The sequence below is a fragment of the Lagenorhynchus albirostris genome, chromosome 15 (assembly GCF_949774975.1).
Source record: "Lagenorhynchus albirostris chromosome 15, mLagAlb1.1, whole genome shotgun sequence".
In the NCBI taxonomy this organism is placed as follows: Eukaryota; Metazoa; Chordata; class Mammalia; order Artiodactyla; family Delphinidae; genus Lagenorhynchus; species Lagenorhynchus albirostris.
The window spans coordinates 87,249,541-87,319,295 of NC_083109.1; the positions used below are offsets into that span (position 1 = coordinate 87,249,541).

Consider the following 69,755-nt stretch of genomic DNA (forward strand, 5'->3'; position numbering starts at 1 on the left):
TGCTATAATATATGATCTTTAGCTTATAAGTTTATGCCTTATATTAAATTATCTTCATATAAGATTTGCAAGAAAAATGGCTTTTCAGCTTACTTGGGAATTTGGGTGACTTAATTTGGCGAAGGTGATTCTAAAGAAAGAAATTACAGACTGAAAAGTAAAGTGTGAGAGGAAAGCGCAGGGTCTTTGAGGAGGCGAAGCAGATGCGCCGCGAGCGCCGGCCGCCCTCTTGGTCTGCAGGTCAGAGGCGCCTGAAGACAGGGTTTTCATCCAAAACGAGGATGCGGTCGAGGCAGCGCTAGAGGAGGGGGTAGGGACCCCCGGGCAGGAGCAGGTGCGGACCCCAGGCCCAGGGGACACTGTGTCTCCCCGAGGATCTCGGGGGCTCCGTCCCGAGGTCTCGTCCGTGCCTCACCGGCTGGGTCAGCCCCCCAGCAGACCCCAGCACTGGGAACCGAGTTGCCTCTGCCCCTCTGCTGGAGCCCCTGTGGCTCCGCCCGGCTTGCAGCCTGGCTCAGGTGCCCCCTGCCCGGCCAGCTTGCTGTGCTGGGGCCGAGGGCGGTGAGGAGAGTCAAGGCCACCAGCCACCACGTGCAGCAGACCCCCGCGACAGGGCTGTGGAGGGGTTCCAGGCTTCACCTTGGTAAAGGGCACCACGCTGAGAGGTGGCAGGGAGGGAACCAGAGGCGACGGTGGCGCTCCGAGGGCTCCCTGCATCCTCAGCTGCTACTCCAGCAACTACTGACGGGAGGTCCCACCTGCGTCGACCTGCAGCGCGTCCCGTGAGCCATGTGGAAGGAGGGCGCCGGTGGACGCGGGACCCAGTCCCACGGCTCAGCCGCCGCCCCACCCCGCGTGTCCCCCGCGGGCGTGAGAGGACGTGACAGCAAAGGCAGCACAGTCAGAGCAGCTCGTCAGAGGAGTTGCTGTGGAGCCCACCCAGACGCCCATCTGTCCGTAGGAGCAGGCGAGTGACCCGTGATCCTGTACAGAGCAGGATGAGACAGAGCTCAAAGGCACAGCATCGGGGGAAGCGGCCAGGCTCTGAGCTTCCTAGACGCCCTGACAAGTCCGTGGCGTGGAGTCCAGAGCGGGCGGCGGGTCCTCCATCAGCCAGCTTTGCAGAAGCAGTCTGCGTGTAAACCGTGTCACCTGTCCATCAACAGATGAGCGGACAGACTCGGTCCAGCCACACAGTGGACATCACTGAGCCTCTGAAAGGAACGAAGCACTGACACACACTGCTGTGTGGGTGAACCTGGAAAACGTGATGCTCAGCGAGAGAAGCCAGACGCGGAAGGACACAGTGTGTGATTCCATTTCTGTGAGACGTCCAGAGCAGGCAAATCCCCGGAGACAGAACGTGGGTGACTGGTTGCCAGGGGCTGCAGGGAGGGGGCCATGGGGAGCGACTGCTCATGGGGCGGGGGTGGAATCTCCCTTTGGGGTGATGGAAATGTTTTGGAACTACTGGGTAAAAGTGGTGGGTGCACACCATTATGAGTGTGCTAAACGCCACCGAATCGGTCCCCTTAAAATGGTGAATTTTGTTATGTGAATTTCACCCCACTTTAAAAACAGCTTTATAAAGGCCTTTACTACGTTCAGCCACTCCCTCGTTCACTCCATCCTCGTGGGTTTTCACGTGCTGGGCCGGCAGGAGCGGACACCACGGGCGTGCGCCAGGGGTTCGTGATCAGCGCACTGGTTCTTAACCTGTGGAGATTTTAAAAATACAGTCGCAACCCCAGAGCTTCTGATTTTACAGGCCTAAATGGGGCCCTGGCAGCTACATTTTTTTTTTTGCGGTACGCGGGCCTCTCACTGTTGTGGCCTCTCCCGTTGCGGAGCACAGGCTCCGGATGCGCAGGCTCAGCAGCCATGGCTCACGGGCCCAGCCGCTCCGCGGCATGTGGGATCTTCCCAGACCGGGGCACGAACCCGCGTCCGCTGCATCGGCAGGGGGACTCTCAGCCACTGCGCCACCAGGGAAGCACTGGCAGCTACATTTTTGAACCATTCTGATGATTGATTCTGATGACTAGCCTGGTCTCTAAGTGGCAGAGACAACCTCTGACCAAGCCACAGAAGGCCCAGCTCTGGGCTTTGAAATATCCTCAGTAGCAGCTGGCCGGCCACACTCTGGAGGGCAGGCCAAATCCTGGCACTTGGCCCAGGAGTGGCAGAGCCTGGCTTCTCAGCCGCCTGGGGTCTGGTCCTGTTCGAATCGGTGTCATGCTTGTCTCTGACCACGTGGTGGCAGGAGTGAGATGGGTTTGACTTCCAGGGGTTCCCCAATGTCTCTGGGAGCAAGTCAAATGGAAAAGCACCCCTAGTAAAAGAAAACTAGGATGAGCGTCTTCGGAGAATAAGGAGTTTAGCCCTTAAGATTTATTGAGAGAGTTGGCCATCAGCGGCAGGCCAGTGTCTGTTTCTGAAACAGAGATGTGGTTCTGCACTGGACGCCTTGGACTTTGGTGCTTTGAGTCTGGGAAGATTACCCAAGGAGGTGAAATTCAAGCCACGTTGGATGAAAGATGGTGTGCAGAACCAAATGGCAACGTGAGAAAGAAAGCACTGGTACGGGCTATGTGAAAGAACTTTGAAAATATTGTGCTTAACATAAAAGAAGCCAGAAGACTGTATGATTGTGCTGTGTGATTCCATTTATACGTATCTGTAGAGATAGGAAGTAGATTTGTGGTTGCCTACGGCTGGAGGACTTGGGGGGATGTGGGAGTGACTGCTCATGGGCAGGGGGTTTCTTTTTGACATAATACAGATGTTCTGGAATTAACGGTGATGCTTGTAGCATCTTGTGAAGATACTAAAGCTCATTGAATGGTACACTTCAAATGAGTGGATTGCATGGTATGTGACATACCTCAGCAGAACTATTTTTTAACTTTTAGTTTTATTTGTTTTTTGTTGAAGTACAGTTGATTTACAATGTTGTGTTAGGTTCAGGCATACAGCAAAGTAATTCTGTTATATCAATACATACATATGTATATATTTTTATTTTTCAGATTCTTTCCTTTATAGGTTATTACAAGATATTGTATATAGTTCCCTATGCTATACAGTAGGTCCTTGTTTATCTGTTTTATATATAGCAGTGTGTGTCTGTCAATCCCAAACTCCTAATTTATCCCTCCCCCTTTCCTGTCTGGTAACCATAAATTTGTTTTCTGTGTCTGAGGGTCTATTTCTGTTTTCGAAAATGAGTTCACTTGTATCATTTTTTTTCTTTTTAGATTCCACAAATGAGTGATATATGATATATGTCTTTCTCTGTCTGACTTACTTCACTTAGTATGAATGCTAATGCAAAAGGCATTATTTCATTCTTTTTAATGGCCGAGTAGTATTCTGTTGTGTATATATACTACATCTTTATCCATTCATCTGTCGATGGACATTTAAGTTGCTTCCATGTCTTGGCTATTGTGAATAGTGCTGCTGTGAACATTGGGGTGCATTTGTCTTTTCGAATTATGGTCTTCTCTGGGAACAGGGCTATTTTAAACAAATATTTGAACATTTCTACATACCAGGGTGTTCAAGGGGCTGGGGATACAGCCATGAACCAAACAAATGATAATCCTTGTCCCACATTCTGGTGGAAAACACATCGAGTCTACAAGGTAAATAGGTAAAGAGATGGTGTGTTAAAGGGTAAGAATTCCTGGAGATGGACATAGGGATACAGGGAATACTGTGAGGGGGTGAGTCTAGGTACGTAGGGCAAGGAAGGTCAGCCTCACTGAGAAGACAGACTTTTTTATTGTGGTAAAATACATGTAACATAAAATTTACCGTCTTAACCATTTTTAAAAATAAATTTATTTATTATTTATTTATTTTTGGCTGCATTGGGTCTTCGTTGCTGTGCGTGGGCTTTCTCTAGTTGCAGCAAGCGGGGGCTACTCTTCGTTGCGGTGCGCAGGTTTCTCATTGTGGTGGCTTCTCTTTTTGCAGACCACGGGCTCTAGGCGCGCGAGCTTCTGTAGTTGTGGCACGTGGGCTCAGTAGTTGTGGCACATGAGCTCAGTAGTTGTGGCTCACGGGCTGTAGAGCGCAGGCTCAGTAGTTGTGGCGCACGGGCTTAGTTCCTCCGCAGCATGTGGGATCTTCCCGGACCAGGGCTCGAACCCATGTCCCCTGCATTGGCAGGTGGATTCTTAACCACTTCGCCACCAGGGAAGTCCCATAACCATTTTTAAGTGTACAGTTCTGTGGTATTATATATTTATACATTCATAATGTCGTGCAGCCATCACCACCATCCACCTCCAGAACTCTTTCCATCTTGCAAAACTAAAACTCTGTCCCTGTTAAGTGTTAACCTTCCCCTCCCCCTCCCCCAGCACCTGGCAACCATGCTACTTTCTGTCTCTCTGTTCCAACTTCTCTAAGTACTTGTAAGTACTCATATAAGTGGAGTCATGCCATATTTGTCTTTTGTGACTGGCTTATTTCACTTAGTGAAATGCCCTCAAGATTCATCCATGCTGTAGCACGTGTCAGAATTCCCTTCCTTTTTAAAGGCTGAATAATATTCCATTGTATGGATGGACCATGTTTTACTTATCCATTCATCCGTTGATAGATACTTGTGTTGCTTCCACCTTTTAGCAATTGTGAATAACGCTGCTATGAACATGGGTGTACAAGTGTACCTTTGAGACCCTGCTTTCAATTCTTTTGAGTATATAGCCAGGGGTGGAATTTCTGGATTATATGGTAATTCTATTTTTAATTTTTTGAGGAACCCCCATATTGTTTTCCACAGTGGTTGCATTATGTTACATTCCCACGAACAGTGCACAAGGGTTCAGGTTTCTCCATGTCCTTGCCAACATCTGTGATTTTCTTTTTCTTTTTAAAATTTTATTTGTTTATTTATTGGCCATGCCTCGAGGCTTGCAGAATTTTTGTTCCCTAACCAGGGATCAAACCCGGGCCCTGGCAGAGAAAGCTCCGAGTCTAAACCGCCCCGCCCCCCGCCTCCAAGGAATTCGCATTCTTTTTCTTTTTTTTAACAATAGCCGTTCTAATAGGTGTGAGGTGGCATCTCATTGTAGCTTTGATTTGCATTTCCCTAATGATTAGTGATGTTGAGCATCCTTTCATCTTTTCGTGTGCTTATGGCCATTCATATATTTTCTTTGGAGAAATATCTATTCATGTTTTTTGCCCATTTTAAAATCAGGTTGTTTGTTTTTTTCTTGTTGAGTTTTAGATCTCTATATATTCCAGATATTAATCCCTTATCAGATATATGGCTTGGAAATTTTTCTCCCGTTCTCTGAGTTGCCTTATTACTTTGTTGATAGTGTATTTTTTTTTGATAGTGTATTTTGATGCACAAAATTTTAGTTTTCCTGAAGTCCAATTTGCCTATTTTTTCTTTTTTTTGTTTGTGCCTTTGGTAGCATATCCATAGATTGATTGCCAAATCCAATGTTGGGAAGCCTTTGTCCTCTGTTCTTCTAACAGTTTTATAGTTTTAGGTCTTACATTCAAATCTTTGATCCATTTTGAATTAATGTTTGTGTATGGCATTATATGAGTCCAACTTCACTCTTTTGTACGTGGATATCCAGTGTTCCCAGCACCATTTCTTGAAAAAACTGTCCTTTCCCCGTTGAATGGTCTTTACATCCTTGTCACAAATCATTTGACCATATGTGTGAGAACTTATTTATGGGCTCTCTATTCTATTTCATTTCATTGTTCTATATGTCCCTTTATGCCAGTATACACTATTTTGATCAACGTAGCTTTGTAGTAAGTTTTGAAATCAGGAAGTATGAGTCCTCCAGCTTTGTTCTTTTTCAAGATTGTTTTGGCTCTTTGGGGCCTGTTGAGATACCATATGAATTTTAAGTTGAATTTTTCTGTTTTTACAAAAAAAAAAAAACAGCTTCATTGGGATCTTGAAAAGGATTGTGTTGAATCTGCAGATTACCTTAAATCATATTGACACTTTAATTTTAAGTCTTCCAATCCGTGAACATAGGATGTGTTTCCATTTATTTACATCTTCTTTCATTTCCTTCAGCAATATTTTGTAATTTTCATTGTACAGCCCTTTCAACTTTTTTTCTTTTTTTAAATTAATTTTTATTAGATTATAGTTGATTTACACTGTTATGTTAGTTTCTGCTGCACAGCAAAGTGAGTCAGTTACACAAATACATGTATCCACTCTTTTTTAGGTTCTATTCCCACATAGGTCATTACAGAGTATTGAGTAGAGTTCCCTATGCTATACAGTAGGCTCTTATTAGTTATCTATTCTATATATTATAGTGTGTGTATGTCAATCCCAATCTCCCAATGTGTCCCTCCTCCCCGCCCTTTCCCCCTTGGTAACCATAATTTTGTTTTCTCCATCTGTGACTCTATTTCTATGTTGTAATTAAGTTTATTTGTACTTTTAGATTCCAAGTCTTGCATCTTTTGATTAAATTCATTCATAAGTGTTTTATTCTTTTTGATGCTATTGTAAATGGAATTGTTTTTGTAATTTCCTTTTCAGACAAAGGTGTATAAGTAGGCGTATTGTGATTTTATTTGTTGACTTTGTATCCTACTATTTTGCTGAATTCATTTTTTTTGTGGAGTCCTAGTTGACAGTGTTTTATTTCTTTTAGTACTTTGAATATATTGGCCCACTGTCTTCTGACCTCCAAAGTTTCTGATGAGAAACCTGCTTATAATCTTATTGAGGATCCCTTGTATGGAACACGTCACTTCTCTCTTGCTGCTTTCAAGACTCTTTGTCTTTTGAAAGTTTGATTGTAATGTGTCTCAATGTGGGTTTCTTGGAGTTCATTGAGCTTCTTGTTTATTTATATTCATGTCTTTCATCAAATTTGTGAAGTTTTCAGCATTATTTCTTCAAATATTCTCTCTGCCACACTCTCTCTCTCTCTCTTTTCCCCCGGGGACTCCTGTAATGCATATGTTGGTCTGTTTGCTGGTATCCCACACGTCCCTTAGGCTCCATTTGCTTTTCTTCAATCTTTTTACTTCCTGTCCCTCAGACTCAATAATTCCATTGTCCTATCTTCTAGTTAGCAGATTCTTCTGCCTGCTCAAACCTGCCTTTGAATCCCTCTAGTGAATTTTTTATTTCAGTTACCATGATTTTCAGGTCCAGAATTTCTTTTTTGTTTTGTTTGGTTTGGGTTTGGGTTTTGGTTTTTTAGGTTTACTATTTCTTTATTGATGTTTTCATTTTGTTTATACATTATTTTCTCAACTCTCTCAACATCTTCCTTTAGTTCTTTGAGCATCTTTAAGACAGTTGTTTTAAAGTCTTTGTCTAACAGGTCTTTTATCAGGTCTTTTTTAGGAACAGTTTCCATTGATATTTTTCTCTTTGATTGGGCCATACTTTCTTGTTTCTTTGTATACTTTGTGTTTTTTTTTGTTGTTGAAAACTGGTTATTTGAGTCTAGTAATGTGGTAACTCTGTAAATTAGGTTCTTTCCCCTCCCCAGGGTTTGCTGCATTTTGATGTTGTTGTAGCCTGTCTCTGTGCCAAGGATCACCCTGGGAATATAAACCGAATGTCTTCACAGGTCTTTTCTGAGGCTGTGCCTTTCCCTGGGCATGCACAGTAATGTTCTAATTTCCCCTGTATGTGCAGTTGCTTCTGCGTGTCCTCGTCTTCAATGTCTGGCTCCCAAAAGGAGAAAAAATGAAGGAGAGGAGGAAACGTGCCCTCACATTAAATCCCCCGGAAGTCCCTTCAGCTAGAAGGGGAGGGGCTTGCAACAGTTGGGAGGGGGAGGTGCAACAAGAGTGACTGCCCTCCTCTTTCTACATCTGTGATCAGAAGCAGCAGTTAGCAATCCGAGGACAGATCCTCGACATTTGGTGGATAGCCACCCTGGCTCCCATGAGCTGCATGCAGGCTTCTCCAGAAACGCATGCACAGGTGTCTGCCACTGGACTGGTGGTGGGGAGTGTGTAGCTGCTGCCATGTTAGGAGCTGAACTTGACCCAAATGAACTGCAATTCACTGTCTATGCCTTCTCCTGGAAGTTGCAAGCCTTAAGTAGACTCCAGAGTTCCAAAATAGTTCCGTCAGACAGATTCTGCCAGTGCCGTTGTTGTCTAGGTGGGGAGACAGATCCCTGGTGCTTCCTACTCTGCAATCTTCCCAGAATCCTGCAAGAAGAGAGCTTTTTGAGAGAAGATTTGAAGGATGTGAAGGAGTGAGTCATGTGGGCACTTGGGAAAAAAATGTCTTCCAGGTAGAGAAAACAACAAATGCAAAGGCTTAAGGTGGGAATTCCAGGTTCAGCTGCATGGTTCACTTTGTAAATGGTATTGCACTTTTTTTTAAATTTTTTTTTTAACGTCTTTATTGGAGTATAATTGCTTTACAATGGTGTGTTAGTTTCTGCTGTATAACAAAGTGACCAGCTGTACATATACATACATCCCCATATCTCCTCCCTCTGGTGTCTCCTTCCCACCCTCCCTATCCCACCCCTCTAGGTGGTCACAAAGCACCTAGCTGAACTCCCTGTGCTCTGCGGCTGCTTCCCACTAGCTATCTATTTTACATTTGGTAGTGTATATATGTCCATGCCTCTCTCCCACTTCGTCCAGCTTACCCTTCCCCTCCCCGTGTCCTCAAGTCCATTCTCTACATCTGCATCTTTATTTCTGTCCTGCCCCTAGGTTCTTCAGAACAATTTTTTTTTTTAGATTCCATATCTATGTGTTAACATACAGTATTTGTTTTTCTTTTTCTGACTTACTTCACTCTGTATGACAGACAGTATTGCACTCTTAACTTCAAACTCTGCTATATAGGAAAGGAATGAACTTTTGTATATATTAATCGTACATCCTTCAACCTTGTTATAATTGCTTATTAGTTCCACGAAGGGTTTTTTTTTGTCATTTTGGGGGGATTCCTGTAATCATCTGCAAACAAAGACAGTTTTATTTCTTCCTTCCCAAACTGTATACCTTATATTTCCTTTTCCTGTCTTATTGCATTAGCTAGGACTTCTAGTATGATGCTGAATGGGAGTTGTGAGGGGGGGCGTTCTGTTCTTTCTTCTGACCATGGTTCACCTGGGTTATATTCATTTATTCTGGGGCTCTTCACTCCTGACAGATAGGCCACCTGACCATGCTCACCTGGAAATCTGGATCTGCTCCTGGGCCCCATATGCCCCTAACAGAACCACAGAGGACTGGATTTGTAGGTCAGAGGACCTCCCACCACACCTGTCTTATTGGCAACCCTGCCCGGATGTCCTGACTTAGGGACTCCTGAGCACGTGCTGGGTCTCTGACCTCCTGAAAACCCAGATCCTTAGTGGCTGTCCCCATTTGCCCCTAGGGCCACATTCCCACCTCCTTCCACCTCACCCCTGACTGATGGGAATCTTCATGTGCTCCTGGATGAAGGTTCCCATTGCCCATCAGTGCCTCTGTCTGCCCAGGGGATATTCACCAGCTGTCTCTTCAGAGGACCTCGTCCACAGGGAAAGTCTTCACCAGGGACTCTGCGAAGCTGGTTACCTTCATGGAAAGAAGCCCTTGCCTTTTCCAGTTAAAAGGAAGGGGAAAGCGACTCGTTTTAGCAGCACGTAGGAGTCATTCCTCACTGCTTACTTAGGACTCCTGTTTAGAGAGGTATTGGTGACACAAGAATAATCCGTCCACTCATGCACATATTAATCCACAAGCACGGCCCTGCTCTGTGTTAGGCTCCACGCACGGCAAGGGGGATAATGGACAAATCATTCTTGCTTTGCCACCAATGTAGCAGGAGTGAGCGTCTGCATGAAGATGCAGTGCTTTGGAAATGCAGTATTTCTTTTTACATCTTTTCCCACTTCTTACCTTCAGAATAAATCTTTAAGTAGAACATTATCAAATTCTTCACAGAGGCAGGCTGCACAAAGCATCCTCATTGTCTGTCATAAATATAATATCTTTTAAAATCTCCAGCGCAACTTACGGGCGTGTTTCCTCTCATAAATCTAGGCTGCCTGTCTCAGATCAAATTCCACTTTGCAAACAGTTTTCAGCTAAATCCTCCCACATAATTTGTAATAGTTTCTTTACGAAGGACACGAGGCTAACTGTGATCCTTTACTGACTTACGTAGCTTTTACCATTTTCCTGTTTTTAGAATCCTTATCCCTTTCAAGTGGAATTTTAAAAATATCAGTTTAAGCCACCCACTAATTTCTAATCCTTGCCTGTATTCATATTGACAGATGAGCAGTTCATCTCCTGGCCTTTGTCCTTACTTGATTAAGCAATTCTAATCTTTTCCTGACAATTTGATTATTGACAATATGACCAGGTCTGACTGAGCACCGGGCAAGAAGGTATTCTTGCAGACGGAGGTCCTGAGACCAGCTTAGCTATAGAAAGCCCTTCAGGTAACTCCTCTATATTTTTTCCTCCCCTTTCCATTCTCTCCTTGGACAAGAAATCACAATTCCTATCCTAAGTGCTGGGTTAGTATTTCAAAATGCAGATTAGTTTTCCATTCTCCATTGTTAGGACCCTTCATGATGCAGAGATGGGCATCCAGATTTTGTTATTGTCTTAAAAGCTCTAACAGCAGGTGGTCTGGGCAAACCACAGAAGCTCAGCCTCACCTGTGAACGGAGAGGGATTCTCTGGTGAGCGACGTTTCTGCCGAGGTGGTGGTGGATGCTGTGTGGCACGGTCCAGAGCCCTCAAGGTGGAGGATCGTTGCTCAGCTGCGTCGCTCTCCAAGGGAACTGCCCTGGGCTAAGCAGAACCTCCTCACCCATGCCTCCTCCTTCCGGAAGCCCACGTTGAATGACCAGTTGCTGCAGAGGTGCGGTGGCCCAGCCCCTTTGCCTCACTTGGGACTCCTCTGAGGGGCATCCCAGCTCCAGAACTTCTCGTGTGCTCACTGCTGCACCCAAATTGTGCTTGGACTTCGCCCTCTGCCCTCCCCCACTTCCCTCATGTCCTTTTATAGGTGCTGTTCATGAGTGCATCCATCCCTCAATCAGCCCCTACACACCACTCTCCACTTCGGAATCTGTGTCCAGGGAACCGCAGTTGGCACCAGAGTGATCCCGGAAAGTCGACTCTAAAATGGGCCTTTTGAGGCTTCCCTGGTGGCGCAGTGGTTGAGAGTCCGCCTGCCGAGGCAGGGGACGCGAGTTCGTGCCCCGGTCCGGGAGGATCCCACGTGCCGCGGAGTGGCTGGGCCCGTGAGCCATGGGCGCTGAGCCTGCGCGTTCAGAGCCTGTGCTCCGCAACGGGAGAGGCCACAACAGTGAGAGGCCCGCGTACTGCAAAAAAAATAAAAATAAAATAAAATGGGCCTTTTGAACCAGATCACCTGCCAGCTGGTGATGAGGACCCCTCACTGGAGGTCGTGGGTTGAACTCTGATCATCCCTGGCTTGTGCAGGGAAGCAGTTGTTAAAGTTCTTAATGCTGTCTGACTTCAAGGCTCACTATAAAGCTACGGTAATCATGACAGCGTGGTATTAGCAAAAGATTAGACAAATAGGCCAGTGGAACAGCATAGAGAGCCCAGAATAGACTCACACAAATACAGTCAGCTGACCTCTGACACAGGAACGAGGGCAATTTAATGGTGGAAGAAGAGTTTTTTCCACAAACAGTGCTGGAACCATTGGACATCCACAAACCAAAAGAAAAACATCTAGACATAGACTTTACACCTTTCACAAAAATGAACAAGCAAAATGGATCACAACTTAAAACCACATAACTGTAAAATGCAAAACTATAAACTTCTAGAATATAACATAGGAGAAAATCTAGGTGACCTTGGGTTTGGCAATGAAGTTTTATTTACTTTTATTTTTTTAATTTAACTATAGCTGATTTACAATATTGTGTCAGTTTCAGGTGTACAGCTTAAGATTCTTTTCCATTATGGTTTATTACAAGATACTGAGTGTGGTTACCTGTGCTCTACAGTAGGTCCTTGTTGGTAATCTATTTTATATGTAGTGGTGTGTATCTGCTAATCCCAAACTCCTAATTGATCCCTCCCCCTACCTTCCCCCTTTGGTAGCCATAAGTTTGTTTCCTATATCTGGGAGTCTGTTTCTTTTTACAGATAAGTTCATTTGTTTTTTTTGTTTGTTTGTTTAGATTCCACATGTAAGTGATATCACATGGTATTTGTCTTTCTCTGTCTGACTTACTTCACTTAATATGACAATCTCTAGGTCCATCCATGTTGCTGCAAATGGCATTATTTCATTCTTTTTTATGACTGAGTAGCAGTCCATTGTATATATGTACCACATCTTCCTTATCCATTCATCTGTCCATGGACATTTAGGTTGCTTCCATGTCTTGGCTATAGTGAATAGTGCTGCTGTGAATATACGGGTGCATGTATCTTTTCGTATTATGGTTTTCTCTGGGTATATGCCCAATAGTGGGATTGCTGGGTCGTATGGTAGTTCTATTTTTAGTTTCTTAAGGAACCTCCATACTGTTCTCCACAGTGGCTGCACCAATTCACATTTCCACCAACAGTGTAGGATTCCCTTTTCTCCACACCCTCTCCAGCATTTGTTGTTTATAGATTTTTTGATGATGGCCATTCTGACCAGTGTGAGGTGATAGCTCATTATAGTTTTGATTTGCATTTCTCTAATAATTAGCGATATTGAGCATCTTTTCATGTGCCTATTGGCCATGTGTATGTCTTCTTTGGAGAAATGTCTATTTAGGTCCTCTGCCCATTTTTTGATTGGGTTGTATTTTTTGTTTGTTTGTTTTGCAGTACACGGGCCTCTCACTGTTGTGGCCTCTCCCGTTGCGGAGCACAGGCTCCGGACGCGCAGGCTCAGCGGCCATGGCTCACGGGCCCAGCCGCTCTGCGGCTTGTGGGATCTTCCCGGACCGGGGCGCGAACCCGCGTCCCCTGCATTGACAGGCGGACTCTCAACCACTGCGCCACCAGGGAAGCCCCGATTGGGTTGTATTTTTATATTGAGTTGTATGAGCTGCCTGTATATTTTTTCAGTCACATCATTTGCAAATATTTTCTCCCAGTCCATAGTCTGTCTTTTCATTTTGTTTATGGATTCCTTTGTGGAAAAGCTTATAGGTTTGATTAGGTCCCATTTGTTTATTTTTGCTTTTATTTCTTTTGCCTTGGGAGACTGATCTGAGAAAATATTACTCTGATTTATGTCCAAGAATGTTTTGCCTGTGTTCTCTTTTACGAGCTTTTTGGTGTCATGTCTTATATTTAGGTCTTTAAGCCATTTTGAGTTTATTCTTGTGTATGGTGTGAGCTAATTCATTGATTTGCATGCGACTGTCCAACTTTCCCAGCACCACTTGCTAAAGAGACTGTCTTTTCCCCATTGTATATCCTTGCCCCCTTTGTCGAAGATTAAATGCCTGTAGGTGTGTGGTTTTATTTCTGGGCTCTCTATTCGGTTCCGTTGATCTATGTATCTGTTTTTGTTGGCGATGACATTTAAATACAACACCAAAAACCTGATCTATGAAAGGAAATATTGATAAGTTGGACTTTATTAAAATTAAAACTGTCTGCTCTGTGAATAACATACTAAAGGAATGAAAAGACAAGCCACCGTCTGGGAGAAAATATTTAGAAAGCAAGTGTCTGATAAAGGACTTGCATCCAGATAGACACGGACTCTTAAAGTGCAACAGGAAGACAACCAACCCAACTGAAAACCGGGTGGAAGATCCGAACAGACACCTCGGCAAGAAGATACACAGATGGCAAGGAAGCACGTGACGAGATGCTCTGCGTCGTACGTCGTTAGGGAAATGCAAGTTAAAACAACAGTGAGACACCACTAGACACCCATTAGAATGGCTAAAATCCAAAACTCGGGCAACACCAAATGCTGTTGAGGAGAGGGAGCGACAGGAACTCCAGTCATTGCTGGTGGAAGACAGAGTGGTGGCTTCTTACAAAGCTGAACGTACTCCTACCGCACGATCCAGTAGTCACGTTCCTCAGCGCCCACCCAACCGAACTGGAAACGCGTGTCCGCGCAAACACCTGCACGTGAATGTTTACAGCAGCTTCAGTCATAATTGCGAAACCTGGAAGCAACCCAGATGTCCCTCAGCAGGAGACGGATGAACAAACTGTGGTCCATCCAGACAATGGAGTATTATTCAGCGCTAAAAAGAAATGAGCTGTCAGTGCCTGAAAAGACATCACGTGAAAGAAGCCAGTCTGCAAAGGCTGCAGACTGCGTGATTCCAACTCTGTGACCTTGTGGAGAAGGCAGAGCTCTGGAGACAGTGAAAAGATCAGGGGTTTGAGGGGCAAGGATGCGCAGGTGGGCACAGGGCTTTTTAGGGCAGTGAACCTGTTCTGAATGATCATGTGATTGTGGATACAGGACATTATCCATTGGTCAAAACCCGTAGAACCGGAAAACACAGAGAGAGAGCTTAAACATAAACTATGGACGTTAGTTAATAATAGTGTATCAATACTGATTCACCAATTGTTGCAAATCTACCTCACTAAGGCCAGATGGTGATAATCAGGGGGTTGTGCGGGAGGAGGGGAGGGTATGGGAGATCTCTAATCAGGGGATTGTGCGGGAGGAGGGGAGGGTATGGGAGAGCTCTGCTCAAGTTTTCTGGGACCTGAACTGTGTTAGAAAATGAAATCTAGGGACTTCCCTGGTGGTCCAGCAGTTAAAACTCTGCACTCCTAATGCAGGGGGCCCAGGCTCGATCCCTGGTCAGGGAACTAGATCCCACATGCTACAACTAAAGATCCTGCATGCGGCAACTAAGACCCGGTACAGCCAAATAAATAAATAAATTTTTTTAAAAAAAGAGAAGAAAACAGGTCTTCCCCGGTGGCGCAGTGGTTAAGAATCTGCCTGCCAATGCAGGGACACGGGTTCGAGCCCTGATGCGGAAAGATCCCACATGCCGCGAAGCAACTAGGCCCATGCGCCACAACTACTGAGCCACAGCTACTGAGCCTGCGCTCTAGAGCCCGTGAGCCACAACTACTGAGCCACAGCTACTGAAGCCTGCACGCCTAGAGCCCGTGCTCCATAACAAGAGAAGCCACCGCAATGAGAAGCCCACGCACTGCAACAAAGAGTAGCCCCCGCTCATCACAACTAGAGAAAGCCCGCGCGCAGCAACGAAGACCCAACACAGCCAAAACTAAAATAAATAATAAAAATTTTTTAAAAAGAAGAAAATGAAATCTATTAATTAAAAAAGCAACTTTTAACAGTGGTAAAGTGGGGAGGGACACAGGTAGAAGGGATTACAGCAGCTGGTGCGATGTCTCGGGCATCTGGGAGGCATGGGGGAGGGGTCAGTGCATGGGGGAGGGGTCAGTGCATGGGGGAGGGGACCGGGCTCTGGTGGCTGCTGCTGGGTATTCCCGGTGGGGGAAGATAAGGAAGGGCTTAGGCTGGCTAATCACCAACTTAGGTGACGTGTGAACCCCCCGGGCTTCCCCGGCAGCCCAGAGAGACCCCACACCTTGCAGGAAGAACTGAGTCAGGCCCAGGACTTAATGATAAGGACGGCAGAGCTCCAGAGAAGTCTGCCTTCTCACCCCAGCTGGTCTCCTCTGCCAAAGTCAGGACCACGACTGGAAGGAGTGAGGCCCTGAGACTTGGGATGGGAACAGCTAGGGTGGGCACCAAAATCTTCCAACCCCAGGCCCCTCTGAACGCTCTGGGCTTGCATGTGTGGTCCATTCCCCCCTGCTGAAGGCTAGCAGTCCTCACCTTCCCTCCTGGCCACCAAGCTGAGAAGCAAATCACTGTATGACCCAGCCAGGGAAGTGCTGGGCCTGGCAAAGAAGAAAGAACTCATGTCCCGAAGGAGCCATAAGACCCAGCCAAGAGCTGCCATCAGGATGTGCTGGATCAAGGGGCAGAATATCAGCTGGGGCAAGGGAAGGTTTATCAACGTGGAAACGCCTGCCAGCTCGCAGGATTCAACAGCTGGGGCGACAGTGCTGATTTGCTCCTAGGATGGTTTTTGGAAGTTTGGAAAAGGCAATGACCCACACTGATGGAAACATACATGTCGTAACTGCTGTGGCAATGGTGGAGGAAGGAATCAGAAAACTCCGAGAAGTGGATACGCCTATGTGGCCCCCTTAATACTTGGAGATTGAAAATCTCATCATGCCAGTGGGTCATCTGGTCTCAGCCAGTAGTCGTTTCCCCAAATACATAACTGTAGGTGCAGACCTGGTAACTGGAAGAGCCCTAACTTTGGTTCCTTGGCATGTGTGGAACTGTCGTAGGACAAAAAGCCCAGGAGATGCCCTTGACACTGTAGCGCCCTTGCCAAGATAGTACATCCAAATAATGATGCATTCCTGCGAGACTGCAGAGGTGAGTGCCGTCCTTCAAGGTTTAAAGGATAAAGGGGGTGGTTAGCAGTCCTCATTGTGTGCCCACTTAAATAATTATTCTGGGACTTCCCTGGTGGTGCAGTGGTTAAGAATCCGCCTGCCAATGCAGGGGTCATGGGTTTGAGCCCTGGTCTGGGAAGATCCCACATGCCGCAGGGCAGCTAAGCCCATGCGCCACAACTATTGAGACTGCACTCTAGAGCCCGCGAGCCACAACTACTGAGCCCGTGTGCCACAACTACTGAGCCCGTGTGCCACAACTACTGAAGCCTGTGCGCCTAGGGCCCGTGCTCCGCGACAAGAGAAGCCACCATAATGAGAAGCCCACGCACTGCACAGAAGAGTAGCCCCCGCTTGCTGCAACTAGAGAAAGCCTGCACACAGCAACAAAGACCCAACACAGCCAAAAATTAACGAATTAAAAATAATTATTCTGGCCTTACGAAAAGAAAATCAATGGTGAAAGCTGGCAGTGGTGTACAGCAAACCTAACTCAGGAGACGCCCCCAATACAGCTTCGTAACAGACGTGTCTTTGCTGGAGAAGAGTCACTCAGTCTCGGTGCGTGATTTCAGCCATCGCGCCGGTGAATGCGTTCTCCTCCATCCCTGTCTGCAGGGAGGGTCACGCGTGGTCCACACTCGCGTGGTGAGGACAGCAGCCTTGCATCTGAGGTGTGGCACCAGGGCGGTGCTAACTCTCCCATCTTTATAAAGGAGGCCAAGGGGATCTGGGCCAGCAGGACCCTCTGCAGACCATGCCACTGGTCCACTGTATCAAAGGCATCGTGTGACCAGGGCCAGCTAAGCAAGAAGTGGCAAGTGTGCTGGAGGCCTTGCCAAGACCCCTGCTCTGCAGAGGGTGGGCGAGAAGCCCTGTGACAATTCAGAGGGTCAGAGGAGCAGGGAGATTTTCAGACCTCTCTTAGTCTAGAGCATGTTGAAAAGGCCTTCCAAAGTCAGGTCTTGCACCTGGTTCCAGAGGGAGCATATTTTGTGCTCCTTCCCGTATTGGGGTGACACCGAATGTTGCCAGCTTTGAGCGCCCAGAGCAGCAAAGGGCTGCAGCAGCCCTGCCACTGGAGCCGCACAACCTGGCGGAGCCTAGAGCCCTGGGTATCTGGGGTCAGAAAGGACATCGTCTGGAATTCACGACTCGCCCGATAGGAGAATCACAGTGCAGACTCCCAGGGTTCTGCAGCGAGGCTGGTCGCGCCCCTGCTTCCACGTCACCTGCAGCAGAGACCCCCGCCAACAGCCCTGACAGAGAGGGGACTTCCCACCAGGGACACACAGCGCCTGCAGCCAGAGCTTCCCTCACGGGATGGATTCTGTGGGACCCAACAAGTCAGAGGTCAGAGGGCCCAGCAGTGGTCCTTTCCAGGGTGGGGGGTCCGCATGGGACAGGCTCCCGCAGGCTCCAGCGGCCGTGCCCCTTCCCCAGCCCCCATCTGGGGTCACGTGAGGGACCTCTGTGACCAGCTGATGGAGGATGAAAAGGCTACCCCTTGGTCCATGGACCGGCCACTCAGTGCCAGGTGCAAGTGAACGTGGGTGGCTGCCACGCTCCAGTCCACTCACAGGCGGCCTGGAAAGGTGAGGGGATCTCCCCGTGGACAGTCTCAGGCGCAGAGCTGGTCATCCAGGTGGCGGGTGGGTGTCAGTGGCATGGTCCGGTCAGGGTCCCGGCAGGACAGACTGGAGGCTCAGGTCAAGGTCTGAGAAGAGGCACGTGGGCGGACCGCTGGAGGGGTCACAGACACAGGTCACGCGTGGTCCCCCGTGGACGGCATCCCCCACAGAGGAGGCCTGACAGCCAGGAGCAGAGCGGCTTGGCCGGCAGGTAGCCCGCGGACAGAGCGCGTGGAACAGGGTGGAAGGCTCGCGGCCCCCCGCGCGGGCTCCCTCTGCACGGCTGCTCCCCGTGGAGCCCCGACACCACGCCTCCTGCAAGAGGCCGCCCGCTCATCTCTGGGAGGGGGTGGGCATGTGTTCCTGGGGGTCTCACCTTTCCTGTGGTAGAGCCTCGGTGCCACTGCTCAAGGGGTTGCAGGCGCTTGAGCCACTGACACAGGAACCCCATAGCACCTAAGAGGAGGGGCCCGTGGCCACCAAGGCACCGCAGGACACACGGGTCCTGTCGTGAGGCTCATTTCCCTGAAGCCCCTGCCCTGACAGTGGCGGAACGGCCTGGTAAGTTGCCACTACAACTAGTGTCTGTTTTGTAGTTTCAGTTGCTGGCGCAGAAGGACGCGGGAGCGCTTTCCAAAGAACCGCCCAGGGGTTGCCGGTGCTGCTGGGGCCTTGGTGGGGGGCTGGCAGGGGCTGCTGCCCAGCGGGCTCGCACCTGCTTCCACTGCCCCCCTCCTGAGCACACGCTTTCACCCATCCCCCGCTGCTTCTTCCCCTCAGGCAGAATTCTCTAGATAGAATCCCAGTGTCATGAAATGGCCAGATCAACGCGGTTCAGCTTGGCATGGGCTTGGCTGTCAGCAACAGAGAGCCAGGACGATCCCTGATCTCAAAGGAGCAAAGTCTGTGTAGGTAACACTGGGGGTGAACCTGAGTCCCTCTGGGGAGAACGTTGAGGGTCAGGACCTTCCTTCAGATCTCAGACCCACGAAGACTATTTCCCTCCAAGACTGTGACACCCAGGGCCGACGGGCACCACCGGCAGTGGCCACTGACCGCTGGCATCGCTGGGATCTGCTCCAGGAGTCTTGCATGCTCTTGGAGGGTCCACGTGCTCTCCCTCTGTTCACGCTGCGTCCACAATAGTGACCCTTCCTTCCCTGCACCTTTGTCAAAGTCCTACATCCCTCCCCAAGGTCCACCTCATCCCACCACCTCCCAAGGCAGCTCCCTGGATGGCTCCAGCCAGGGACGTGCTCCCCTAGACGTGACATCCTGGGCACTGGTCTCTGTCATGCATCCTCTCTGCACCAGGTGCTGCTTTGGGTTGGACTGTCTTTTTTTTTTTCTTTTTTTTAATGTACATGTTTTCACTCTCCATGAAGCTCACAAGCTCAAATCTTATGCTTTTCCCCACCTCCGACAGCACCCACCAAAGTATGTTGTATGAGCAGGTCTTCAGCAGACCCCTGGCTGGGGTGGCCTGAATGTCCCAGCTAGGTTAAAGGGTAATGTACAGCCCTCCCTTAGGTGTGGCAACCGGAACAAATGACAACCCTCCTCTTCCTCCTTCCTCCTCCAGGCTGCACTGGAGATCGGGTCTCTCTCAATTTCAGACTAATATTTGTGGAAAAAAGCAACAATACTGCAGTCCTAGCCAATATGCATAGATTAAAATAATGAAAAAATCTAGCAGCCAGCCAGCCAGAGTTATTCCACAGAAACTTCGCCGCTGCCTTCAGAATGGAGCTGCCAGGGCTCAGGCAGCTTTAATATTTAATGCAGTGATTTGGGGGTATCAGAGTGGCCAGGCCCGGAAGGGAATGGTGCATTACTGGGAAGCCAGGCTGGTTATTACGCATTCAGAACCCACTCAGGACCCAACACAGAGGTGAAGACAAAAGGATGCCTTTGCGTCATTGCTCTGGGTCCTGGGCTTTACCCTGTGTGCTTGCTCGTGGACTTCAGACCGGGAATCCTGAGGCAGTGACTTGTAGGGGCTCAGACTGGAACAGCGTTTAAACATCAAGAACAACACTGTTGATGTGGAAATACCATCAGTGATATAAGGTGAATATTGAAACTGTCAATGAAAAAAATTAATCAGTAGTTGACTTAAGAAATAGAAAATTCTGGGAATTCCCTGGGGGTCCAGTGTTCAGGACTCGGTGCCCTCACTGCCATGGCTCTGGGTTCAATCCCTGGTCAGGGAACTAAGATCCTGCAGCGTGGCAAAAACAAAAAAAAAAAGGAGAGAGAGAGGGAGAGAATGTTATCTCCTCAGGAGGTCTGGTTACTGCAGATGCACGATACACACTAAGGGGGAGGGAGGAGGCCCAAACGGGCAAAGGAAACCTTTTAATTTCTATTGTCTTGCATAAAATATGATTTTGTTTCATTAATTCCCCCCTACCTATCACTAATCTTTCGATATAAAGCACAGGTGATCAAATGTTTGGTACCTCGATGCTACGGTGCTTGTTTACCTGCCCTGGTCCATCATGTCCCTTGATGTCAGACCTTAATAGTCCGGTTCTTTCTTTCCTTTTAAGGGGTTGTGCTAGTAAGATGTCTGGCAGGGACTAATGGTCAATTCCAAGTTGTCCAGTAGGATTTATGCCAATTTTATCTTGGATGTACATTGTACATGTTCATTAATTTACAGAGAACTATAGATGTGATCCAACTTGACAGTAGGAGTAATGATGTCATTAGTAAAGGTTCAAGCCAAGATTCTCCTAAACCAAACCATTTTCCTAGTATTTTCCCTAAACTGGGAAGAGGATCATTCAGAGCAGAAATCTGATTCTTCACGTGTCTTAAGATGAGTTAACAAATACTGCAGCCAAATGGTCGTACCATTGGAAAATTCATAGAAAGCAGTGTGCGGACATTAAAAGCAGACTGACAGGGGCTGTTTCCAAGGCTATTTGTGGGTGACCTTGAGCCCAAGGGAAACCAATCGTGCATCTTCCTAAGCAACCTGGGTAAAGCCAAGACCATTAACTTGTTCCATAGGTCAACTGGGTCCCGTTAAGTGTCATCCAATATTTAACATCTAGTGAAAGAGTATTTACGGCCAAGTTCACAACGGGTGTCATTAAATTGGCCAGGTAAGAGGGTCTCACATAGTGATATTGGTGGTAATGTTAGCTTGCATGGTGCTAGAGTTTCTTTCTCTTAAAATAAAATTTCAGGGCTTCCCTGGTGGCGCAGTGGTTGAGGGTCCGCCTGCCGATGCAGGGGACACGGGTTCGTGCCCCGGTGCGGGAGGATCCCACGTGCCGCGGGGCCGCTGGGCCCGTGAGCCATGGCCGCTGAGCCTGTGCGTCTGGAGCCTGTGCTCCGCAACGGGAGAGGCCACAACAGTGAGAGGCCCGTGTACCGCAAAAAAAAAATATATATATATATAAAATAAAATTTCATCCAATTAGAGCCTTGGGGAGGAGAAACCCACCAAGGCAACCTGGGAGTACTGGACATAGGTAATTGGCCACAAACCCAGCAATCGGATTGATTTGTTGAAACTTGCAGATGATTGAGGCCAAGGAAGAAATACATTTGGTTCATAAGGGAGAGGTGTGAGCCGTTGTCAAAGTAATTAGCATAAAGGCCTGGTCCAGCATCTCGGGTCAGCTGTCTATTCAGATGTCGTCTTCTTCTTGTCCTGGTCTGGCAGTGCTGGTCTTAGTTGAAGTCAGATGTCAGAAACAGGAATTGGAGTTCATTCAGGAGAGACCTGATATGGTACTTTCCAGCATGGCTGTAAAGAGGCCTTTATCTGATGTCTTTTTCCAGTATAAATAATCTCCTGGTTGTCAGTCACGGGGCATCTGATCTTCATCCAAAGACAGATTACTGTGATCAGCTTCAGAAACAAACTTAAAGTGGATTTTAATAATTCAATCAAATTTTACAACGATATAACATGACAGCAAGGAGCTATCTGGGAAAGTAAGTCCCAGGCAGTAAATACAGACCTCAATTAACAAAACTAGGATTTAATAGCCACTGAAACATAATCTTTTTCTCTTTAAAATTACCCTCATTTCTACCAAATATAGCCATATTAAGACTAATTTGTTTCCAAAATAAGTCTGGTTAATTGACCACATAGGCTCTTTTAAATTGGCTGTGCTGGAACTTTTCATAAGAAATCTCAGACTGAACTTTTAAAAGGTCTCTCAAGTCCAGAAAAGCCACACCAAGGGCTTGTCGCAGATTCCACCTGTGACATCTATAGATTTGGGTGAATTCCTCTCTTTTTGAGGTCCCCAAATTGCCTTGAGATTCCTGTACCTATTAGGAGGTGGCCTTCCTTATCTACCTGATAAAACTGCTGGGAATCTAAGAGTTTCCAGTTTCTGGAGGGATCAGGTAAACAGAAAAGATAAATGTTTCAATTCTACTTACAAAGGTACAATTCACCAAATTGCTGTAGGTCATAATTATCTTGAGGGGAAGGGTTTCCTTATATCTGGAAAACACAGATTAAAACCCAGTAATATTTCAGACAAAACCCAAAAAGTTATAAACATATTCATCAGTTTGATCAGTCCTACGTGACTAATCCTTGATTTTAATCATCTGTTGACAGTTTTATGAAGCCATCAGGTTTTCCATTAGAATTCTTTAATATTACCCAGTTCAGCAGTATGATCTGAAAGTTATCATAAACTGGTACTTGTCAAAAAGTCCTTTCGGGCTTCCCTGGTGGCGCAGTGGTTTAGAGTCCGCCTGCCGATGCAGGGGACACGGGTTCGTGCCCCGGTCTGGGAAGATCCCACATGCCGCGGAGTGGCTGGGCCCGTGAGCCATGGCCACAGAGCCTGCGCGTCCAGAGCCTGTGCTCCGCAACGGGAGAGGCCACAACAGTGAGAGGCCCGCGTACAGCAAAAAAAAAAAAAAAAAAAAAAAAGTCCTTTCTATGAATCTTTTTGAAGATGAAGCTTTTTTTTTTTTTCTGCAAAAGCATCAGAGTACAATAATTGGCTGTAATTGTGATCAAGATGTTTTTAGCTGCAGTTACAAAAGTTGCAGAATGTTGAAGTTTTGGGTTGACCTATACAGTTCACAAGGTGCTCCCATGTCTCCCCCCAGTAGTTACGAGGGGAAATACAGTCTCACTTCCCACCAAGTAGAAAGGGCAGCTGCCCTTCCTGCTCGGCTCCAGGATACAGTGACTGGGTGCTTTTTCAACAGGCAGGCTTGCAAAAGAAACAAGTTTTATTATCTGCAGACAGAGGCAGCTTCGTTTTCAACTTTTCACACTGAAATCGTTTCAGATTGCCGGAATGTTGTTCAGACAGCTCGGAGGATCCCGAATCCCACCCCGCGACAGCTTCCCCGTGTCAACATTTCTGAAAACTAGGAGGTGAGCGTTGGTAACACTGCTAACAGAACTGCAGGTCCCGTCTGGGCTTCCCACTTGTCCACTCGTGCACGGCGGCCCAAGACTCCCCTGCCTGTCTTCCACGGGCAGCGGGTAGAGGAGGCACACACAGCCCACATCAAGGTCTGCAGGGGCTGGGACTGGGCCCAAGACTCGTCTTGGTGGGAAGAGGAGAATTTTGATCTACTCCCATCACATGAGTGACCACCAGATGGAAAGGATGTGATCCCTGAGCAGCCTTGGTTGTTCAGTCAATGGACGACTGACACTGAAAGGAGGTTTAAGAAGTCCTTACAAGGGTGAGTGTTTTGACCCCGCTCTCAACGCTCTATCGTTCTTCTCTCTTCTAACGTTGTATCGGCATTTCCGCTCATATGCAGAATGTACTGAGCAGCCCCTCAACCCCTTACTGTTGGGGACTCAATAGGCACTGAACAAAGGCTTCTGCGGGCTCGTCTTTCCTGACAATACTTGGAGGATATTGGAACTGAAGCCCTTGCACCGGTTTATTATCAAATAATGGAGTAGGCAAGAATCATGTGACCCAGATTCCGGGATAAAAGGGGTCCCGTAAGCTGGATAACATCACTTCACAAAATTAAGAGTTAGAAAAAGAAAACATTGGGTCACCTCTGCTGCATTCAGCTGCTTCCTGCTCGCTTGGGAGCCTGAACGAGTTTATTTTTATTCCACGGGGCTCTGCTTTCTTAAAAATGGTCGTGAGGCAAATCATGTGCTGCATCTCCTGCGGTTTATCATATAATCACTTTCCAGAATTAAATTCTCGGTCTAGCTGACTGTGTCTATGCAATATTGGTGCTCCGCACCGAGTCTAGGGGGTACAGAGGTTGGCTTCTGTTGGCAATTCTATCCATGTAGCGATCTCCCCGAGACGCTCAGGTTTCCTAGGAGGATGTCACGGAGAGGTCAGAGCATCTCCACTGTCCGAGGCCACAGCCCAGAGCTGCAGGGGTAGCATGCCCCCAGCCCCCAGAGCACGCACTGTTCACTAGGAAACCAGGGCTCCCAGGACAGGCTCCAGTAGGAGAACCGGCCTCCTTCGGGTCATCCTCATCACTATATCCGTTATGAGGCCATAACACGCAGACGCATATGTGGCCACTCAGAATTTCAGAGACACCTTCCTTCCCGGGGAGCCCGTGCCGAGACCTCCCCCGAGGCCTTATGGGAAAGTCCTAAATCATCAGAGCGTCTCTCCCTGGTTTTGCCACCTGACGGCACCTGGTTACCACAGCAAGGTGCGTAAGCGTCACCTGCAAGGGGTTAAAGGGCACAGGAGGCTTGTGGTCTGACCTCAGGAATAGTGTCGAAGGGACTTCCCTGGTGGTCCAGTGGGTAAGGCTCCCTGCTCCCAATGCAGGGGGCCTGGGTTCGACCCCTGGTCGGGGAGCTAGATCCCACATGCCACAACTAAGAGCCCGCATGCTGCAGCGAAGAACCCATGTGCCGCAGCTAAGACCCAGTGCAGACAAAACAAATAAATATTAAAAAAAAAAAAAGTGTCTCTGAGAGAGCAGGCGCCACCCCACCCCACCCCCACCCCACCCCCGCAGCCTGGCCTCCGCCTCCGCTACTTTCTGGCCGGTCGTTTCCTCTCAACAGCTATTTGCGTTCCTGCCCCGGGCACGTGGGGGCCTGCACGCCTGGCCCCTGCGGTTGGCTGGGGCCACTGAGTTGGGAGGCTCGCCTGCAGGAGGACCTGATGGCCAGCGTGAGGCCCCAGCGCCGTGGCTTCCTTTCTGCCGAAGCAGCTAGCGATGAGGCTTCCGACAGCGACGGCTCCATCCTCCCGGGGCGAGGGCGGCGTGGAGCAGAGCCTGTCTGAACACTGCGGACGCGAAGCCTGAGCGAGACATAAGACTTGATGTTTTCAGTGACGTCTGTTCCAGTGTGACCCAGCCTGTCCCGAGAGCTGCACCAGTGCAAGGAATGACTTTCCCAAAGGTCATCGATGTCCTTCTGGCCAAACGCCTGGAAGGAGTTCCAGTCCCCCTGGATTTCAGCCAAGCGTTTGGCGCTCGGTCCCCTCCCCTCCCCCCGAATCTCCCACGGCTTCTTTCTGTTTCCTCTCCCTCCCGTGGCCTGTCTGCCACTCGCCTCACACTCAACTCCGGCCATTTCTCACTCTCTTTTCTGGAGACTTTATCCATTGTCTTGGCTTCAAGTCAGATTCCAACTCTAATTCCGTGTTCTCTCTATTCATACAACTTCTCCACAGCTCAGGGTGACCCGAAGCAGACTTATCTCGTCTGCAAACTGCTACTCTCGGTCACCTCCCTGTTCCTGCCGGCTCCTCTGCTTCCCCAAGCCTGAAACTCGGGGCGCCCTCCTCCTTCCGTCCTCCTTGCCCATCAGCCAGGAAGTTCTGCTGAGAATAGACCCCTTTCCTTCCACCTCCTCCGCTAGTACCCGCAACGGCTCAGGACGAACTAACAGACCTGAGCTCCCCTCTGAGCCTCTCGAAACATCTTGCACCTCAGCCCCAGCCTTGTCTCCTGAGCATCGGTCTCACCTATCGATCTCCTGGACCACGTCCTGCCTTTCTCCCCCGTCAGGTGGGGCTCAGGTGTCTCTGTCTGTGTCCGCTTAGCTCCACGTCAAGCACTGAGCTGCCCTCTCCCTGAATCGCCACCTCGCGGTGAATGGTGGACGCGTTCACTTCACGATCCCAGCCTCCTGGCCCATCCTTCATCTGTTATCGGCACCATTACGCTGGAGGAAGGTCCCTCCCCACTGTGTGTGATTCTGGTGGGGTGTCTACCAGGGGCGGCAGTGGCCACGTCAATTACATGTGATACAGGACACTTCGTCTTCTAGCTTTCCTAGCAGAGTCCCTGGGTGTGCCTGTTGTCCCAGCGGAATCACCAACAGCGCCCCATTTTCACTCTTAAAAGCGTCTCAGCATCACGTGTTGCCACCTCACACGTGACCCGCGAAAGCACGTCAGCGTGCACCCTAGGACTCTGGCGCGGATGCTGGGAGACAGTGGCTCACCCTGCTGGCAGCTCCGTCCCCACCACAGAGTGGAGGGGCTTTCGGAGGCGAGGGCGTCCAGGGCCCCATCTGAGTTCCTGGATCCGAGCGCATCTCGAGGCCAGGAGCCTGTAGACTCCCCTTTGGGGAAAGTCTGTTTTGAGGGGGTTCCCGTCACCCGCAGTCAGGAGTCCTGCTGACACGGCTCTGGCTTGGGCGGCCCTCCCCTCCCCAGCCCACCACCCCACCTCCGAGGGCCGGCAGGAGCCCCCCACCCGTGAGCCCTTCCTAGACACCTGGCCTCACTCTTCCAGGCTCGCCCTGCTGGTCACCCTGAGTCCCAGTGATGACTGCCTGTGGCCTGCAAGCTCGCAAACACAGTGTTTAGACTTAACGCCCCATTGTTTCAGGAGCGGCGTCTTCTTTTCCTCCAAGATTGAGACTGTAAGCTCATGGGAAGAGACAGGGACCCAGCTGAATCTTTCTTATATTTTCCTGAGGACAAACAGGGTGCTGTGCACAGAGCAGGCACCCAATAAATATTTGTTGAGGATATGAATTATAAACGTAAGGGTAATATTGACTGTGTCCAGGCCGAGGAGAGAGAGTCCTGGGGGAAACGGGCAGCGGAGAGTCGCCTGTTTAAGCAGCTGGACACGCAGGCGGGCAGGGAACAGGTTTCATCCTTTCTTCAGTCACAATGGCTTCTCCTGCCTGTACCCCGCTTCCTTACCACAGACACCATTCTGTCCCCTCTGCTCCTCACCCCGCTTCAGCCTGCCTCGTGCCCCTACCTCTGGGGCCGCTCTAAAGGCAACAGTGACCAACGTGTGACCGACATGTCACAGAACACAGACACGCAGGCTTCCCTCTGTCCCCCAGCAGCAGGAGGCATGCTCCCTCCCAGCCTCTCTCTCCTCCCTCGGCTTCCACGAGGCCTTCCTCTCGTTCCCGGTCAGCTAGGCCTGCGCGTCTTTCTCCGGTCGTTCCCGGTCAGCTAGGCCTGCGCGTCTTTCTCCGATCTCTAAACGCTGCATTTTGCTAAGGCGGACCCTCTCCTCCTCCACGGGTGCCCTTTCCCAGGGCGATCTCGGCACTTACGGATTTAATTGCCATCTTTATGCTGTCGATTTCCAACGTTGTTTCTCCAGGCCAGACCTCTTCTCCGACTTCCACTCATGTATCCAAGTGCTTATTTGCCAACTCTCCCCTTTTGTCCCATAGCAGATACCGATACATCTTAAATTGAAACATTTTTTCCCAAGTGTCAGTAAGAATGCTTTGGCTACAAAAAAAAATTGTCTCAGGTTACAAGAAGCCCAGAGGCAGGGAAATTGATGGTCAGCACAACGATGTAATCAACCGCCCAGGTTCTCTCCACTTCCTGCGCAGCTGTCTCTGTTTGACTAGATCCTTAAGCTTTGCCCTTCGTGTTAACGAGAGGCCACTATTTTCAAGCAACACAAAAGATTCTTCTAGAAGAGGCCTATGTCCTAATGGACGTCTCTCTTTTATTAGGAAGGAAATCTTTTCCCAGAAGCCCCTCTCCCTGGACCACACGCTGATCCCCTGCCTACAAGGGGAGCAGTGAAGGTGGGTGAGGCTTCTGTGTTTCCATGGTTTCCATGGTGACTGTCCTCTTCGTCCCCTGGACTGCAGCCACAGCCTCTTACCTGCTTGCCCAGCTTCTGCTCCGGCCTCTCCCCCATCTGCCTGTCTGCCACAAACTGTGGATGAACACGTTTTAAAGTACAGTGTGTGCAGCCAGTATGACGTCAATGTGTTTTCTCTTCTCCATCAAGACTAGGCCCTGGGACTTCCCTGGTGGCTCAGTGGTTAAGACTACATGCTCCCAATGCGGGGGGCTTGGGTTCAATCCCTGGTCAGGGAACTAGATCCCGCATGCATGCTGCAACTAAGAGTTCGCACGCCACAACTAAGGAGCCCGCGAGCCATAACTAAAGACCCAGTGCAACCAAATAAATAAATAAATAATTTTTAAAAACACAAAAAAGGCTAGGCCCTGCAGTGACACTCATGGCTGCACGGAAGGGTCCATCTAGACCCAAGAAGTCGTTGCTCAGATTTGAGTTTTAAACCTAAACTTTTAAGAGCTCATAGCAAGCCTTAGTCTTAGAAGCAAGGCTTTCAAGAGAGAGGAAAGGGAACCATGAACCAAAGTTTGTGAGATTCACCCTTAGAGCAAGAAACCCAAGGCGATGATGTGAGAGAAATGCCCCGCAGCATAAGGAGAACATCACTTCCAGGGCTGGGGAGAGATCTGACGGGCTTTGAAAGGGAGACGCCAAGCTTGTCATGCTGCCTGGGTCCCTGAAAATGGACCCCGGCTCATCCTGCAGCCCTCAGATGTGGGACTTGCAATGATAAACAACCTGGGCTTGGACGGGGTGCTCTGAAGGCGTGGGGCTCCCACCTGTACCTCTGGGAGAGGCACACACCTTCTCTGCGCCAGCACTGGGAGGGTGCAGTGGGTGATGCCTGGGGTGCAGCCAGGCAGGGAGAGGACCTCAGCTGGTGCCCCAGAGCCACAGTCCCTGCACACAAGCTAGAGGAGTCCCCAGCCCCGCGTGCCCTGGTGTGGAGGGCGGACAGGGTCACTGGACCTGAAACCGGGGGTCAGGACCGTGCACGTGATGAGCTTGGGATCAGAGGTCACGATGGAAGTCCTGACACCGGCAGCAGGTGCCAGCCCCTGACCAAAGGCTGTGGACAGGGCATCACCTGCAGAGGCCAGAGCCTCCACCCTTCACTGCCACGGGGTTATATGCGCACGTCCGAGCCAGGCGCCACGGAAGGAGACGGGAACGAGGGATTGTAGGAGGAAGGCTTGAAATGACTGCGGTTTGAGCTGGACAGTGACCAAGGTCACCAAAGGAACCGGATCTGAACAGACTGGTGACGGGACAGGGCCCGTGTCTGCCGGCGGCAGGCGTCTGGGGCTGCAAAGGAAAGTGGAGCTCAATTTTAGAAAACTGAGAAAGTTGCAATTATTTTTCGTTCAGCTGTGTAAAGTATGTGTACTTTATACATATTGTCGCCTGCCCACCCCTCAAGGTCATGCTTAAAGCTTTTCGGCAATACCCCTTTGCACTCAAAATAAAGCCCCGAATCTTTTCATGACGCTCTGGGTCCTATGACCCAGAGCTCTGGGTCCTGTGACCTGGCACCTGGCTGCGTCTCCGTCTCCACCCCTGGCTGGTGAAGGTAGCAGAGGGGAGTTAGGAATGTGGACTTGGGGTGGGGTCTGAATGCTGGCTCCTCTTGGGCGTGTCCCTTGTCACCTCTGTGCCTCAGTCTCCTTGCAGGTAGAACAGGGATCACAACAGTGAGCTGTCGGTGAAGGGCATTGTGGTCTCCTGATAGAGAATCACGTGTCTGGACACGCACTCTGGCCTCTTCTCTCAAGTAGAAGTTCCTGAGGTTTGCTAACTAAGGCTCCGAGGTCCGCCTCCCCTCCCATCCCCCGGGTCACAGTGGTACAAGGTCCTTGCTCCCCTTTATCGTGATGTGGTAAATTACTTAGGGGGATGGTGGTCACCTAACTTAACCCTTTGGGCATCTCTCTTTGTATGAAGGCAGATGTTCAGTTAATGACAAAAACACTGCATTTAAAAATTCTGACTGATGGTCTTTTGCTCTCACGACAGTCTGGTGTCATCTTGGCTGCATCAGGAACAGCAGAGGTGGGCCAAGTGCTCGCCTGTGACACCCCCGGGGTGTCCGCTCTCACACCTTCTCCTGACCTTCCCTGATGCTGGGTGTGAATTCTGGTTCTTCGGGTTATAAAGTCAGGGTTAAAAAATAAATGGAGAGGGCAAATCATTCCCTTATAGCGGAACGCCAACTAATAAATGTAGAGGAAATGATGGCAATTTTCAAAAGCACTGTTTGGCAATGGTCATAGTGATCCAGGCAGAAGCGACTGACGGAGTCAAGGTTGTCAGAGGTTCATGAAGAGTAACAATGGTGGAATCTCGGAATCTCTCCCTACGAGATACTAACTAATTCACAAATGAAAAAGTGGAGAAACGTAGCAGACAACGGGATGACGATGTCGTCAAGATTAACGTCACCCACGCTAGGAGCGGTTGCAATCCTGTGCCGGCGATGCGCGCAGTACCATTTCTGTGATGTAACCACCGAGAAAGTATGACCCGAGTCTGCTCCTGAGGAAACGTGGATGTACACTGCCTGAGGGTCACGTTATATGAATGAAGGTCTGTGATCTTTAATAAAAAAACTGTCGGGGACAGGAAGACACTGAACGGGTAACTGGTGACGGGCTCCTGGAGCACAGAGGAAAGAGACATCGACGACACGGTTGGCAGAAACCTAAATGGGGTCTGCGGGTCGGACCTTAACATAGTGTCACCACCGATTACCGTGCTGGGTGGCTGGAGTGGTCACGTAGGGAGTACTGGGGGCGGGGGGGGGGGAGGTGATGGGGCATCATGTCCACACCACGCTCTCACGTGGTCCAGAACAAGGGTAAGGAAAATGCGCACATACACGTACACACACACACGGTCGATCCTTCATGGCTGTAGTTTCCACATCTGTGAACTTGCCCACCCGCTAGAGTTCATCTGTAACTGCAAAATCAGTGCCTGTGTGCGTGAGCCGGCTGGACGCACTTCCAGCGGAGCCTCGCGCCGGGTACCGGCCGCCCGCGCCCCCAGCCTCCGTGGCGCCCAGCGCGGGGTATCCTCCCCCCGCACCCCGGCCCAGCCCGCCCTGACTCAGCGCCCCGCTCCGGGTGCCGGCCCAGTGCGCCTGCGCAGAGCTGCCTCACCCTGACTCCTCAGCCCGAGAAGCCGCCGGACTGTTCGAGAAGAGGCGAGGAGTGGGCGGGCCGACGGGGCCGCGGAGGGCGCGATTGGTCGGCCTAGCGGTGACGTCTAGGGGCGCGCCGGGAACGCCTGGCCGCGGAGGGCGCGATTGGTCGGCTCGGCGGAGACGTCGTCGGGGGCGGGCCGGGGACGCCCGGAGGGCGGTGGCTCTCTGACCCGGCGGCTACGAATAAATGGCCGGGAGGTGCTGGCGGCGCGATGCTGGGCTCTCCCGCGGACTCGGACCGGCCTCGGCCGTCGCTCGGATCCTGTTTTCCTCGTCCCTTTGGCCTTGTCCCCCGCGGCTGACCGCGGACAGGGAGACAGCTCTTGGTCTCTGCCACCTTCCGCTCCCCTCTGCGGCTGCCCAGGCCTCAGGCGAGGGCCAGGTACGGGGTCGGCCTGGGGGTGCCGGGCGGGTGTCGGACGGGGCCGCGAACCTCCGACTGCCAGGGCGTCAGTGTCCTAGCAGAACGGGGCTCTCACACCGCGGCTGCGGCGCCGAGAGCGCGACCACGTCGGGATTGAGTTCGGCTTCCCGTCGGTCCTCGATCGATTGATTCCCGAACGTCCGCTGGGTGTTGCTGATCCAGGATGGGCAGACCCGACCTGGGCCCTGCGCTTCGCGGAGCCGAGAGTAGGGAACGAAGCTGCAGTGGGGAGCCGAGCGAGCGGGTCCTGGGAAAGGAATTACAGAGTAGAGGAAACGCGATTTGGGTGGGGCCAGGTGAGGGTGTTAGGAAAGGCCCCGAGTGACGCTTTAAACCGGGCCCTGAGGGCATGAGCGGGTGTCAGCTGTGGCCGGAGTATCCCAGGCCTCCCGGCAGCGGGAGAGCTGATGGGCAGGTCCGGAAAAGGCCCCGGGGACGTGAATTCTGGGAGGGACAAGACTTTTGAGAGGTTTGGTGGGCGCCAGATCACGGAGGGGCCCCTGTGAGGCGTGCCGTGGACTTCAGTTTTCTCTCAAGTGCAGTGGCATCACCGTTTGTCCACCTGTTTTCCACTGGTGAGTTAACGACTTCCCCTTCCCCTGGTCAACTCCAGGTTGATTGTCATTAAGGAATAAATTCTGAGTAAAACTCAATGCCTAAGGGAGTTAAAGACAGCAACGGGGGACTGAGTCGAGTGTCCCTGGGCTAGTGTAGCTAAGTAACGTGACTTAGCACCTGGTAACAGAGTCTTGTTTGTCAAGTATATTCAGTAGATGAAGTTGCGATTTAAAGTTCACCGAGGCTGTAACTTTCCCTAGAAGCTGTGTAGTTGAATATGGGACGTCCCTGTCAATATGGGTCAAAATATGGATTAAGGAAAACTTAAATTCGGGTTGAGCTTGATAAACTAGGAATTAAAAGAACTGAAAAACAATCTGTCTGCGAAGGGGTTTGATTCTGAAGGAGCTTTTGTACTTACGCTAAAAGTCCCATTTTCTGTTTGCTGAAAGACAAGAATTTGTGACACTTAGGCCCCTGCAGGAGCCCAGATGACTTGGGCATTTGATGCTCCCTGCGTGTTTACTTATATCAGCTGTGCGATATTAAACCCTGGTGACTGAAATTCGGACCATCCTTGCTTTCCTCCTAATTATTTCTAATTCTTGCAGGTTACATTTCACTCTGTCATCTGTGTTTTGGACATTGTCTCATAATGGAGTTCCCTGATTTGGGGAAGCATTGTTCAGAAAAAACCTGCAATCAGCTAGGTAAGCACTTCTAGGAGAACGTTAACAGGAAATGGGTGTCTTGTCATCTATCTGGGAGAAGAACTGGCCACTGTCTTCATTAGCTGTTGTTCTCTGGGCCTTGGCCTTTCTGGCTTTTCAGTAATGAGATGCTGGCCTGAGTTTTTGGTTCTGTACAGCTAGGTACAAGGCTGGCTGCCAGCACGGAGTGGATTTAAATGCTTAAATACGTGGTACCCCGTGAGGTGGGGTCTCTTTGGAAAGGATAGCTATGCCGGTTCTTCAGTGTTGCTGGCACTGTCAAATTCATGGCCCCCAATTTTTTTCTCATGTGGTGGTACCTCGAGGATGTATTTGATAGGCATAATATGAACTCAGCAAAGGTAAATACCTGTTTAATATGATCTATGATTCTTCTGTTCTAGTCTTTCAAACACTTTACTGTTTTTTGTGTGTTTTTTGTTCTTTTTTTTTTAGATTTTCTTCCGTTAGAATGTGATGCATGTAAACAAGATTTCTGTAAAGATCACTTTACCTGTGCTGCACATAAATGTCCCTTTGCATTCAAGAAGGTAATTGGTCGTACTCCATTCTAAAGATTCTCATCCTCACTCTCCAAAACTGCGCTGCCCACGATAGTGGACACTAGCCACATGTAGAGAAAACTTAATTAAAATTAAATAAATCCTAAAAGTCCTGTTTCTCAGTGACGCCAGCCACGTTTCAGGTTTCTGGGAGCCGTGTGTGGACAGAGCAGCTGTGGAGCTTCTCCATCGTTGCAGAAAGCTCTGGACGGCACAGCTCTAAAGCCACAGATTATTTTCCTGGAAAGAAATTGTTGTACCTAAACCTTCAGAGCTTACTTTACATGTTAAAACGCTTAGTTCCTTTTATTCAACACACAAGGAGAAACAGCTCTGTCTTCATGGGGCACAAGAAACGCAGCGCAGCGCTTGATGGGAGCTCTGGTCTGGGCAGAATTGTAAATGCTTGCTTGTCTGGGCAACTTTGCAGCCTTGGCATCCTCCCTGGGTGATTCAGACAGTTCATGGTGGAAGCTGGAGGGTGGCTGTAAGGAAACAGACTTGCCTAAGTCCAGAGGTTTAAGACATTGGTTACTGACTTTTCAGGTGGTCCCAGCCTGAACTCACTTTGTTTTGGGTGCTTCAGGGAGCATTTTCGTGAGCTCTTCAGTCAGCACTCTGCTGCTTCCCCAGGGTGGCAGTTAGAAGTGCGGGTGACAGTGCTACACCCTTTGACCAGTGTCGGCTGGGGTCTGGCCCTTTGCTGATTCATGGGGGCGGGGGAGGGTGACTCATGTTCACCCGGCACCGATGACCAGGCCAAACTACCAGGTCTGTTGCCTTGACCTTCCTGTGTCCCTGGATAGGGAGAGTCTGCCTAGAGGTGACTGAATGATGCTTTATTTCTTAACTTGGCCAACTTGCCAGCTGCAGGAGCACCCCTGGGTGGCTTTCCAGCTCAGTTCCCAGACAGCTGGCATTGCGATTCTGTGATTACCTGTTACTCGTCCACATGTCACTTCAGTGTTCTTGAGCTAAATTAGCTCAGCTCCTGCCCTGGCCCAGAGGGATTTTAACCATGCTGGGCGTTCCCTCCAGAGCCCCCCAGTGCTGGGCTTGGATGGTGGTTCTGAGCCTGAGAGCTCAGCCTGGCCACGTGCGCCCTTGACTGATGAGCTAGTCTGCCTGCGTGGCCGCGGCGGAAGCTACAAGGAGCATCGGGGAGGCCGTTGGCAGGCGAAGGAGCTGAGGCTCTTCACGGCTGGTGTTTCTTCCTGGCAGCCCCACCCTCGAGGTGTTTGGGCAGCTTCACTGCTCACTACATGGTGCTGGACAGATAGCCCTGCCGCCCTGAGACTGTCCTTCTGGATCGGTCCACCAGCTGCGTTCGTGGGCTGCACTTGACCTCTCTCTCAGGGTCATTTCTGCGGGTGGTTAATAGTCTGTTTCTTCAGTTCTCCTGGGTTCCACTTCAGGCAACTGTCTGCAAGCCCTAGGGATGCCTTGCTGCTGATCCCCCGTGCCAGCCACACTCTCCTCTCGTGGGGGGCAGATGTCAGTGTTTGTACTCTGTCTGCTTTTCAGTGTGCTGTACCACTGTGCCTTTGCGTGTGTGTGTGAGGTTTGATTGCCTGAACCTGGAATATCATCTTATATTTGTTATTTTTAGGATGTTCAGGTCCCAGTGTGCCCACTTTGTAACAGCCCCATCCCAGTAAAAACGGGAGAGGTCCCAGACGTGGTGGTCGGTGAGCACATGGATGGAGCTTGTAACCACCACCCCGGGAAGAAGAAAGAGAAGGTGAGGACAGAGTCTGTGTCAGCCCTCTGGGGGCTGGTTTCTCCTCGGAGGAAAGGTCAGTTATCCAACGAGGCTAATTAGTTTTAATAGTTTTTGTACAGAATAAGACCCTAACAGTTGATCGGTGTTTTCCTGGCTTGTGAACAGCATGGATTTTTACAGTCATATGAGCATATTTCCTAAATATTAGGGCCTATGTTAGGATTTGCTTTCGTTACAGGAATTCCTCCCAAGATGGAAAGTTAATGTGGTTTTCTAGAATCCTTCTGTTAGTGTGTGGTTTTTCCCAAGCTCCGCCTGGGAAATGTCAGGGATGTAAAATCAAACATGGGCGTTCCTGCTCTGGTCGTCTTGGTGCTCGTTCTGAAGTCCCGCGTCTGTCCGTTTGGAGTCGGCTGTGGTGGAAGGAGCGGCCACCTGCCTCTCCTTAAATACGTGGTACCATGTACTTAAGCAGAGCATTGAAATCCAGCTCGCGTTTGTCTCGTTCACCCTGTAGTGCTGGGTGACGCCCGGTCCCCGCGGTGCACCGGCCGCTGGGCTCCCGCACCCTCGCTGCGGCTCGCCTGGGCGTTCGCTGGCGTCGGGGGTTTTCCCGCTTCTGCTGCTGCTCAGGGAGTTCCCGCGAGGGGCCGGCTGTCCTCCTTGTCCCTGGGTGTGGCAGCTTCCCCCTGGCTGGCCCTGTCGCCGTCTCCTCTGGACTCCCGCTCCGTGGGGCTGGACCTCCCGGGCCGGCCTCCTTTTTCCCCTCAAGTTCCCTCTTCTCTTGTGTGACCCACGTACAGGTGGTCTTTCCTACGTCGTGGTCAGTCGTCCCCACGCGCCAGGTCCGCAGCTGACCGCACGCACGCGCCGGGGACAGGGCGGCTCTGCCGTGCGGGCGGGGGTCCTCCCAGATGCGCGGCCTCCTCCCGGGCCCCGCGTCACCTGCGCTGCCTCTGCTGCTGTCGATTTCTGAGCCTTCGGGGATTCTGTGTCACACATACGCTGCTTCTTGACCCTCCCTGCCGGCTCATAGTTCAGCTTTTTCATGTCTGCTGAGTCCGTTACTGCTCGTCCACGTGCTTTTTCTAAAATCTTTGGCTGTTTTGGGCTTCCCTGGCGGTCCAGTGGTTAAGACTCCGCACGTCCACTGCAGGAGGCTCTATCCCCTGATCAGGGAACTAAGATCCCGCATGCCGCGTGGCACAGGCAAAAAAAAAAAAAAAAAAATTAAAATCTTGTGGCTGTTTTCTTTTTATCTTTTGCCCTTTGGGGTTCATCCATCCTTTTTCGGAACATCTCTTTGTGGTCACTTTTATAGAACTTCAGGCGGAATCGGAGCCGCCACCTGTGGTCACTTCTCCATCCTCAACTAGAGTCTAAGGAGACTCGGGTTGGACATGGCCCGTGGCAGCTGGTCCACTCCTCGGACTGGAGACTCGGAGCCCTGCACGCGTCCCCAGGCCCAGCCCAGCACTGCACGCTCCCTGGGGCCTCCGGGTTTATTTGGGTGGTTTCCCTAGGATGCGGGCTGCGCTGCCCCCTGCTGTCTTGGCCTTTAGAGCTTATCTCCAGGGCACTGGCTTCTGACCACCTTACCTCACGGTTTCTATATGTTACACTAAATACAGAACAAATGCAATTATGACAAATAACCTGGAACAGGAGAGGGTGAAGTCTTTCCCTGAGCTTCCATCCCAGACCCTCTGATTGGAGCCCCCCCCCCCCCGACCCCTTCCTGGCCCGTCTCCTCCAGCCCTGCTGCTGCTCGTGTTTGCCATGCCTCCGAGCCTTCCGGAAGCTTCAGTGACCAGGCCCTCCTCCCTCCTGGCTCCACCCTCACTTCCCCACCGCGCGCTGCCCCTCCTCTTCCGGGCCCCACTGGCACCTGCACTGTTTCCACGCACCCGGCTCACTCGCCCTTCTTGGCCAGAGGGCTGCCCCCAGGCTGCCGGACCCCCCCTCCCTGACACTGTCACCCACACAGAGTCGGAAGTGCCCGGGAGTTTATATCACCGCAAAGACCCCGCAGTAACTAACGGCTGTACCAGCTCCCCTGCCCCGACCTGCGCCAGCTCCCCCGAGGGCTGTGCGCCACGCCTCGGGCCTGGCCTCCTTCCCTCCCGTGCCCCCATCCCCTGCCCCCCGTCTTGTTCTTTTCCTGCAGTACCCCCCCAAGCGTCTCACATGAGACCCCAACTTAAAATGCCGCTTTTGTATTTACCACTTGTTAAAACTTTTCTGTCTCCTAAACTAGTATTTCCTTGTTTACCTGCCAGAAAGACATCTCAGTGAAACCCCGGTGCCTTCATTCTGTTTAGCTAAGGACCGTTTCTAGTTTAAATGCCGATGGTCTTATGTGGGGGGGCGGGGCTTGTCGAATGATTGCTCGGTGAGGCTGCTGGAACATTGAAGCAACTTGTACTTTCTCAGATTTTCACGTACCGCTGCTCAAAAGAGGGCTGCAGGCGGAAAGAGATGCTGCGGGTGGCTTGCGCCGAGTGTCACGGCAGCTTCTGCATTCAGCACAGACACCCTCAGGACCACGGCTGCACCCGCGGACGCCCCGCTGCCAGCACGGCGGGGTGAGGAGAGGCCCGGCTCGGCCTGCATGGCGTTGGGACAACCTGGACCCGCGCTGCACGCTCAGCTCTTGGTGTTGACCATTCGCTGTAGGGGTTTGGGTGAACGTGGTCTTAATTAAAAGCGGATTCCAAATCGAAGCCGGATCCTAGTCGTTGTTTGCTGGGACTGCAGTTCTGGAGCCAGAAATGCCTGCTCACCGCGCGCGGCCGTGGGGAGGGTCTCCCCCGGCCTCCCCCTCGCGAGGGTGCTTCCCGTAGGCTCGGGGTTCTCTGGCTTGTGGACGCGTCACCCTGGCCTTTCACCTTCCTGGGGCGTTCTCCCTGTGCACGCTGCTGTCCAAGCGTCCCCTTTGCATGAGGACACTGGCCTGTGGGGTCAGCGCACTGTGAGCTCACCCCCCCCAACCTCCAGCGACCCTCCCTCCAAATAGGTCCTGGGTGTCGGACTCCACCCCACCTTCTGATGGGGGCAGTTCAGCCCCTTCACCGGTTATTTACAGGGAGAACCTTCCTCGGGTCGGTGGAAAGGTCTGCCCCCACCTTCCGTGGGTAGAAATGGAAGCCCGAGTCACCTGTCACTTCCACTCGGCTGTTTCTCGTGGTGTCTGTGCCCGAGCAGGGCTGGGGGGTGACCTCGTCCCTGCATGCGTGGCTCTCGGCACCGGTGAGGGGTTGGCTGAGCTCTGACCTGACCCTTCTGCGCAGGTGCTCGGCAGCAAGGGACTCGGAACCTGGGCCGTCGGGGGCTTCACGCGAGGGGCCGGGCGGCTGGCTGGCTCGGCGCTTCAGGTACTGGTCGGGGGCGCGCGGTGTTGCTGCCCTCGTGTCGGGCGGGGCGGTTCTCCGTCCCGCCGGTGAGCGCTCAGCGCTCATGACTGGCCGCCTGGAGCTCCGCGCTCCGTCACAGCTGGATGGGACGGAGGGGGACGCACGCCCGGCCTTGGGCTTTGTCAACCCCGGGTGCACACGCAGGTCCCGCCAGCACAGGGTGACGAGAGGAACACTTTGTAGCTGGTTTCTGAAGCACTGTGTTTGGCGAATGTCTTTTGTACGATCACCCGCTTCTAGTTAATCAAGACAAACCTAAGAACATAGCTGTTTTCTTCTCTTTCAGGTGGAGAGTAGAGCGTTGATGTGACTGTGTCTGTTCAAACTGGCCTCTTTCCGTCCGTGATTTGCACTTTGTGGAACTTTTATGCTCTAGCACTTCCATACGTCCCACCGCGAGCAGCTCTGCCCTGAGCTGAGCTGGTCAGGGGCTTCTGTCACTTAAACCACCGACAGTGGATCTCACTGTGTCTTCCTCACGTGGCATCTGAGCCCAGGCACGGGGGCAGGACTACACCTACCCTGTTAGGGATCCTTGTCCAGAGGTGGCCCCCAGCCCACCGCTCCTGTTTGACTGAGAGAACAGCCTGTGACCCTCTGACTGCAAGCATTGGGGTGACACCGAGGGCTTTGGGGCCTGTCAGGAGCGCCGTCATCTCCTGGGACCTCAGGGAACCGGATGAAGAGAAATGCCATCCCAGGCATAGCCCCAGGGGCACCCAGCCGTGCGCTCCAGACATCCCACTGCTTGCGGATTAACAAAAATCCAAGCAGTTTCTCTTCCTTGTTTGGTTTCATAGCCTCAAAATATAATGGTTGTGACCAGCTAGAGGGGTAGGATAGGGAGGGTGGGAGCGAGGTGCAAGAGGGAGGGGATATGGGGATATATGTATACACATAGCTGATTCACTTTGTTATATGGCAGCAGCTAACACACCATTGTAAAGCAATCATACTCCAATAACGATGTTTTACATATATATATATATATAGTGGTTGGGGGGTGTATTCAGTTCCCATCCCACGGGCGGGTTATCCAGCTCTTTCTACGCCCTGTCCTGTTGGTGGCGTTAGATCTGGACCCGTGGTTGTCCAGGTGCACCAGAATCGTGCGGGGCCTGGTAGAGCAGTGCCACCGCCCCCCACCCCACCCCAGCGGAGTTCCTGACGCTGTGGGTCTGGGGACTACGTGGACGGAGCCCTTTCTGCGGTCCAGGGCCAGCGCAGCGGCCACTGGCCGCTAGGGAGCACGTGGAGCCGGCGTCCAGCGTAGCCGCAGAGCTGTCACCTGCATTCAGTCATTAGGAAGCCGTGTTGAGTATGTCAGGAACATGAATATGTGAATCTGGTTTTTCAGCTGTAAATTTTATAAAATCTAAGTACAGATCAGGTCTTTCTCAAGTAAGGTTAATGTCCAAATTGAGACACTGGGTTCGGAAGTCAATGCCAAAAAAAAAGTGAAATATCTCATTGTTAAAAATATTTACAGGTCGAAATAGTATTTTGGATATGATGGATTAAATAAAACATTAAAGTGAGTTTTACCTGGTTTTGTTTTGTTTTTTAATTGTGGGTACTAGAAATTTTAAAAGTAGGTAGACGGGGCCTTCCCTGGTGGCGCAGTGGTTGAGAGTCCGCCTGCCGATGCAGGGGACACGGGCTCGTGCCCCGGTCCGGGAAGATCCCACATGCTGCGGAGCGGCTGGGCCCGTGAGCCATGGGCGCTGAGCCTGCGCGTCCGGAGCCTGTGCTCCGCAGCGGGAGAGGCCACGGCAGTGAGAGGCCCGCGTACCACAAAAAAAAAAAAAAAAAAAGGCGGGGCTCACGTCATACTTTTTGGCGCCATTCTTGATCATCCAAACTAAAGGACAAAAGACGTGCACGTTTTATCAGGATTTATCAACTTAGGAGTCCACTCGTGTTTCTTAACTGTGATTGGAGTATGTAAGTGTATTTAAGAGTTTTCTGAGAAGTTAGTATTTTCCTTAAGGACCTGTGTGAATAGACACTGAAGTGGCGCAGAGGGTGAAAGGTCAGGAAAGCAGTCAAGGTCACAGGCATCCTTACGGCTGCTGCGTGGTCTCCCAGGACCTGGGCGTGTCATCACTCCTCTGCCCGGCTGCTCAGAGAGGGTTTCCTGGACGGCCTTGCTGTGCGGGAGGGGACGTGTTTCAGAGTTTGGTGGAAGGTGCCAAGTTGCCATCCAGAAAGTCATGCCAGCTTCCTCTCCATCAGTTTCCCCACACCCTCATCAGGTTTTTCATTGGCTTAGTTTTTTCTTAATGTGATGAAAACATGGTGTCACCGTGCTTTAAATGGGTACGTCTTATATTAGTAAAGTTAAGCATTTTCTGAGAATTGCCCATTCGAGGAGTTTAAGGGCGTCAGTGGGCGTGGCCGAGGGACCGGGAAGCCACAAGTGTATTTTAAATTTTCGTAGAGAGTGCTCACATGAGAAAGTTCAGAGAATTCCTTTGAGTGTCACAAGTTTGCATGCATTTTTGAGAGAAGGCTTGGCAGGAAGTCGTGTGGTTTGTGGTCACCCGTCGGGCGGGAAGGGCTCACTTCCTTAGCTGCTGGGGCGCTTCAGTGGAAATGTTTGCAAGACGTGGGATGATGAGGTCGTGGCGCGGCCACTTGATGAGTGACCTTGAGCATGTTGTGTAACGTTGGCTGTAGTTTCTTCCCCTACAAATGGCAGCCTCAGGTGGGATGGGGTGAGGCTAACAGGCACTCTAACAGGTGCCCCGAGGCACAGGGCTCTCCAGGTGTGCAGGCTCTGTCTAGGCCTCGGTGCCCGGCGGTGGGCCCACCACTGCCCTACTGGACGAGTGGGCGTCAGGTCGGCCTTTTCAGGGAGTCCATCGCGTCTCTGGAGAGGGTCTGGCTCGTGGGGAGGGAGAGCCAGGGAGCAGCTGAGCGTTTTCTCCCACTGGCTGGGGTCTTCACCCACGTGCGGCCGCGCCCTCCCTGCCGAGGCTGCGGTCCTGCCTCTCAGTTCTGAGCAGGGCGAGGGGCCAGGCTGCCTGCCCAGTGTCCGGTGACTGGTCCCCCGGCCGAGGTGGTGCGCGGCTGCGGTATCAGAAGTGCCCACAAGGTGTCACTAGAGGGCCTCCCGAGAACTGAGAGCTGGTGGACTAGGTAGGACCTTAGTTCTTGCTGGAAACTGGGCCCAGGATCCTGGGAAGGACAGACACGAGCAGCCCGTCAGCCCCAAGTCAGTGTTTGCAGGTCATTCATGTTAAAAGTGATCGGGGGTGTTTTTAAATGTATCTTTAATCCGGCTTCCCCGTTCATTCTTGGCAGTAATGCTATGACCAAATCTGAAAGGTAGGTTCTGAAGCGAGTTCCTGAAATGTGCGTAGTTTTCCAAGTTTTAAGCTTGAGAATGAGGACCGTGGACACTTACTCACCTTTGCAAATGAACATAAATAAATGTTCATTTGTTTGCTTTATTTCACTGAAAGTCTGTAAGAACAGCAATCAGTTTGCTGTACGAGGTGAGTAGATGCCCTGGAAGAGCCGAGAGGAGAGCGTCGGTGCTGCAGGAGGGGTTAAATGTTGTGTGAAGAGCGTGTTTGCTGTTTGCCTCAGTTTCTTCTCCTTTGATTTCTCCCTCCCTGTCGTTAGGGCGTCTGGGGGCTCCCCTAAAACCCACGTTTGTAGAATTCACACACATCCCTGTCTACGTGACGAGCCGTCCTTAGAATGCGTTAAAAGCTAAGATCTTCTTGCGACAAATGCTACACAAATTACCTTTACAAATGGTCTTTTTCAAATCCCATGCCGATGGCAGAGCAGCTGGTTACTTTCACGTTCTGGAGAGTTCTTCGTCGTTCTGAACTAAACTGAAGCTACTTGTACATTTATGCAGACATTGCCTGGAGAAAGAGCTATTAGCAAGGTCACTGTGCCCGTCACGGTCAAGGAGAAGCTTATGGGACCCCAGGGAGAGGGAGAGCCGCCAGGCGTTGGCATACACCGTGCCCAGTTGTAAATCATTTGCTGGGTGGTGATTGGCTGCCGTTAGCTGAGTGTTTGCTTCCTCACGTCCGCCTACGCTGTGCCACCTGCACTGCCCACCACAGACACGGGCCGGGCAGGCAGCCTGCTTCCCAGGGACCAATAGCCTTCATTCCCGCAAATGATAATCAGAAGATAGAATGGGGGGCTTCCCTGGTGGCGCAGTGGTGGAGAGGCCGCCTGCCGATGCAGGGGACGCGGGCTCGTGCCCCGGTCCGGGAGGATCCCACATGCCGCGGAGCAACTAGGCCCGTGAGCCACAGCTACTGAGCCTGCGTGTCTGGAGCCCGTGCTCCGCAACAAGAGAGGCCGCGATAGTGAGAGGCCCGTGCACCGCGATGAAGAGTGGCCCCCGCTTGCCACAACTAGAGAAAGCCCTCACACAGAAACGAAGACCCAACACAGCAAAAATAAATAAATAAAGAATTTCATTTCTTAACAACAGAAAAAAGATTAAATACTTAGGAATAAACAAGATATATGCAAGACCTAGATGAGATAAAACTTTAAGACACTCATGAAAGACACAAAAGTAGACACAAATCAGTGGGAAAAAAGTCCTTGTTCTTAGGAAGAGTCAACCTTATAAGGTGTCTGTTTTGCCTAAATTAATTTTAAGTCTAAGATGATCCCAATAAAAATACCAACAGGCTGTTTTCTGGAACTAGACCAGTCAATACTCAAGTTTACAGGGAAAGTCAACGTGATGGGACAGCAAAGGCAGCCCTGGAAAGGGGGCCGTGAGGGCCCCTGCGGCCTCCGTGATCACGACAGTGTCCTGCTGGTGCAGGAGGCAGGAGGGAGCGCAGAGCCTGGCCGGGTGCGTCAGGACAGAGTGTGTGAGAGGAGGCCTGTCTCAGAGCACTGGAGCCAACATGGATTTTTTCAAAGTTGGTGTTGGTTCAACTGGACAGCCATTTAGAAGAAGGTAAAATTCGACATGTACCTTACATCACCCACCAAAAAGGACTCATATCAGAAATCTGAATGTAAAAAATGAAACCAAGCCAGCCCTAGAAGAAAACACGGGTGGTCTCTCCGAACCTGGGTGTGGGAGGGCTTTCTCACTCAGGTTCAGAAGTCAGGTGAGGGGAAGGGAGGCCTTCACGGGACGCAGAACGCTCGCATCAGGAGATGGTGTTTCCAGCGCACATCGCAGATAAAGGTGGATTTCTCTAACACATAAAGGACTGGAACATTGAGGGGGAAGGATCAGAAGCCAGATAGAACGATGGGTGAAGGACGTGAACTGACCGGAAAGGGTGAATCCTTAAAGGGGTGTCTGACCTCACACGTGTTGGGAGATGTGAACGGAAACCACACCGGGTTCCTGTTCCTCAGGTTAGATTAGCAAACGTGCTGGCCAGGCTGGGAGGCGGCAGGCGCTTCCACACCCTGCTGGTGGGGATGCCAGATGGCACAACCGCTACAGAGGAAAAGTTGGCAAAATCTGGCAAAATGAATGTCTACGTAGTGGTCCCACTTCTAGGAACCCAACCTGGTTTACCACCAGCAATCTTCAGAGGCACGTGCACTGCAGCCTGGTTTACCGTTGCAGAATTGGAGACGATCTCCACGTTTGCCCTCACGTGGACAGTGGTTAAGTGATGGTGGCAGCCCCCCCCGCCCCACGGGGCACTGTGAGGCCGTAGGAAAGGACGGAGAGGATGTCGGTAAACCGACCAAGATTTCCATGATGTACTGGTGGTGTAAAGGAGTGCGTAGCATGCTACTTTTTTGGGCAAGACAGAGGGGATTAACACCCGAATACCTGCTTACTTTTGCCGGGAGAAACACAGGATAAAGCAGAAACGAATGAAACTGGGCACCTGAGTCGGAGGCGGGGGAGGGAACGATTCCCTCCGGTGAGCTTTTTCTGTATTCAACAAAATCAACAAAGGCGCAGAGGGCCGGAGGCGCCTAGAACTGGAGACGAACAGAAACAGATGAACGCAGGTCTCTTTCACATGAACAACAAAACCACATTAAAGGAGGAACAAACACTTTATTGTAAACACATGAAACTCACCACTCTAAACATCCTAAAGTGGGTCATTTAGCGCCATTTCGCACATTCACAATGTTGCAGCGCCACCATCTGGTTCCAGAACATTCTCAACCCCCAAAGGAGACACTGTACCCGTCAGCCTTCGCTCCGTTCTCCCCGTCCCCCCTGCCCCCGCGGCCACCTCCGGTCTCCTTCTCGCCTCTGTGGCTTTGCCTGTTCCGGACGCCTCCTCGGGACAGGATCGGACTCTGTCTGGTCCTCAGGACTGGCTTTCTTGACGGTGTCACCCGTTCCTGGTTCATCCTCGGGGTGACGCGTAGCAGAAGGTCATGCCTTCCGTGGCCCAGTAACAGCCCGTCGGGTGGACGGGGCACGTTTCGTCCCTCCGTTCACCCGCTGGCGGGCGTCTGTGTGCACTCGCCCCTCCCCGCGGGCACCGCCGCCCTGAGGCACCGCCGAGTGGAGCAGGGCGTGGCCCGGAGCTGCTGGCTGGTGGACACAGGGTTGGAGCTGACACTGGTCCCAGTGACCTGACAGGGTCCAGGTGGTAAGTAGGGTCCTGGCCCGAGCCTGTCTCACGGTAGGTCCTGTGGCCGCACAGACCCCCTCGGGTCACCCGTCTCTAAATGCCGGTTGATGGGGGGAGTGCTTGCGTAATAGCCGACAGAAGCTTCCCGTCAGCGCTCCGGTCTGCGGAGCAAAGGCCACATGGCAGCCACTCGGATCTGCCCTCCGGCCGGGTGCGTCCGTTAGACGCGGTACCTGGTCCTGGGTGGAGCTGAGAGGTTGGGCCCCTCAGGTACGAGTGATTCCCAGATGGGTCGTGGTGGGTGGCAGGCAGCTCTGTCAGGCGGCTAAGCGGCAGCCCCAAACCACAGCTGCCACGATTACCAGCTGTGCTGTGTCTGTCCAGACAGAGCACAGCACTGGGCACCCGGTTTGTCCCTGTCTGGGTTCCCGTGGGAGGGACGGAGCCCATGCTTGTGGGTCGGCTCAGGGCCATGGTAAGTCTCTGCTCCCTGTTGGGTCTAATGGACGGGACCTCACCTTCCTCTGGTCACTGTGTTGATGGTGTCAGGCTGGGCGGAGCTGGTGGGGCATGAGTGGTGTGAGCTGTGGATGCCCCCTGAGACGTGTGCATCGGAGCCCCGCGCTTTGCGTCTGCCACATCACTGAGGTTTTAGGGGACTGGTGGTCTGGGGGAGTTAGAACATCCCTACAAGGCCAGGCCGCTGCTACTGCACCTTCCACCCCCTAGCTGGGAAGCCTCTCGATACCCCCATGACCTGCCCACTCTTCTGCAACCTCCTCCCTGTGAGTGGGGCTGGCTGAGGGACTTGCTGCTAGTGAACCAAATGCAGCAAAATGATGGGGTGTCCCCTCTGAGGTTAGGTTACGAGACTGGGACTCCACCATCTCTGGGCCCCTCTTGCTCGCTTGCCCCGGGGGAAGCCCATGCCGTGCTCCAAGCCTCCCTGTGGGGAGGCCCACGGGGCAGGCGACTCAGGGAGGCCTCTGGCTGACGGCCAGCGAGGAGGTGACCCTCGGCCCCACGAGCTTCGAGGGGCAAATCCTCCCGGTAGCCAGGTGGGTGAGCTTGGAAATGGACTGTCCCCCAGGCCAGCCTGCCCAGGAGGCTGTAGGAAAGGATGGAGAGGATGGAAAAATCCCAGTTTTTTCCAATCACCTCTGCCCACAGACCTGGCGGCCGCCTTGACCCCACCTTTGTGGGAGCCCTTCTGGCCAAGGCACAAAGCTAAGTCGCGCCCATATGCCTGCCCTGCGGAGACTGTGAGCTAATAAATGTTTGTAGTTTTCAGCTGCTAAATTTTGTGCAGAAACAGAGAACAACGCAATCTTCCGTCACGAAGAAAGAGCCCTGCTGCCCATGCTTGGCCCCTTCGGGTTGCAGGCAGCATAGACCACATTTAATATGACCACCACCCATTTGTGGGCTGGTTTTGAGTGGGGCCCAAAGCAAGAGATCCAGTTTGTAGTACAAGTGGTCCCGCACTTGGGTCACATAACCTGGAAGATCCAGCCGTGCTAGAGGCACACGCGGTGAGTGAGACCCTGGCAGGGGGCGGGGTGGTGTCTGGCACAGGCCCCCAGAGTGTGGAGCAAAGCCAGACCTCTGCTGCAGAGAGTCACACGCCAGCCTAAGCTCCAGGGCTTAGTAGAGACGGAGCCCCTGACCGGGGGCGTCATGTTAGCACGTGACTGTGAGGCCCTGGGTCAGGGCCCTGCTCCACTGGTCAAGGTCGTTTTAAGACTGCATGTCCTCCAAGCGGCATGGACCCTAAACGATGAGATGCTCGCCTGCGTGGTTTTTCAGGAACTTGGAGTCAGTTGTGTCTGGTTCCAGCTGAGCTGGTTAAGAACGGATGGGAGGACCACCGACCCTCCAGTGGCCATGGTCCTCTCCGTGACCTTCTGACGTCAGAGAGCTGAACACTCCACCCTAAGTCCGTGCTCCCATCTTTGGCCGTGCAGAGGCCTGTGGCTCAGCTCCACCTTTGCGGAACGAGATTATCCCAGGTTTTTCCAGTCGCCTCTGCCCACGCCCCCGCCCTTCCCAGGCCTCAGACGGCCCTGCTTCTTTATCCCACAAATACCCTGAGCCCCTTGCCTTCAGGGAGGCGGAGCTGAGGCTTGTTCTCCCACCTCCTTGCTTGGCTGATTTCCTGCAAACCGCAGCATCTCAGCGTTTCGGCTTGCTGTGCTTCGGGCAAAATGCACCTGGTCCAGTAGTAACTGGGGCGGTCTGCCTTCGGATCCATGAAGCCACGTTGGGTGGGTGTGTCAGCGATCCCGTGCATGCTGACAGTGGTGGTTTTTCTTGGTTTTCTATCACGTTGTCTCCTCGTGTACATAGCTATTTTCTACTGAGCACGGGTCATGCTATATGAGCAATTATAATTTGGGGTATAGGACATTATGGTCTTCTACAAAGACTTTAACTTTTCTTCTTTCAGCAGGCTAGAGGCACCGACAGTAAACCCTGAATCACTTAAATACAGTTTCAGAAATGGAAATGAATTCAGAATGGATTTGATGAAGTTCCTGCAAGGGCTGGTCTCTGTTCATATTCACACCGACATTGTAGCCTTTCAGGGTTTCGACCCAAAGATGGGACACTTACAAGAACCCTCCCCCTTGGCAGCCCTAAGCCCGCAAAGCTGACCAAATTTTGTTCAGGTTCTCAGCCTTTCAGCTGTTTCTTCCGGATTGACTGACCCTTGAGGGAAGAACGGCCCCAACTGGAAGGCTCACTTCTCTGGGCTCCTCTTTCTTCCCGTGTTATTGGCCCCATAATATTTCACTGTCAAATTAGCACTCTGATGTCATCAATATATATGTATTTGTTACATAGATTTTTTTTTTTTTTTTGCGGTGCGCGGGCCTCTCACTGTTGTGGCCTCTCCCGTTGCGGAGCACAGGCTCCGGACGCGCAGGCTCAGCGGCCATGGCTCACGGGCCCAGCCGCTCCGCAGCACGTGGGATCCTCCCAGACCGGGGCACGAACCCGTGTCCCCTGCATTGGCAGGCGGACTCTCAACCACTGCGCCACCAGGGAAGCCCTGTTACATAGAGTTTTGAACATTTTTGTAAGCTGTTCTCAATGGAAGGCTGACCTGAGTCACCTCTCCCTTTTACTGAACCAAACTTGGGTCCTCTTGCCCCGGGGTGGGGGGGGGGCAGCAAAGCCAGGCTACTGACACCGGGTCGTGGTGAAGGAAGAAGCAGGACTCGTTGCACCAAGCAAGGGGCCTGGGAGCTAGTGTTTAAAAGACCTGAACTCTCCAAGTTCTTTCAGGGAAAGGTTTTTCTTGTTTTTTCTTTAACATCTTTATTGGCGTATAATTGCTTTACAATGGTGTGTTAGTTTCTGCTGTATAACAAAGTGAATCAGTTATACATATACATATGTTCCCCTATCTCTTCCCTCTTGCGTCTCCCTCCCTCCCACCCTCCCTATCCCACCCCTCCAGGTGGTCACAGAGCACCGAGCTGATCTCCCCGTGCTGTGCGGCTGCTTCCCACTAGCTATCTATTTTACATTCGGTATTGTGTATATGTCCATGCCACTCTCTCTTCGTCCCAGCTTACCCTTCCCCCTCCCCGTGTCCTCAAGTCCATTCTGTAGTAGGTCTGTGTCTTTATTCCCATCCTGCCCCTAGGTTCTTCCTGACTTTATTTTTGTCCCTTAGATTCCATATATATGTGTCAGCATATGGTATTTGTTTTTCTCTTTCTGACTTACTTCACTCTGTATGACAGACTCTAGGCCCATCCACCTCACTACAAATCAGGGAAAGGTATTTAAAAACAGGGTGAGGGAGAGGGTTGTGGGGTGCATGACCAGCTCGTGGACATTCTTCTTATTGGTTGGTGGTGAGGTCATCGGGAGTCAACATCATCAGCCTTCTGGTTCCAACCGGTCTGGGCTCTACGTGCTCGCGGGCAGCATGGAGTTACCTTCTTCCACCTGGTGGGGTTTCAGTATCGGCAAAACAGCTCAAAGGACGTGGCTCAGAATATTATCCATAGCCCTTGAGGAGGAACCAAAGGTCCTTGACTTTAATGGCTAAACTATTATTATTTTGTCTTGCTTGACTATTTTCCTTTCTGCCTTTTCTCACTTCTCAGATTAAACTTATTCTTCGACTAAAGCTTTTCTACAGACAAGAGGCAGGCAGAGGACATTGGGTGAGTGGGGTCTGTTCCCTTCCAGGAAGGCTCCATAGAGTTCTGCTTGGTTACATCCCTACGTTACCAGAGCTAAAAATAAAAGCAAAAGTAAACAATAGAAGGTAAACATTTTTATATTTTTATATTCTATATTAGTTAAGCTTAGGTATGGATGAGAACTTTCTATTTCAGTGGTCATGAAGCCAGTTGGAGCAGTTTGAAAACGGAATGGTTTTTCCTGGAGTTGGTGAAGTTGGACATGCTTATACCTGTGGCCCAGTCTCCATGTGCCTTTCAGAGACTCTCACGTATGTGCACAAGAGAAAAGCAGGGTGTCTGTTACTCGATTACAAACAAGTTAGTTGTCCGTAGAGAGTGGAACTAGAGAATCCTGGCTTGCTGTCGTATCTCCCACCCCCAGAACCTCCCCTCTATGGTACAACCCCGTCCAGCTGTCCCCAGATTAAAAGTCCGCCGCACCCGCTCTCCCTTCTCTCCCGTTTTCGGTGTCGAGACTATAAAATATTTCTAAGAACCGAACAACGATTTAACTCGTGGTTACTTTCACCGGCGTGGCGTATCCTCCGACCCCAGACACCCTCCGCGGTTGGGCCCGCGTCTGCCTTCATCCCCTCCCCAGGTGACCTAACCTGGGTCTACAGGAGTCTGCAGACACACCGCTGCACTGGCAAACTTGCGCGCAGGTGTAACGCTGGCGACCTCGCAACACTGCGCCCACTTTTTAAGTGACAGCAGTTATAATCTACATCCTGTTTGAGACCAATCCCCGTGGACGGACAGGCGTCGTCCGCTTTGAGTCCCGGGAACCTTGGGGAAAAACCCGCTTAGCCCGCGACCAGAGGGTTGCCTGGCAACCGGCGGCTCCCGGCGCCCAGCGGCACCCAGCGATGACGCCACAGGCCCGCGCCCGGCCCCGCCTCACCCCTCTCGTGGCTGCCGTTCGCCATTGGTCGGCGGGGAGACGGAGGCGGGCCCCGGCCAATAGGCGGTGCCGCTCCGGTGGGCGGGACCGCGTTACCTGGGCGCTGCGTCTGCCGGAAGTCGGCGTCGGCAGCCACGCGCAGGTGGGCGAGGGCGGCGGGTCTGGGGTGTCCTGCTTGGGTACGAGGCCTGCCGGGCAACCGGGGGCGCGCGGGGGGCTTGGCTGTCCTCCCGTCGGCGGCCTGAGGAGGACGCAGGGCCCCGAGCGCCGGCCGCGCCGGACCTCCCCACAGCCCCATGGGTGCCTCCCGCGTGTCCGCGCGACCGGCAGCCCCGAGCCAGTGAGCTCGCCTGGGGTTGGGGGGAGTGGTCCTGATGAGGAAAGGAGACGTTGCTGAGCATGGCGGAGAGAAGTGAAGCGGGGCGGGGCTCCGACCGGGGGAGGGGAGGAGAGCCCTGGGGGAGGGTCCCAGAACTGGTGGGACCTAACCTGGTTTAGGTATTTCACAAGCCCTTCAGGATGCTGAGTCGGAAAATGGCCTGGAGGGGCTAGGGGCGGGGCGGAGGCCAGAGACCAGTTGGAGACTTTCGAATGATCCAGGTGGGAGACGTGGTTGGACCAGGATGCTCGCGGTAGGGGCAGTGAAGATCCACGTCTGGATGTACTTTGGGGGTGGGGCCACCGGGGTTTACTGTGGGATGGACGGGTGTTTGAGAAAGAGGAGTTGTGGGTGACACTACGGTTTTTAACTTGAGCTGAAATACGCATTTCACCAGCTGGTCTTTTATTGAGGGGACAGACCCTGCAGGAAGATCAGGTTTGTGGAGGGTGATGGGGAGTGTGGACTTGACACGTTTTAGTTTGAGACGATGTGTGTGTAGGTGATACACATGAGTTGACAGTGTAGTTGTGCAGTTCAGGGAGAAATGGGGACGTCATCAGCCTATGGTTGGTGTTTAAAGCCACACGACTAGGTGAGATCTCGGGGGAGTGCCGAGCTCAGGGCCCTTCTGTGTCCAGGGGGCGGGGAGGTGAAGAGGTGGGAGGAAAGCGGGAGAGCGTGGTGTGTCTGGGAAGTGGAGCGGAAAGGGCAGAGTCAAGAGGAGGGACCAGCTGTGGCAGATGCTGCTGGGAGGTCAGTTATGTCCAGTCAGTGATGAACAGAGATGAGCAGAGCCGGACTGGAGGTGGTGTAAGTGGTGAGGTCGCATTTTAATCCGGGGTAACTACTGCAGCAGGGGCCTTGGACTTGTGCAGGGGAGAGGGCGTTTTAAAGGGAGGGTGAGGGAGTGGAGGGGGGCGGGGGTGGCACTCTGTAAAGTTGGGAACTGGATAATTACAGTGAGCAGAAGGGGGTCGGTGGTGTGAAACCCTTCGGGGCTTGCTGACCTGGGGGGGCGGTGCTTCGGGAAGTTAGGCTCCTGCCCTCCCACAGGGGTGGGGCTGAGGATGGGGCTGTGTCTTCAGGTGTTGGCTGGATCCTCTTGGTAGCCTTGAGTTTTCTCAGGCAGGAGCTTTTTAGGGGGGCTAGAGTCACTGTAAAGATGTGGCCTTGAGCTGCTAGAAACTTTTCAAGTCTGTACAGGCCCAGGTTGAGGCCTGTTGAAGGAGGGCTTAGAGGGGCCCCGACCAGGCTGTGATCAGAGAGTCTGTCGTTAGCAGACGGGTGTCCTTGGTGGTCGTTGGTGGTTTCAGTAAGAACCATCTGGCCAAGTCAGATGGCAGCCTAATGGGAGAGTGGCTGGAAAGGAGGTAGGGACCGTACCAGTGGACAGCTCCTGAGGGTTTTCCTGCAGAAAGCACCAGAAACGGGGTGGCGAGCACGTGGAATCAGGGTTTTTAGTTGTGGGACCTTGCAGCTGACTCTGTAGAAGGACAGCTGATGGGGAATGGGAATTGCTTAGAGCCATGCGTGCCCCTGGGACCAGAGCGCGGCAGAGGCTCAGCCCTGCGCGGAGCAGGCACGGTTCTGCACTGTCGCACGAGGGCACAGTGGGAGGGTCTGAGGGGAGCTTCTGGAAGCTCAGTGATCAGGAATGAACGGAGGAGGCGAGGATGTGTTGGAGGTCGGAGAGCTTGAGAGGCAAGAGGAAGAGCTGGTCGTCTGGGCGAGTGGCCGGAGTCGGGCCGCGGGGCTTGCTGGGCACCCCTCGAGGCTGGGGCTGTGCCATGTACAGTGAGACCAACCGCATGGCCCCGGGGACTTCCCGGCCAGGCCGGAACCAGAGCTAGAGTTGGGGCTTTGCCAGGCGAGGGGCTGAGAGTGTTTGTAAAGGCACGATTGTAATGATGGGCCGTGGAAATGAAGTTGTGGGAACGGGAACATGAGAGGTGAGGGGCATTGAAACGTGTAGGGTCAGTGGACTGTGGGTCCTGGTGAGGCTGGAGGATCGCTGAGCCCCAGGGCACCGAGGGGGGCCAGCTGGCAAGATGGGAGGTGGGCTCAGTGGGTGGGATGCTTGGTGTTACGGGGTTTAGGCCACAGGAGGGAGGGTGTGGGGTCAGGTAGCAGAAGAGCAGAAGCTGGAGACCGTTCATCCGAGTGGGAACTTTGAATAGTCCTGGGTCAGGGTGGACAGGAGCATGGCCGTGTCCTGGGCGTCTGAGCTGGGGCTCCAGGCACTGATTCCTGTGGATTCCTTCAGGGGGCCTTCCCTGGACCTGCCGGCTCACATCAGAGGTGACTTAGATGCACCGGGTGAGAGGGGATGTTAGGGGCTACGAGTGATACTTTCAGATTTTAAAAAAGATGTTTTCCCTGAGGCTGATTTCTGTTTTAGGTCCTGTGGAGCCCGGGCAGCCTCAGCCTGTGGGTGCTCACTTGTCCTGATCAGTGACTCCAGCCCAGCCTGGCGCTTTGCTGTCTTCCTCCTGTCGGTCTGACCTGGGTTAGCACCTTTCTGCTGGTGAGCTTATTTTGCTTCACTGAACACTTCTGAGCTCACATCTTAAAATGGCTTTTCTTTCTTTCTTTTTTTTGGCTGTGCCACATGGCTTGCGGGATCTTAGTTCCCTGACCAGGGATTGAACCTGCGCTCTTGGCAGTAAGAGCGTGGAGTCCTAACCACTGGACCACCAAGGAATTCCCCCAAATGTCTATTCTTTTATTGTAGAAATTGCTGGAAAGTATAAAGGAAAAAAAGAATACTTATAATTCTACCCCCTAAAATGTTGATGTTTAATGTATTACCTTCTAGTTTTCTCCTTTGTGCATATCTGCATATAATTGTTCTTAAAGACGAGGGTCGTGTTGCACGTACACAGGTTTATAGTCCATCCTTCCACTTTACGTTGTGTCGTGAGCGCCCACTCGAGTGATGGAACAGTTGAGATCACAGTTGTTGATGGGTGTATGGGCCCGTCCCCCGGCACGAAGGAGTCAGCCGTTCCTCGGCCTGCTGCTGGACAATTACAGTGTTTTCCACTTTTTAATATTAGAGGTAGTATCATCCTTTATATCATGTCATTATCATCCTTACATAAATCTCTGTCTGTGATTATTTCATTAGGGTAAGTTCCTTGACATGGAACCACTGGGCCAAAGCACTTGATTAAATGTTATCAAATTACCTTGAGAACGGCTGTACCGATTTATTCTCCATCAGCAGGGCATGATCATGTCCTTTTCATCATCCTCTGGCTAACGCTGAATAATGTAATTTTTAAAAATCTTTGTAAAAGACATTTGATCTGTCAAATTAACTAAGTGATGTGTGCATGTGGCTAAGAAACTCAGTGGTCCTGGAACTTACCACAAACCAGCAGGCAGACTGCTCCTCAGAGGCGAGCACAGTTTCATCTTTCCACTGTTTCTACTGGAATTACTTCCATATTTCTGAATAATAGGGAAATTGGGTGACTTTTTTGGATTTACCAATTTTAGGCCCAATCTGTTGATTTCCCCTGAGACGTGTGCCTCCGTGACCTCACCTGTGTGCCCGCCTCGTCAGTCACAAGAAGTACACGAGCTAACACGTGGAAAGCACCAGGAACAGGGCCTGGCACACGGGAAGCTCTCAGTCAAGGCCAGTTTTAGTGATGGTTATGATGCCGACCAGCTCTAATTCCTGCCCCCCAGGTCCTCCTGACCACCAGGTACAGGGAAATCTTAAGTTGGTGTTGCTCATAGAAGTTAACCTGAGTCACTGGGATTTTTGCAGAAAGGCCGGTAAGGAAAGAAAACACAATAAAGGTCTCGATGCTGTGACACAGCAACGCCAGGCCACCCATGACGGCGAGTGGACAGAGTGAGGACGGCGAGGTCCCAACAGGCCGGGGGACGCAAGGAACGCCTTTGACGGCGTATGTACATTCGCTGAAGTGGTGGTGGTAGGAAACTGTATTTTTCGCTGTTTATTTTTACAAACAGTATTGGGGCATTATGTGTGTTAATTTACAGCAAATAATTTGGGATTAGAGGGTTTTTTTTGTTTTTTGTTTTTTTTTTTTTAGCGGTACGCGGGCCTCTCACTGTTGTGGCCTCTCCCGTTGTGGAGCACAGGCTCTGGACGCGCAGGCTCAGCGGCCATGGCTCACGGGCCCAGCCGCTCCACGGCATGTGGGATCTTCCCGGACCGGGGCACGAACCCGCGTCCCCTACATCGGCAGGCGGACTCTCAACCACTGTGCCACTAATGAAGCCCTAGAGGGGTTTTTTAAAAGTATATTCACAGGGTGTGCAACCATTACCACAAGCTAATTTTAGAACATGTTTCTTTTCCCAGAAGAAACCTGGTACCAACCAGTCACTGCCACTCCTCCCCTTGCCCAGCCCTAAGCAAACACTAATCTGCTTCTGCCTCTGTAATTTGCTTATTCTGAACATTTCATATAAATGAAATTATACAGTCTGTAATATTTTGTGACTGGCTTCTCTCCCTTAGTGTGTTTTCAAAACGGTTCATCCATGTTGTAGCAGGTGTCAGTGCTTCCTTCCTTTTTGGCTGAATAATCTGTTGTGTGGATAGAATTCAGTTGTTCATCAGTTGATAGACATTTAGATTGTTTCCCCCTTATGGGTGTTATGACTTACACTGCTGAGAACAACCAAGTTCAGAGTTTATGTGGATCTGTTCATTTCACTGATTATTTACATCTGTAGGTAGTACTGCGTCACATAACTGTTTGACTTCTTTTTTAAAAAGATATTTATTTATTTATTTGGTTGTGCTGGGTCTTAGTTGTGGCAGGTGGGCTCCTTAGTTGTGGCATGCAAACTCTTAGTTGCATCATGCACGTGGGATCTAGTTCTCTGACCGGGGATTGAACCCAGGCCCCCTGCATTGGGAGCGTGGAATGTTATCCACGGCGCCACCAGGGAAGTCCCAACTGTTTGACCTTTTGAGGAACTGCCAGACTGTTCTGCAAAGTGGCCGCACCGTATTCTGTCCCACCCGCAGTGATGAGCGCTCCAATTCCTCCACATTTTCACCAACGTTCCCTATTATGTGTCTGATTTCAGCCATTCTCGTGTGTGTGAAGTGTGTCATTTGACTTGCGTTTCCCTAATGAGGACCAATGTTGAGCTCCTTCATGGCTTCCTGGCCATTTGTATCTCTTCTTTGCGGAATTGTCTGTTCAAGTCCTTTGTCCATTTTTTGTAAATTTTTAATTTATTTTTAAAGATTTATTTGTTTTTATTTATTTATTTTTGGCTGTGTCGGGTCTTTAGTCCTGGCACACGGGATCTTCCTTGAGGCATGCGGGATCTTTTCTTGCAGTATGTGGGCTCTTCACTGCGGTGCATGGGCTTCTCTCTAGTTGTGGTGCTCTGGCTTCTCTCTAGTTGTGGCATGCGGATTTTCTCTCTCTAGTTGTGGCGCGCAGGCTCTAGGGCGCGTGGGCTCTGTAGCTGTGGCACGCGGGTTCCAGAGCGCATGGGCTCTGTACTTTGCGGCACGCAGGCTCTCTAGTTGGGGCACGGGAGCTCAGTAGTTGTGGCACGCGGGCTTAGTTGCCCCACAGCATGTGGGATCTTAGTTCCCTGACCAGGGCTTGAACCCACGTCTCCTGTGTCGTAAGGCAGATTTTTTGCCACTGGGCCACCAGGGAAGTCCCTGTCCATTTTTAAAGTGAGTTGTTGGCCTTTTTTGTTGAGTTATGGGTTCCTCATACATTCTAGATACAAGTCTCATGTCAGATACGACTTGCAAACATTTTCTCCACTCCTGTTGATTGTCTTTTTACTTTCTTGCTGGCATCACTTATAGCACAAAATTTTCAATTTTCATAAATCCAATTTATCTTTTTTTCTTCTCCTTATGTTTCTGGTGTCGTAATGAAGAAACTGTTGCCTAATCCAAGGTCATAAAGATTTACTCCTATGTTTTCTAAGAGTTTTATAGCTTTAGCTCTACATTTAGGTTTTTGCTCCATTTTGAATAATTCTTCTGTGTAGTGTGAGGTAGGGGGTCCAGTTTCATTCTTCTGCATGTGAATATCCAACTGTCCTAGCACCACCTGTTAAAAAGACTGTTCTTCCCCATTGAATTGTTGTGGCCCCCTTGTTGAAGACCAGCTGACCGTAAATGTAAGGAAATGTCTTTCCTACAACAAACACTCCTTGTCTCAAAGGTATGAATCACTGTCTCTTGGGACTAAAAAAGAAAGCTTTTTTTTTTTTTTTTTTTTTTAAGTATGTGGGCCTCTCACTGTTGTGGCCTCTCCCGTTGCAGGGTACAGGCTCCAGATGCACAGGCTCAGCGGCCGTGGCTCACGGGCCCAGCCGTTCCGCGGCATGTGGGATCTTCCCGGACCAGGGCACGAACCCGTGTCCCCTGCATCAGCAGGCGGACTGTCAACCACTGCGCCACCAGGGAAGCCCAAAAGCTTTTTATAATATGGAAAAGTTTCTCCCCCTTTTTAGCAAATAGACTTAGTGATTAAACTTTATTTATTTATTTATTTATTTATGGCTGCGTTGGGTCTTCGTTGCTGCGCGTGGGCTTTCTCTAGTTGCAGCGAGCGGGGGCTACTCTTCGTTGTGGTGCATGGGCTTCTCACTGCGGTGGCTTCTCTTGCTGTGGAGCACGGGCTCTAGTTGCGCAGGCTTCAGCAGTTGTGGCACATGGGCTCAGTAGTTGTGGCTCGCGGTTCTAGAGCGCAGGCTCAGTAGTTGTGGTGCATGGGCTTAGTTGCTCCGCGGCATGTGGGATTTTCCCAGACCAGGGCTCGAACCCATGTCCCCTGCATTGGCGGGTGGACTCTTAAGTACTGCGCCACCAGGGAAGCCCCCTGATTAAACTTTTTAACGATAACTCTCAGAATGAATGTAGATTTAACTTTTATGGTAACCGGTGTGTAAATATTTGCTAAACTTTTCTTACTCTCCAACAAGGTAATTGGCTGGCAGAGCCCTTTGTCTTTTCAGAACCCTGTGTCAACAGTCTAATTCTTTCAAGATTTCTTATTACACTGCTAATTGAAGCTTGCAGCCTCTGGCTTGGGATACTTTCTTAAGATAAGGCTTAATTAAAGACCTTGGGCGCCTGGCAGTTTTCTGATTGCACAGTAGTGATATTCCTTCGGTGTGCTGTAATCAGTCATGGCCCCAAAGGGGGCAGAGGGGCCCTTCACCCTGGCTCCGTGTCCTTTCCGCCGTGGCCCTGTGATTGCCTGGCTTGGTTTGTGGTGCAGCTTGATACGCTGGTTCACCTTACACGTTCCTTGCTCCAGACGGGAATCTTAAGGCAGTCTGGCTCTTTTTTATAGAGAGTGGTATTTAGAACTCAAATCTGGGTTCTGGGCCCTTTCCGCTATGATCACCCTTTTCATAATCACCGTTTCCCATAGCCCTTTCCTTCATTCCTTTTTTTTTTTGCCTAGCATCATTCTCGTTTTCTGACATGTTTGTCTCCCCCATCAGAATGTGAGCTGCATGTGGGTGGGCACTCTGGACCGCGTGGTCCAGCCTGGAGCCGCTCCTGCACGTGGCCAGCACTCTGCGGTGGAGACGGTGACCGACAAGTGACGAAGTGCAGGGGCCTGTGGGGTGGGGCTGCTGGTGACTTGAGCGCGCTTCCCCTCCCCCCCATGTTGATGTCATTTGTCCGTCTGTCCCTGTGGAAAGTTTTGCTTTGGGGGAAGTTAAGGTCTCAGTAAGTGGTTCAGTGAGACTGATGCCTGGGTGAGAGACCTGAGGGCAGGCAGCTCTGCTCCGGACGCCCCTCCTCCACCTGCGGACCTTGCTCCTCGGGACGCTACCTGGCCCGGGGCCTCCTCCAGCTCTTCACACGCTGCCTCCTCTGTCTGCCTCTGGCCCCTCAGAGGCCCCTGAGCTGCCGCTCCCGTGGCTGCCAGCCTCGGGGGCGCCTGCTCACTCAACCCGGTTCTCCTTTCTCGGCAGTGTTTATCTCTGTGTGAAAGCGCTGGCTCGTTCACTTAAATAGGTCTGGATCTCACGCCAGAAGGAGGCTTCCCGAGATGAAGGCTCTTCCTTCCCTTGCTGTTTGCTCTGTGTCCAGCGTGCAGCAGTGCCTGGCACGGAACTGGCTCTCGATAAACACTTGTGGAGTGAATGAGCTGCATTTTCGAGCATTTGTGGATGGAGTCCACAATGAATTCTGGTGTCAGAGGAAGAAGGTACTGGGTTTGTGTGTCCGTTCCCATGCAGACAGCCTGGGACAGCGTGTCCGAAGTGAAAACACCTGTATTATAGCGACATGAGCGTGAATGTTGTGGGTGCGTGTAACATACATGTTACATGCTTGTGTCTGTATAATACATACAGTACACATACATGCAGATGAAGCCAGTGGAGTGACTTTAGGATAAATAAAACAAAATACATTCTTGTAACTTGTTAGAATAAAAGCTGATACTAGCAGCCCTTGTAGATAGAGTTTTAAAGGACTAGTATTAAAAAAATGAGACTGAGCTGTGGGTGTGGGGGAGTCCCTCGCAGTCCCGTCCCGAGACAGAAAAGGAGAGCTTTGGCTTATGTCCTTCAGACATTTGCCTGTAAGTACGTGCATAACTTTCTCTGTTGTTATTTTCTTAAACAAACACAAAAGTGTGATACTGCTCGTCGTGTTCTGTTCCATCCTGTACATGTAGCGCTGCCTCATTGATCTCAGTTATTGAGTGATATTCCTTTTCCAGGTTTATGCTGACTTACTCACCCCCAGCTTGATTGACGTGTGACGAGAAGCGCGTGCGCGCGCGTATGTGTGTGTGTGTGTGTGTGTGTGTGGCTTGTACGAGCTGGCCATGGCCTCTGTGCCAAAGCGCCTTCTACCCTGCACCTCGGGGTGCTCACGCTGTAGCTGCTGGGACTCCGAAACTTTCCTGTGTTTTCAGCTCCTTTTGGGCTCCATCCAAAGGGGCGGGGTGGGGAGGATCCGGTCAGTTCCCACGTCCCCCTCGGGGTGGGCCTGGGGCCCTGCGGGCGGCCTCCCCCCATCCCCAGCCCTCATGACGCCCCTCGGAGGTCCCCGCAGCCAGTGACCCTCGGGTGGAGGCCTCTCCCCCGACCCCTGCCTAGTTTCTGGTGCCGTGACCGTTTCCCTTGGCTCCCATCATCCGGCCCCACAGGGGAAGCTGGGTTTGCAGTTCATGTTCACGGGCGTTCTTCTGTCCTTGTGCGTGGAGTTCTAGATACTGCTGTGCTTGAGGAGGGAGATATAATCAGAGCCTCCTGGACCTGTGTCACTCCTTCAATGCGGCCCCGGTTGGGGCTGCTTCCACCGTCCAAGGAGGCCACCCCAGACTCATCATGGCCACCTCCAGCCACAGGTGACCGAGGGCCTAGTGACTGCATGGTGGTCACTGCCAGCCCGTGTGGGGCTGCAGCATCCCTAGTTGATGGGGAAGTGAGTTACTCCATAATAGTAGAAAATGAAAATAATCCCAGATAGTCATCAATTAGGGAATAGACAAATGCTCGCAGTTTTCACTTTTGGAAAATTTGGATACTGTCACTAAAAATGCTATTTCTTTTCCTCTTTTTTTTGGTGAGGGGGCCTGCACTGCGTGGCATGCAGGGTCTTAGTTCCCCGACCAGGGATCAAACCCGTACCCCCTGCAGTGGAAGCGTGGAGTCCCAACCACTGGACCGCTATGGAAGTCCCTTCTTTTACTCTTAAAAGCTTATGTTCATGTTGAGTTAGAAACAGAGTATATAATCTGTGTGTGATGGCAGCTGTGTTAAATAAAACACTCAGAAGAAAGACAGGAAATCCACCACAATGGTTAAGTTGTCCACAGGTGATGAAACGAGAGCTGGAATTTGTAACAGTGACTGTATGTTTCCCACACTTTCTGAAATAGCTTTGTATCTTTTATAATGCCCTCCCCTCTCTGTTAATTGAGAATTTTTATTTCCTGTGTCTTTATAGTTGACTTTCTCTGTTGCAGGATGGCAAAACAGAAGAGAAAAGATAGCCAAGTGACAAAGAAAAAGAACAAAAAACTGAAGAAGGCGGTAGCAAGAGAGATGCCTCTGGCACCTGCGGCCCCGCCGGGCACTGAGGGGGCCCCAGCCGAGGTAGGTGACGTGGGCGCGCTGGCCTCGCCTTGTTTCTGGACCTGGAGGGGGACTCAGTGGTCACGTGGCAGGCGTCAGGGGGTGGACAGGCCCCCATGGACATGCCCAGTGCCTTTTAGAGGCAGTTGTAGGGCAAATAAGACTTGCAGTAAACTGTAGGTTGGAACCGCACAACGGCCATTCTTCAGCTACCAGACCTCAGGTTGCTGTTGGTGTCCCAGGTGTGACAGGGTTTCGATGGCATGGTGGCCCGGTGGAGGCCTCTGTTGGCCTGGCCGCAGCCGGGCCTTTGAGCCTGTCAGACAAGGGAGGGCCCTTCACATGGCGCTGCATGGGCCGTGGCCTGGGGTCTGTATTTACGAGATCACAGCTAAAAGTGGTCAGGCTCCACCACAGAAACACGTGTCTACGTTTGAATTTGTTTGCTGTTACCTCTCAGGTTCTGAGTGTTCATGTTTTTCTTCTGTATTGAGCTGACTCTGCAATTCCTAGTGTGTAGTTGATCAAAACGGCATAAGATGTTACAAATCTTGACAAGTTATTCAACATGAAGTAAAAGTTGGTGGGCGACTCATGTCACGAGGGGCGGCTTTGCTGGGCCCTGAGCGGTGGGTGAAGGTGCCGACCGTGCATGAGGCTTGCCTGGTGTGGCCTCGAGCCCACATCCCACGTGAGCGCCCGGTGACCCTGTGCTCATCCTTGGTCCACGGGGAGGGAAGTGTCGTCGGAGCCGCGCCGCATAGCTTGTCGAGTGACTTGGGGCCCTTGTCAGACTTGCCTGTGAGTATCTACCATTAATCGGCGACTAGATCAGGTCCTCGTTTGGGTCTTTCTGAAAGGAAGCGATGGAAATCCCCTGACAGGATGGGTGGTGTGTGGCTGGTGGGTTTCATCTCTCTTTTTTTGTTTTTTGGCTGCGTTTGGTCTCTGTTGCTGCACGCGGGCTTTCTCTAGTTGCGGCGAGCGGGGGCTGCTCTGTTGTGGTGCGCGGGCTTCTCATGGCGGTCGGTGGCTTCTCTTGCTATGGAGCACGGGCTCTAGGCACGTGGGCTTCAGTAGTTGTGGCTCACGGGCTCTAGGCGCGCGGGTTTCAGTAGTTGTGGCTCACGGGCTCTAGGTGCACGGGCTTCAGTAGTTGTGGCTCACGGGCTGTAGGTGCGTGGGCTTCAGTAGTTGTGGCTCATGGGCTCTAGGTTCACGGGCTTCAGTAGCTGTGGCTCACAGGCTCAGTAGCTGTGGCTCACGGGCTTAGTGGCTCCTCAGCATGTGGGATCTTCCCAGACCAGGGCTCGAACCCATGTCCCCTGCACTGGCAGGTGGATTCTTAACCACTGCACCATCAGGGAAGTCCCGGTTTGGTCACTCCTATGCCCTAGTGTTTCCAGCTCTGCCTTTGTTTCAAGCCTGGGCCGTGCACGCTGCTGAGACTCGGGGCGCATGTACCCCCTTCATATAGCAGAGGGGCTGGGGCAGGAGGGCCTGCCCGTTGGCCAGCACCTCCTCGACTGCAGGCCCAGCCGGGCCCTGGGGTGGATCCCAGGCCACTGTGCTGCGGGCTCCGTGCAGGACTGCTGGTCCGACCCCCAGGACACCGGCTGGCTGGGCAGTTCTGTGCCAGGGGGACGCGTGACGGCACTTTTCCTCTGTGGTGGGCGGGCAGGTGCAGGGCCTGTGCCGACAGAGAGCGGCTCCACTGGGTCCGGGGTCGTCTCCCAGCTGCCACCTCTGGGTGTCGGGGAGGAAGCCAGGCCAGCACTCAGGCCCGTCCTGGGTGCCCCTTTCTCTGCCTTCTCTCCGGCTGAGAACCGCAGGTCTGGCGCCACCCGAGCCCGGGCGCCTCTCCCTGCACAGAAGGCCCGCGCTTACAGGACCCAGGTCAGCCAGCCGGGCCGCATCGCTGGCCCCCACGTCCTGCTCTCACCCGGGCTCGTAGCCAGTCCCATGTCCCCTGGGCCCCTTCTCGTCGTCCTCGCCTTCTGTGCCACTGGAGCCCCAGTTTTGTCAGGCCTTTTTGGTTTCTAGACCCTAGAGGGAAACTGTTTTTTTAGAGCTATTCCAGTTCCCATTCGGTGGTCTGGCCCCCAATCCCTGCAGAACCTCCAGTACATGTGAATTTCTTGGGCCTTTCCTGGACAGTTTCCTACTTTTTCTAGACTCCTCCAATTTCTTTAAAACAAACTCTAAGTGACTCCAAGTGACAAGTCCTGGTGACCTGTAATTTTGTTATAAATCTCTAGCCTTCTGAGTGGTCTCTGCTTGCCGGCTACTGGTCACTGGCAGGACCCCCCAGACTGTGTGGGTTTATGATAAGTAATGGCAGAGCTTAAAGGTTCTGCCTGAGATGGGTAATGATTCTTAAATTCAGGCAATTTTTTAAAAAGTGATTTTTTTTTTTTTGTTATTTGAGTACATGTTGATTAAAAGAAATTTGGAAAACAAAAGCAGGAAGAAGAATTTGGGTATGTTTCCTTCCAGTGTCTCTTGCTGCCTCGGTTTCTGGTTGGTTGGTTAGTAACTTGTGCACATGGTCCCCATGGGGTCTGTGCTCTGCCGCTTCGCCTTGGCCCCCAGGGGTGCTGGGGGAGCTCGGGTGGGTCCCTGCGCGGTCAGTGCTGGACTCGGGGCTGGTGTCCTGAGGAAATGGAGACTGTGCTTCCTCGAGACCACATCCTGGTCTCTGCTCATCAAAATCCTCTTCACCCGCTCTCTCTCCGGTTCTCGGTTCTCGTGGGAAGCTGAGGAGCTGCTGTGTTAGGCCTTTTTAAAGGAGGGACCCTTCCGTCTGCAGAGGGTGGGTGGCCAGAGCCTGGAGAGAGCGTTCCCGTCGCTGGGAGCCCATGGAAAAGTACTGCACCGTCCCCGCCCCAGCTCCTGCGCCAACCCCCGCAAGGAGCCCCAAGGAGCCTCTGCCCCCTCTTGGGCCATGGTGCTGTCCTCCCGGAAATGCCCGTCCAGGGACCCTCAGGTCCCTGTGCAGTCACTTCCCACAGCCCAGGCCCTGAGCCTGCGCCAGGAGGGCTGAAGGATCCCCCAGGGGGGATGCTTCACGCACTGGGAGCCCCACGGGGGTGGGGGGGCTCGGCGGGGGGGGCCCCATCCCTCTCCTGTCCTGTCCAGTCCCCGCTGCCCTGGTGCCCTTGTCCACAGTGTGTGACATCTGTGTGGCTGAGCCCCCCGTCCACCTCTTGCCCCTGCCGTTGACCCGAGGCGCGTGGGCTGGGACGGTGGAGGAGGGGTGGCCTGTGGTGCCGCCGAGGCGGGGACAAGTCCTCCCGGCGCTGGTTCTGTGGTGCCGGCTGCTGCTCCCGGGAGGCCCTGCCCCGCGCCTGTCCTCTTCCCTGTCCTGCTGGAGGGGCTTGCGAGGTGGGGGGTTCGAGGGTCTTCCCTCTTCCGAGGGTGGTGCTCGAGCACAGGGTTCTCGGAGTTGGCCCATGTCTGCCCGTCTGGTAGCTTCTTAACCCTCCCCGTGAGCTGGGCTTAGGGCTGGGCAGATGGGGTCCGGTTCTGTCTTCACGTCCCTGGGCCCCTTCCAGAGGAGGCTCCGGCTTGACAGGGTCGGGCGGACTGGTCTAGCGAGCACGGCTGTGTGGTGGTGAGGGGTCTGCAGGCCTCAGCCCCCCCACCCTGCCCTCCCTGGGGAGGTACCGCCCCAGATGCTGAGCCGGTCCTGTGGGGTGGGGAGACACACCAGAGCAGCGGTCACCCTTGGAGCCAGTGACTGCCGCCTTGGACGGGCACCTAGGCTGAGCTGGCTGCCTCCTGCTGCTGTAAATACACTCAGGCTGTCTGCAGATTGGGGGGGGCGGAGTGGGGGGATCTTGGGGGGTGTGAAGGGAGCTTGGGGGGAGTGGGGGGGAGCTGGGGGGAGTGGGGGAGCTGGGGGTGTGTGTGGGGAGCTGGGGGGAGTGGGGGGATCTGGGGGTGTGGGGGGAGCTGGGGGAGTGGGGAGCTGGGGGGTGTGTGTGGGAGCTGGGGGGAGTAGGGGGAGTGGGGGAGCTGGGGGGAGTGGGGGGAGCTGGGGGTGGAGCGGGGGGGGGAGTGGGGGGAGCCAGGGGCTGGTTAGCTCAGCTCTTGGCTCCGGGTCTCGCTAAGAAGAACCTCTCATGTCTGCAAAGCACGCTTCCGTTCACAGAAGCACTTTGACCTTGGGTTCTGGCAGCCCTGAGATGCTAGGGGCGGAGGTGTTGGTGCGCTGCCGCTTCACAGGGGAGTTGGCCCCAGAGGCCGGATCACGGGCATGGTCCCTGGGCAGCTGGTGGAGAGGAGAGGCCCTTGCTTGGGTTTCCTGACTGTGGTCGTATAAGGACACGGGCTGAGGTGTCACTGCCCTCCCCGGCCGCCTGGCCCAGACCGTGTGGGGAGTGCGTCCGGCTCGCCCTTGGCTGTAAGCGCTGACGTCCAGGGAGGAAGAGCTCGCACGTGTTGACCAGATGGCCCTCCGTTGGTTGGAGTGACCCTCTGGAGTGGGGAGTGACGCGTACTTTTGGAGGAATGGGCGCCACTTTGTGCCTTTGGAACACGATGTGTGCCACCCCCAAGCCCCGGGCTCCCGAGGGCCCAGCGCAGCCATGTGTGTCTTTCGTGTCCTCGTGGGTCCTGCTGACACGTGACAGGGGCAACTGGGCTGTAGGAGGCCACGCCGTGTCCTTCGTGTGGAAAGGAAGCAAAGCTCAACATGGGGCATCTTTTCTCCTTCCTTTTCAACCTGGAAAAATCAGAGGAGTTACATGGGCATTAAGCCCACAAGTGCTTCAAAACCATCAGCCGAGGTTGTGAACTTCATGGCCTTGAGAATTTGCTCAGCAAGATGACTGCATACCGATGGTATTTTGCCTCAAGAAACGTTTCTGGTCTGGTGGCAGACTCCTGGTCGTTAAACTAGCCGGGAGAGGGGGTGTGTTCTTTACAGACAGCCCCCTGGGAGCCTGACTTGTTTTCCTTTAGCAGAAATTCCCTTGTTCCACTGTTTTCCTTTCCTACTTTGTGAGCACTGAGTGCTCGGTGGTCAGCCCGTGGGAGCTGTAAGCTGTGGGCTTGCGGGGCTAAGAGGGGTTCCGAGACTGGGACCCTGAGACCAGAGAGGCTCTGTGATGCCCCGAGGCCCTGTTCCTGCCTGGGGGAGCCAGCCCGCTAGCCCGCCCCCTCCTGCCCCGCTTCCCGTGTCCCCCTTTCCTTTGGGCTCATTACACTGCTCTCTCCATCACCTGGTCTAGACATTTGGGTTGTTGCCAGTGTGGGGCCGTTTTGAGTGTGCTGTGTACAAGGGCCTCTGTTTTCATTTTTCTTGGGTAGATTCCGAGGACTGGGAGGGATCGTATGGAAGTGTGTGTTTACCTTACAAAACTGCTAAGCTGTCCTCTAAGGAGGCTGCGCCACTGTGCACCCTGCCAGCCACGTGGGGGGTTCTCGGTGCTGCGCACGTTTGCCACCACTTGGTGTTGTCGGCCTCTCTTGTGGGTGTAGTTGTGTCTTACTGTGTGTGTGGTTTTTCAAAACAGCTTGATTGAGGTGTAATTGACAGAGAGTAGACTGTATATATTTATTTATTTTTCAGTTTTATTGAGGTATAGTTGATTTACGATGTTGTATTAGTTTCTGCTGTATAGCAAAGTGATTCAGTTATACATATACATTCTTTTTCATATACTTTTCCATGCTGGTTTATCCCAGGATATTGAATATAGTTCCCTGTGCTCTACAGTAGGACCTTGTTGTTTATCCATTCTATTTATAATAGTTTGCATCTGCTCATCCCAAACTCCCACTCTATCCCTCCCCCACCTCCCCTCCCCCTTGGCAACCACAAGTCTGTTCTCTATGTCTGTGAGTCTGTTTCTGTTTTGTAGATAAGTACATTTGTGTCATATTTCAGATTCCACATAGAAGTGATATCATATGGTATTTGTCTTTCTCTGTCTGACTTACTTCACTTAGTATGATAATCTCTAGGTCTTCATGTTGCTGCAAATGGCATTATTTCATTCTTTTTTATGGCTGAGTAGTATTCCACTGTATATATGCACCACATTTTTATCCATTCATCTGTCGATGGACATTTAGGTTGTTTCCGTGTCTTGGCTATTGTGAATAGTGCTGCTGTGAACATAGGGGTGCATGTATCTTTTCGAATTAGTGTTTTTCCAGATATATGCCCAGGACTGGGATTGCTGGATCATAGGGCAACTCTATTTTTAGTTTTTTGAGGAACCTCCATACTGTTTTCCATAGTGGCTGCACCCATTTACATTTCCACCAACAGTGTAGGAGGGTTCCCTGTTCTCCACACCCTCTCCAGCATTTATTGTTTGTAGACTTTTTAATGATGGGCATTCTGACCGGTGTGAGGTGGTACCTCGTTGTGGTTTTGATTTGCGTTTCTCTAATAGTAGTGGTGTTGAGCACCTTTTCACGTGCCTGTCGGCCGTCTGTGTGTCTTCTTGGAGAGAGGCCCACTTAGGTCTGTTTGCCTGTGTGACGCTTCTCTTGGAGACGCAGCATTTGAAATCTGATACATGATGCCTCAGGGCCCCAGAATTCATGTCCTGGCATTATAGCGTGCACTGGGTACCTTCCATCTTTTATTCTTACCAATCTGGTGGGTGAAGAGTAGAATCTGTTCTTAATTTATATTTTCCTGATCCTTGGTGAGATGGACATTTTTTGATTAGTTAGTGATCATTTGTCTTCTATGAATTTCCTCATCACATCTTTCGCTTTTTTTTCTGTTGAATTGATCACCTTTTGTAAAAAAGGACTTTTTGTGTGTCTAATACATGGACTTTCTCCCCATGTGTCTTTTGTCTCCTGAATTTGATGTTTCCGTGGGGCTTTCAGTAGTGCAGGGGAGTGTCTGTCAGTTTTGCTTTGTGGTGTCTGTTTTTGTTCCCTTAAAAAGCCCTCTCTTGCACAGTTACAAACGTTTTCTTACATTTTTCTCCACTTTTTGTAGGTTTTTTTTTTTTTTTTTGCGGTACGCGGGCCTCTCACTGTTGTGGCCTCTCCCATTGCGGAGCACAGGCTCCGGACGCGCAGGCCCAGCAGCCATGGCTCACGGGCCCAGCCGCTCTGCGGCATGTGGGATTTTCCCGGACCGGGGCACGAACCCTTGTCCCCTGCATTGGCAGGCAGACTCTCAACCACTGTGCCACCAGGGAAGCCCTGTAGTTTTTTAAATGAATCGAAATTTGTGTTATGTGAGGCAGGGATCTGACATTTTTTTTCTTAAAGAAAGATTCAGTTGTCCCGTATCATTTACTGAATATTCTGTCCTTTTGATAGAACATGTTCGACCCTCCAAATTTTCTAGGGTCTACATTGTGTTCTACTAATCTGTTTTTCTTTTCTTGTTTTTTTCTATAGTGCTTTAAAAACAATATTTATGTTTTTATTAGGTAATGCAGGACATGATACAAAATTCAAAACATTCTCCCACTAGGCCAGACTTGCATCAGTTTCTTCTGTTTCCTCGCACTTTTATGGGTGTTAGTCTCTTTCCAGACATTTTTTTGTGCACAGCCATGTCTGTGCACGTGTTTACACAAATGGTAGCATGTTCTCTGTCCCGTCCTCTTTCTCACTTTATATGTTATGGGTGATGCTGCTATGAACACATGTTTTTGTGAGACGTATATTTTCTTTCTTTTTTTTTTAACATCTTTATTGGAGTATAACTGCTTTACAATGGTGTGTTAGTTTCTGCTGTATAACAAAGTGAATCAGCCATATGTATACATATATCCCCATATCTCCTCCCTCTTGAGCCTCCCTCCCACCCTCCCTATCCCACCCCTCTAGGTGGTCACAGAGCACCGACCTGATCTCCCTGTGCTATGCGGCTGCTTCCCACTAGCTAGCTATTTTACATTTGGTAGTGTACATATGTCAGTGCCACTCTCTCACTTCATCCCAGCTTCCCCTTTCCACCCTGTGTCCTCAAGTCTGTTCTCTATATGAGACATGTATTTTCATATTTATATTTCCAGGAGTACAGTTTTTGTGTCGCATTTTCCCCACCTCTCTGCCAAGCCCTGCTGTCCATGGTTGATTTTGGCTATGGCCCCTCTGCTGGGCGTGGGGCGTGTCCCTGGGCTTTGATTGGCGTTTCCCTTGTGACTGATGTTGGGCATCTTTTAAGCTGCTCATTGGCTGTCATCTCTCTCTGGAGAAACGTCTGTTCAGACCCATTGTCCATTTTTGAACTGGGTCCTTTGTCTTTTTACTGCTGATTTGTAAGATCAGAAGTGTCTTAGTTTCTTTTGAATCTCTCATCCGTCTGTTTATCCAGACTGACCCTGTGGAGGCTTTTTCTAAGCAGACAGTCACGCGTCCTTTTTAGGGCAGTTCTGTTTTATAAAGTGCTGGTTGCCAGGATATTCAATGCATATATTTAAGAATTGAAATGGGGATTGTTGGTGCACAGAGACGGACACAGCAACACTAACATAGGCGGAGCTCAGGAGGGTGTGGTGACTGAATTAAACGTCCAGGATTGTGATGGGAGCTGACAGGCCGGATATAAAGCTAACCATTTTACAGCAACACTTCAGTACACGAACGTGTTGTGTGACCGTCCCTCTGTCTAGCCACACAACATCGTCCTCACCTGGAGGGAGACCCTGAACTTGCGGGGCGCTCCCTCCCGACCCTGCGCCCAGCCCCGGTTCCCCCACGTTCTGTCTCCCTGGGTTACCTATTCCTGTACAGGGAGCGTACAGTATGTGACCTGTGTCACACATCGTGTCTGAGTCCCCTCACTTAGCATCAGGTTTTCGAGGTTCATCCATGTGGTCGTGTGTGTCAGAGCTTCACTCTTGAATTTTCGTGGCTGGATAACATTCCTTTATGTGAATACGCTGCATTCTGTTTCGTTACTGGTCAGGCTGTGTCCACCTGTGGCTGCTGTGAACAGTGCTTCTG

At 51.7% G+C, this 69,755-nt stretch overlaps 2 protein-coding genes across 12 annotated transcripts in view; both read left to right on the forward strand.

Moving 5' to 3' along the window:
- Window positions 1–31,432: 31,432 nt before the first annotated feature.
- Window positions 31,433–40,228, forward strand: ZFAND2A (zinc finger AN1-type containing 2A). 6 transcript variants are annotated; one of them, XM_060123308.1, is made up of 8 exons: window positions 31,433–31,681; window positions 32,209–32,298; window positions 32,893–32,991; window positions 33,448–33,542; window positions 35,164–35,295; window positions 37,711–37,862; window positions 38,568–38,651; window positions 38,977–40,228. In XM_060123308.1, exons 3-8 carry the CDS (start codon window positions 32,937–32,939, stop codon window positions 38,993–38,995), a joined length of 537 nt encoding a protein of 178 aa, XP_059979291.1. In that variant the 5' UTR covers window positions 31,433–31,681; window positions 32,209–32,298; window positions 32,893–32,936; the 3' UTR covers window positions 38,996–40,228. The 6 variants fall into 6 exon arrangements, 4 of the variants coding, with proteins under 4 accessions (XP_059979291.1, XP_059979292.1, XP_059979290.1 ...); XM_060123309.1 differs by having other exon boundaries at window positions 32,266–32,298; XR_009535349.1 differs by lacking the exon at window positions 32,209–32,298 and having other exon boundaries at window positions 37,711–37,961; window positions 38,977–39,020.
- A 10,188-nt stretch (window positions 40,229–50,416) lies between these two features.
- C15H7orf50 (chromosome 15 C7orf50 homolog) overlaps window positions 50,417–69,755 on the forward strand; it is a 97,091-nt gene continuing 77,752 nt past the window's right edge. Inside the window, exons 1-3 of one of the 6 annotated variants that reach the window (XM_060123957.1) lie at window positions 50,479–50,498; window positions 53,137–53,262; window positions 60,710–60,839. Coding sequence is in view for 5 of the 6 variants with exons in the window: in XM_060123956.1 (XP_059979939.1) it covers window positions 58,872–58,936; window positions 60,710–60,839 (195 nt within the window). In the remaining variant the exon portion in view is untranslated. Of the gene's footprint in view, window positions 50,499–50,932; window positions 50,989–53,136; window positions 53,263–58,829; window positions 58,937–60,709; window positions 60,840–69,755 lie in introns of those variants that run through there. The other 5 variants (XM_060123954.1, XM_060123955.1, XM_060123953.1 and 2 more) reach the window with 5 other exon arrangements.

Bases quoted from the DNA above. Each gene is read 5' to 3' on its own strand.
- ZFAND2A (XM_060123308.1), top strand. From the start codon at position 32,937: ATGGAGTTCCCTGATTTGGGGAAGCATTGTTCAGAAAAAACCTGCAAT. The intron at 33,543-35,163 runs GTAATTGGTCGT...TGTTATTTTTAG, and splicing joins GTCCCTTTGCATTCAAGAAG to GATGTTCAGGTCCCAGTGTG. The intron at 35,296-37,710 runs GTGAGGACAGAG...GTACTTTCTCAG, and splicing joins CCGGGAAGAAGAAAGAGAAG to ATTTTCACGTACCGCTGCTC.